The sequence below is a fragment of the Littorina saxatilis genome, linkage group LG13 (genome assembly GCF_037325665.1).
Source record: "Littorina saxatilis isolate snail1 linkage group LG13, US_GU_Lsax_2.0, whole genome shotgun sequence".
Taxonomy (NCBI): domain Eukaryota; kingdom Metazoa; phylum Mollusca; class Gastropoda; order Littorinimorpha; family Littorinidae; genus Littorina; species Littorina saxatilis.
In genome coordinates this window covers 27,858,834-27,930,922 of record NC_090257.1, presented here as the reverse complement: position 1 = coordinate 27,930,922, position 72,089 = coordinate 27,858,834, and the positions used below count along the sequence as shown (strand labels likewise).

At 42.3% G+C, this 72,089-nt stretch overlaps 3 protein-coding genes across 3 annotated transcripts in view; 1 reads left to right on the top strand and 2 right to left on the bottom strand.

Moving 5' to 3' along the window:
• LOC138945438 (tyrosine-protein kinase HTK16-like) overlaps positions 1–7,783 on the bottom strand; it is a 45,965-nt gene extending 38,182 nt beyond the window's left edge. The window contains exons 1-4 of the mRNA XM_070316866.1: positions 7,472–7,783; positions 4,977–5,153; positions 2,266–2,412; positions 1,387–1,458 (exon numbers count right to left, since the gene is read on the bottom strand). Of these exons, the coding sequence (XP_070172967.1) occupies positions 1,387–1,458; positions 2,266–2,412; positions 4,977–5,153; positions 7,472–7,697 (622 nt within the window). The 5' untranslated portion in view covers positions 7,698–7,783. The remainder of the gene's footprint in view (positions 1–1,386; positions 1,459–2,265; positions 2,413–4,976; positions 5,154–7,471) is intronic.
• A 16,746-nt stretch (positions 7,784–24,529) lies between these two features.
• On the top strand, positions 24,530–30,743 carry LOC138945853 (E3 ubiquitin-protein ligase TRIM33-like). Its single transcript, XM_070317370.1, has 3 exons — positions 24,530–25,192; positions 29,915–30,052; positions 30,399–30,743. The coding sequence occupies exons 1-3, from the start codon at positions 24,530–24,532 to the stop codon at positions 30,741–30,743; spliced, it is 1,146 nt and encodes a 381-aa protein (XP_070173471.1).
• Positions 30,744–36,139: 5,396 nt separating this feature from the next.
• Positions 36,140–70,725, bottom strand: LOC138945441 (uncharacterized; the record flags this gene model as incomplete). Its single annotated transcript, XM_070316869.1, is given in 7 exon segments — positions 36,140–40,908; positions 46,966–47,075; positions 47,584–47,721; positions 51,253–51,479; positions 52,020–52,201; positions 59,925–60,093; positions 70,580–70,725. Coding segments are annotated over 7 exon segments (1,173 nt in total), but the record flags the coding sequence as incomplete, so codon positions are not given.
• Between the last annotated feature and the right edge of the window lie 1,364 nt (positions 70,726–72,089).

The window sequence follows — 72,089 nt, the reverse complement described above, 5'->3', positions numbered from 1 at the left end:
AGCCAAACGTGTGCCTACATCAGGGATGTTGCCACAAATTCATACCTATAGGACAAATGTCCTGAGCTCTTCGGCATCAATAGGACATTTGACTGCGTTCAGTACTAAACAGGGTCAGCCATGAATGGTTAACCTTATCAAAAGACCGTTCGTGTGAATTTCGTGCTGTACCGACACCATCTTCAAGTGACGAAACTTTACTTTCCGTGATTGTGGAGGTTTCAGCGGCGACACTGTCATTGGCGCTGTCATTTTCCAGAAGGATACTATTGCTAGCCGTGTTTTCCCATGTTCTTGGCCCTAATGTAGCACACAATGCCGTTGAAACGCCAAACGTGTTCAGCTTTTCCTGTTCTTTGGCAGGCTTTAGTTTTTTCAGTGGCGTAATTCAGTGCAGCACGCTTCATCTCTAACCAAAAGCAAATTAAGGCAGACGCGAGCCTTGGTCAGTTGGAGTTGTCTCCCGTACTCCCAACTTTAGTGTGCTGTAGACGGGTGTACGCAAACGGCTCAAATAACGCAAGATCTGCACTGCACAACTTCAATGCACCTGTACGCGATAGCGCTCGGTCGCTTTTTGAAGATTTCTATCGCGAAAGGAAAATGATCAAATATCGCGCTGTCCGAAGGAATGGAGTTCTTGTCGGACAATGAACGCACTCAGTTGAAAACGATAGGACATCTGACCACCATGCGGCAATGTGAATTGGACATTTGAGCCTTTTAATTGGTCTATGTCCGATGTCCGACGCCTCACGACATCCCTGCTACATTGCAGGTGGCCTGTCATGACAGGTATAGTTTGGTCAAGATAAATTTGTCAAAGCTCCTAAGTATCAGAGGGACGATCATGGTGGCCGCTGTCTTTCAGTCGCAGCTGATCATATCTGGAACAAACTCCCTTTGTCTCTACGTCTCAGTCCATCTCTGCCTTCTTTCAAAGCAAATCTCAAGACTCACCTCTTCAGAGAAGCATTCTATGATGATGTAGTTGTCGCGACCCTGTGAATGTGCACTTTCGGATGAACAATGTTTACTGTGTGTGTGTGTGTGTGTGTGTGTGTGTGTGTGTGGACATGTGTGTGTGTGTGTGTGTGTGTGTGTGTGTGTGTGTGTGTGTGTGTGTGTGTGTGTGTGTGCATTATAATTGTTGTGTATACTGGGAGTTCGTTCCTGTAAGAGCCTCTGGATTTTTGTAACATTTATGTTTTGTTTTTGGTTTTTGTTGTAAAGTGTTTATGATTGTGTTCTATTCCGTCAATGGCGTCATTCTGGTAATGATGTTGTTATTGCTTTTGTAAAGCGCTTTGTGTGTTCGAAAGCGCTATAGAAATCACCATTATTATTAAGATACCAGACAAAGAAACAACAGAAGTCTGCACTTACCAGTTTTGTTTTTGGCGTTGATGTCCGGGCAGTTGGGACTGGCCAAGATCTGACTGACAAGCTTTGCATCTCCTGTTAAGGCACACCCAAAAAGCTCTGCAGTCAATCAACGGATAATTTTTTTGCTTCTTACTGTGTGAATTTGGCATGTAAATTGTCCTTGGAAAGTTTCCTCATAGAAATTTGGGCTGCTATCCCCAGAAATAGTATGCAGCAATGAAGAATGAAGACTGCTACCAAAGTTGTTTCCAATGTTCAACATTTTTTTCCACGCAACTAGACAATTAAGTTTTGCTGAACAACGAAACATTGATAAAACAAGAGGCGAAGCCTTCAAGGCTCACGTAAGAAATCGACAAACAGTAACACAAACTCAATCACTCCGTCACACATACACACACACACACACACAGTAAGCATAGGTGAAACTGTGCAAGAAAGCGAGACACTGGATCTGCCAACTAGTCTCGGCCCGCTCACAATAACAATGACCGAGACTTTCAGTAATTCCTTTGCGTGACGTCTAACCCTCTTACGTCATAATGTGACGTCTTTAAATAGTTTCTATCACACACGTCAAACACTTTTGACCGAGACGTAATCTTCTTATGCGAGCTTTATCCATAGACTCGGAAATGTTAAAGTTTCTATCACACACACACACACACGCACAGACAGACAAAGTTTATCATCGCATAGGCTACACTTACGTGAGCCAAAAATGTATTGCCTAATAGGTGAGAACATTATAAGACACAAGAAAACAAACACAAGCACAAGTCACACTGCACACACACACACACACTGTGACACACACACACACAAACAGAAAACTAGCAAAAGCAATACATAATCAAAGCATCATGACTCGATCCACACCTTCTATAACTGCCCTGTGCAGCAGATTTGACGTGCGTCCTGTTTTGCGTACGTTGTGGGGCGGCGGGCGGCCCTGACAAAAAGATTCCAGGTTGGTGGGCAAGCCGTTGGCCGAGTCTGTGTAGTGCGCAATCAAGCACTCCACGCCTGAAGACAACAACAAACAACATCAACAACTTGCCGATAGCAGAGATGCTGCTTGAATTTTTTTAATTTTTTTTTAAACTATACTGTGCAAAAAAAGTATCGCATAGGTGAATAGTTCTAAGTTCCACTTCCAGACAAACATTCTGATTGGAACGCCTCGAAACTAGCTTTTGCAGTTCAGTTGAACCCGATAGTCGATTGAGTGAGCAAAATTCACTGCGCACGTGCAAGATGTGCATTTTGAACCCAATTGAACACGCATGGGATGAACTGCAGGGCTGAGTTTTGGCGCTCGCCCGCTCGCCAGCGGCGACTTCAAATCGCGTCGGGCGAGTTCGAAATTCCTCTGAAATCGCCCGCCTGGCGAGTTCAAATTTCGATGAACGCAGTCGATCGGAACGGCCGGCGAACAAAGATCTCGCGCGGTTCGTCTGCTATAATATCGGACGCCATGTTTCTCGCGTCTAACGCGACCACCTCCGGAAGTTCCCCACTCGCATTCAAACGTCGTACTGTACACACGCTTGTAAACATGTGGAGATTTATTGACACTGTCACTCCCCCGCCGCAAAAAAAACCCAGAGAACGGACGATGGAAAAAGAGGTAAAAAGAGACAGTATGATAACGAAACACGGCAGAGAAAATGGCAGGAAAGATGGAAGAGGACAGATACCGGCGAAGAAAGAGAATGGCTCGTGTACGACGACACGAAACAGGAGATTGTGCTGTGTGTCGAAAAGGAGGTAAATTTGTGTTTAGAGATTTAGACCTGCTGGTGGTGTAACACCGTGTTATTGACTTTTTAAACTCATTTGTTCAACTTTACTTGTGATCAGAATGTGATACCAGGAGGTAAATTTGTGTTTAGAGATAACTCAGATTTAGATGTGCATTTGTTCAACTTGTGATCAGAATGTGATACTTTATGTATTAAATTAAAATGTTATGTGTCAGTGAGTTTGTGTGGACTTTCAGTAACTGTTATTCTTGCAATAGATTGTGATTTGTTACTTGTAGTTATGTGTAGTGTTAATGTGTGCCTGACTGCCAGGAGGTAAATTTGTGTTTAGAGATTTAGACCTGGTGGTGGTTTAACACCGTGTTATTGACTTTTTAAACTCATTTGTTCAACTTTACTTGTGATCAGAATGTGATACCAGGAGGTAAATTTGTGTTTAGAGATTTAGATGTGCCAAAGATTCTGCAACTTTTTAAGACTGGCAATTACGAGACAGAGTGAAAGTTAATGTGTGATTGTGTGACACTGAGAAAGGGGATGACTTGTGTGTGATTGTTTCCCTTTGCATGTAAATGATTAATGGTATGACTATATAATTATGAGGGTGTGCATTTGACTACTATGAGTGAGGTTAACTGAGTGACAGTGAGTGGGTGAATGTTGATTTGATAAAATGTTTTCTTCATTGAATTGATACTTTACTGTTTGCTTTGTTATTGAACCATAGTGAATAATTAAAGCACCCCAAACATACAAAGTTTGTTTATGTCTTGTGTTTGTTTGTGGCATTTAAAATAAGCATGTGAGCATTGTTTGTATGTAGGTTTTTGTGTGTTTGTCGCGGCCAACGCGCGATCTACGAGCCATTTATATGGTTGGAAATCCCGGCTGGTTGGGGGCCGGTTGGAATTTTGGGGGGCCGGTTCAAATTTTGACTTACCGGCCCCCCTGGCCGGTAGCAAAAAAAGTTAAGGTACACCCCTGGAACTGGGAAGAAGGCTCAATGCGAGAGTTAACGCCCCTCCCAACAGGAGACAACTCTTCCAGGCCTTACAGCAAGAGTGGGACAACATTCCCCAACAGACTTTGCGAAGACTCATTGCTTCCATGCCAAGGAGATGCCAGGCTGTAATTGACTCACGTGGAAGCCATACTCGTTACTGACTTTGACCTTGGTTTGTGTGAAGGTCACGCTCAATGAATAACTGCAAAGTCCAGCAAATAAAGACATGCATCTGTGCTATCGAAAAAGCTCAAAAACTTTTCTGTCCGACTTATGTATTGTTTGTTCGAAAGAATGAAATGTCAATAAAATTATTCATCAAACTAACTATGCGATACTTTTTTGCAGTGTATATTATTATTTTCTTAGACAAATTTGCTGAAATTGACCTTAAAAGTTTGAGCAATATCAGAAGAATACTGACAGCCCTGAAGGTGAAGGTGAAGGTGTGTGAAAAAAGTCTGACTGTACTTTCCAGAGGTTCAATTAAGACTAATATTTAGTTATATAATCAAACTATCAGATTCACTATTCATAATTAATTAGAGAACAGGACAGTTCAGAAAACATACTTGACAATCAATAAATATGCATGCAAACACAGATGCAAACAAGCCCTGACACACACACTCACGTTGACCCAAACATGAGAGTTAGGGGGCTCAATACTTAGTACTTTCAAAAAAGGATCTAAACTATAAACCGAGGTATCATTGAGGGTTTTTATTGGGGTAGTTGTACACTCAGAAGAAATAAATAAATTACACTAAAACATCGATCAAACACAGCCCAAATAAAAAAAAACACGCAAGTATGCTTGCCATGTATCAGAGGACCATCGTCGATGTGAAAGAATCCCTCTTTCTTCTCCTGTATCTGGTAGTGGTAAGTTTTTCCATCGGCTGTCAGGGACAGCGAGAAGTCTGTTGTGGACACTGTGCTGTCTCTCACCAGGAAGAGACCTCCCATGTCACTCTTGTTGCGGTACTTGATCACAGCTGAAATCAGTCATCCCATTCTCATCAATACAGTGGAACCCCCATTTTAAAACCTCTAAACAAACAATGAAAATCAGGTCTTATAAAAGAGGGAGTCTTAAAATGGGGGTAAATTTACAGAGGTTATGAAGAGAAAATCTGATAAAGCAAGGTCTTAACAAGGGGGGTCCACTGTATTGTAATTATATCATGTTTTTGTTGATGATGTTTCGTTTGTTATTATAGATGTGAAATAAGAGCTGCAGATGGGCCTTCGGTCAACAACAAAGTGAATTTCTGTAAGACCTAATTACTAACCATTGCAATTTATTCTTAGACAGCATTTAAACAATTCCTCTAATTCTACCTTTAGGCCAAAAAAAATAATAGGTGTGGTTACGGTAACATAGCCACAAAAAATAGGGTAGGTAGGTAGGCAATCACTTTTTTTTTTTTTTTAACTTTTTTTTCTAATGTGTACAAATTAAACCTACTTGACAGGGAAATACGTGTGCGACTCGGGCGCTTTCGCTTTCATTGCGTTTTTTGCACTCGGGGTTTTTTTTTTTTTGACAAATGTAATAAAAAGTTATAGGATCGGCCCCTAAAAATAGGGTAGGTCGGGTTACCGTAACCACACCTATTTTTTTTTTAGGCCTTAGTATGGACACACACATACATACACTCACACACACACTCACATCCACCCACCCAAACACTCACACATATTCTCTCTCCTCTCACTAATTTTTTTCTCATGTGCCATGAATTCAGCAGTCACAAGGAACTAATTGGAGTGCATGCAGGAAAAAACACAGAATACAGTCAAAAAGCAAAATGTTATCGGTGATCTGTTGGATGAGCAGGTAGACTAGTGTCAGGTTGTGTAGTGCTAGCTTCTTCTTTTGCCACTAGCATACGGACTGGCTATTTCAGCATCGCTCTGTATATCTTCCAGAAATAAATCGACAAACGTTCAGACATCAAGTCAGACCTGATCTATACATACAAAGTTCTGATTTAAAAAAACAGGTAGACAGTCACTAGTGTTCCCAAATCCATATATATTATATATTTTTAAAGGTTAGTTATTGGTAGGTGTACATTTTTGACACATCAAAACATACACTAGCTGTTTGTTTTGTCAAAAATTAAACGTTCCAATAACTATAACCTTTCTTGGTGTTTGTATCCGATTTAAATTTTTCAAACACACCGCACTCATCATTGCCTGGCATAATCTGGGCCCGTTACAAGTACATGAACCACCAACAGCTTTAAAGCCATTGTGTCATTTTGTTTACAGGGCACTTATACACTGTCACGGAGAATTCACTTCCTGATTTCAGCATGGTCCTGTGGGCTAAGGCAAACAATTTTTTTTTTAAATCTACAATGCCAAGGCTAAGATTGTGGGTCAGTTGGTCTCGTCGGTTACATTTTTAACTCCTTTCTTTTTACCCAGGCGCATGTGTCCCCTAGATGTCCGAGATGATCGAAACTTTGCTTTAAAAGTATGCAAACTCGAGTTTTGTAATTTTTAATTTATTTACTTTTTTTCATTTTTTTTTCATTGAAAGGTCACCCCCATAAACATTTTACGGTCAGGAGATATGATATATATCAGGTCGGTCCAGGAACAAGAAACACGGATTTGTTTTGATTTGTTTTGGTCTTACCTCAATTCCAGGCTGTTTGACACTATGCCATAAGCCAAGGTCAGAGGGACCCAAAGAAGATTTACTATCACCAGATATCATTTCTATCCCTGCACATTCACACAATAAAAATCGTGACTAGCCTACTTCCTGTGTTACTAAATATAGTCACTAGTGCAACTTCCTAAAAAGGCATGGTATTGATGATACTGTGTGTGAAGTATGCAAAACTGCAATCTATTCATGAAGTACACTGTTTGCTTCAAGTATTTAACTATGCAACTGTGGTATTTTTTTGCAATTGAACCTCAGCTAATATCTTCCATTTAAACTGCTTTTAACGATGCACTGTTGTTCAGTGCTTTCTGTTTGTTGCAATAAAGGACATTGAATTAGCAAACTAATGAAATCACAAAACAAAATCCTTGCATTAAAGTCTTGATTTAGCGCCCCAGAAACAAAATGACTCCAATTGCAATGGAAAAAATGCATTTGCTAAAATGAAAGAAAAGCAAAGGTGTTAACCGCTGTATATAAAATATCGTGCGTACACACACAGACAGTGACACACACCCTCACCATGGCAAAGACTTACGACCTGAAAAGATACATGCTTACACTACAGCACTGCAAAAGTATGCGCAGTATTCTTTAATATATCCAGAGAGTGTTTTAGAATACCTTCTTTTAAAAGTTTCTCCGCGGCTTCTCTTGATATTTTGCCATGATACCATCGAAGCATTTCATCCGCTTTTTCAGTCTCAGCTTTGTCGTCTGCAAGCAACTGTTCCAATGATGTTTTCCGTAATGCCTGAGAAATACTCGGCATTGAAGAAAACTCGTCGTTCGCATACACCTGGTCATCGTCGTCCGAGGCCATTGCTACATCTCCTTGCGTATTCGACATTTTTCTGGGTTGTTTAGAAGCAGGGACATTAGAGTTCCTCTTGATTTCGCTTTAACTTCCTTGTCTCGAAAGCGGAACCTGCCATTTTGAAAACATAAAAACCATACTCGGAAACCCGAATCCAGACTTTCGTTTTTGTTTTACAAGTTAAATACACACAAAAATTGTCATGAAAATATAACATATACCGATGTTAATCTTTTAAAAGATAATCTGCGATTTTTCTTCAAGAAAATTCTAGTTGAGGAGATGTATGTTGATCAACGAAATTTTTAACAAGGGTTATTTCCCTTCTGTCGTCTGCTTGAACGATATTGGGCTATTCTTGTGATGCCGCGGCATTGAATTAATGACATCGGACACAGATTGACACACACACACAAAAAAAGAAAAATTATTTCGCTAATATTTTGCCTGTGATATTTTCAGAGTGTGTTGAAACAAGTGTAAAAAAAAAAAAAAAAAAAAAAAAAAGCGAGAAATCAAGATTCACTGAGATAAACGTGAAATATTTTCAGAGCCCGATAACTTTTACCTCTTCTGATGCCATTTTTCAACATGGGGGTAATGGTACGTTTTAAGTCTGTGAGAAAAAAAATGTCACGATGCCAGATTTACAATGATTTGGGCCAGTTTAACTAAATGAAATAAATTCCCTTTTCGTGCCTCCAAAAACAGACTTTACCAGATAAAATGTTTTCCTCTTTTGGGCCCCTGAACCACGAAGATTTACAGGATAAAATATGTTCTCTTTTCAGCACGATCATTTTGCAGAAACACGCCCATGATGTTTATGAATAGAAAGTTCAGTTATTCTGCACTTTTGTCATCGAAAGTGTGACTACGCTACAGGTACAGTAATTTGGACATCAGCAAGACGGGCGCAGTGGCCTAGTGGATAAGACACCGGTCTCCCAAGCGGAAGTTCGTGGGTTCGAATCGCGGCTGCGCCTGGTGGGTTAAGGGTGGAGATTTGTCCGATCTCCCAAGTCAATGTTTGTGCAGACCTGCTAGTGCCTTACCCTCGGCCTTCGTGTGTACATACACGCCGCGACAAGACCAAGTGCGCACGGAAAAGATCCTAATCCATGTCAGATTTCGGTGGGTTATGGAAACACGAAAATACCAAGCATGCAACCCCCGACAGCGGCGGCGTATGGCTGCCTAAATGGCGGGCTAAAATCATGGCGATCTCTACTACAGGCCTACCCGTCACGCATCTGGGGGCCAGATGTGGGGGCCCACTGCATCTCTATTGACAATCTGTAGTTTTGGGATAATTTTTACACAGAACTTTCCTAAAATGCTTAGAGAAGGTCTGATGCAGTTTAAACAACTATGATATAAAACAAGCAGGCAGCTGAATTCTGTTAATTTCATTGAATAAATTAATGGTTATGGCGTTATCGTCATAGAAATAAGACTACCTATTACTTCATTAGTAGTACAGTGCAGTGATACTAACTTGTGAAACAACAACTCAAGCCAGCAAAGTTTAAGGAATAATAATTCCTGGAATGATTATACAGTACTATAGTGAACTGACACTGTACAGTGTAATTAAAATAATAATATCAATGAGGATTTATCACCTCGGAGAACTCAGGACACTCGCCGAAAAACAGAAAACATGCATAAAGATTAAGTACGTTTTCCAAACATTCTCTACTAACATCAACACACACACACACACACACACACACACACACACACACACACACACAGACCGGCACAAACACACACACACACACACACACACACACACACACACACACACACACACACACACACATGTACACCCACACATGTATGTAGATGTACAGCCACACAGACACAGACATTACTGCCCTGTGTTGAGCTTCAACTTTGACAAAGAAAGGGGGGTCAGACAGAAGAGAAAATTAAGTGTTAAGTTGACATTATTTGAAGTGTGACAGAATTTTTGACTGAGTGTCATTTTGTTAAACACACACACTAAGGAATATATAGATTATAGAAGACAAGACCTGTATGAAAAAGCTTTTTACTTACCCCAAATGTAGAGTGTGTTATGACAGCTTCAGCACTTTCAAGGCAGGCTCTTTCCCTGACCGAGGTGTGGATGCACAGGCCTAGCTGTGGTTTTTCAGAAGGATATATTTGACAGAATCCTACCATGTCTCTCTTCCATGTCAAATTCATAGGGTGACAGAGAGTTCCATGGTGATCCTACACAGGGATTTCCTGCACACTTTCTTTCTTTCTTTATTTGGTGTTTGACGTCGTTTTCAACCACGAAGGTTATATCGCGACGGGGAAAGGGGGGAGATGGGATAGAGCCACTTGTTAATTGTTTCTTGTTCACAAAAGCACTAATCAAAAATTTGCTCCAGGGGCTTGCAACGTAGTACAATGTATTACCTTACTGGGAGAATGCAAGTTTCCAGTACAAAGGACTTAACATTTCTTACATACTGCTTGACTAAAATCTTTACAAAAATTGACTATATTCTATACAAGAAACACTTAACAAGGGTAAAAAGAGAAACAGAATCCGTTAGTCGCCTCTTACGACATGCTGGGGAGCATCGGGCAAATTCTTCGACCTAACCCGCGGTTTTTTTCCTACACACAGAGTTCTTTAGAACATTGAACAATATGAAGGAAAACATGGTCCACTGGCACGCCCGATCAGAGGGAACGTTGAGGCCGCCTCTGTCTAAAGAGTCCATATATTGTCCATACTTCTGGTGGTAGTATGATGTTTGTTCCAGCAGGGACTCTTCACTTGACTCAGGGTCTTTTCTGGTGATATATCTAGCCAGCTATGTACATTAACACAGAGATTGTCTCAGTTGAAAGTGACTGTTCCAGAGTTTCCAAGTTGTCGGCTGTCTCACACGCTTTTTCATCCGATTCCAGTTGATAGTCACACTGCGGGCAAGAGTGTCCTGCTGCCTCGGCTTGCAGCTGAGCTTGGTCAGTGCGAAGAGTCAGCAGTAGCTTGGCCTTTTTGAATTGATGTTTTCTCCTGAATCTGTTGCACATTGATAAAATAGGTCCCCCCCAGAACCAACTCAACTCGACTCAACTCAATTTTATTAATCCATATGGAAATTAAGAACCCTGACGAAGCTTACTGAACTGTTTCAGCTTGAAGTTCATCCCTCAGACGCGCATCCTTGAAAGCTGACCGGACATTCTGGATTTTCCACCAAGTGATCAACCTTGTTGATGAAGAGAGCGTATGACTAACTCTACAATAATAGTAATTTTGACAGTATAATTAACTCTACAGTTACAGTAATTTTTACATTCGACAGTGTGACTAACTCTACATGCAGTTATATCAATTTTGACATCGACAGTATGATTAACTCTACAGTTATAATACTTTGGACATCAACTGTATGACTAACTCTACAGTTATAATAATTTGGACATCGACAGTATGACTAACTCTACAGTTATAATAATTTGGACATCAACTGTATGACTAACTCTATAGTTATAATAATTTGGACATCGACAGTATGACTAACTCTACAGTTATAATAATTTGGACATCGACAGTGTGACTACTCTACAATAATAGTAATTTTGACATCGACAGTGTGACTAACTCTACAGTAATAGTAATTTAAGACATAGACAGTGTTACTATTCTACAGTTACAGTAATTTAGGACATCGACAGTGTGACTATTCTACAGTTACAGTAATTTAAGACATAGACAGTGTGACTATTCTACAGTTACAGTAATTTAGGACATCGGCAGTGTGACTATTCTACAGTTACAGTAATTTAGGACATCGACAGTGTGACTAACTCTACAGTTACAGTAATTTAGGACATTGAAAGTATGACTAACTCTACAGTTATAATAATTTGGACATCGAAAGTGTGACTAGTCTACAGTCATAGTAATTTGGACATCAACTGTATGACTAACTCTACATTTGTAATAATTTGGACATCGACAGTATGACTAACTCTACAGTTATAATAATTTGGACATCCGCGGCAGTATGACTAATTCTACAGTTACAGTAAATTTGGACATCGACAGAATGACTAACTATAATAATAATAATAATAGGAGAATTGATATCGCGCACATATCTCACCACAAGGCGACTCAAGGCGCACAGTCCGAAATATGAGAGAGCCCTGAACTATGATGCAGCCGCTCGGCGCAGAAGGGACAGCACTCTATAATTCGGGGGAAGTATGCTTGGTATTTTTGTGTTTCTATAACCCACCGAACTCTGACATGGATTACAGAATCTTTTCCGTGCGCACTTGGTCTTGTGCTTGCGTGTACACACGAAGGGGGTTAAGTCACTATAGCAGGTCTGCACATAAATTGACCTGGGAGATCGGGAAAATCTCCACTTTTAACCCGCCACCAGGCGGAAGCGACCGGGATTCGAACACACGACCTTCCGATTAGGAGGTTGACGTCTTACCACCACACCACTGCGCCCAGTTACAGTAAATTTGGACATCGACAGTGTGACTTCTCTACAGTTACAGTAAATTTGGACGTCGACAGTGTGTCTAACTCTACATGCAGTTATTGCAATTTTGACATCGACGGTATGACTAACCTTTACAGTTATAGTAATTTGGATATCGACGGTGTGACTACTTTACAGTTACAGTCATTTGGTCGTCGACAGTATGTAAGTTTTGCACGGAATCAAGAACTGTTAGACATGAGTATTACTATATTAGGTTGGTTGGTTGGTTGGTTGACTGTTGTGTGAGGAGGAGGGAAGGGAGGTGGAAGGGATAAACTCATTTGTTGATTATTTGGACATATTGTGGGTTGGTTGGCTGACAGATTTATTGTTTGCTTGAGAGAGAGGGATGACATCAAATCAAATCAAATTTTATTTTACGAGGGTTGTGGCATATGCATTACACAAGAGCTTTTTTTTGTCGACCAGCGCTACTATGGGTGAGCAGACATAAGTATTTAAAACTACAACAAAACAAACAAAATAATGTGCAATGCAATTGAAATGACTGCATTTACGGTGTAAAATTGTTTCGTCTTCCCCGGTGCACCACATGGCGTCAAGTAATAATAATAATAATACGAATATTTGTGACGTCGCGCAGCGCACATATCTCACCAACAGGCGACTCAAGGCGCACATACACTCATTCACACACACGGAGACTCTGTTAAAGTCACTAACACTCACACACCATCAACCATTAAATATGTACAGTTATTCAGAGTGGGATGGGGGTGGGCAGTGTAGAATTCATGGATTATCAGTTTGGAAAAAAGGAATTTCTTGAGTGCAGATTTGAATGATTCGAAACACACTGTTTCTTAACATTTTGAAACACATCTGAAACCACTGCATTGATTGACTTTGACACCAATTAGTGTGGGTGCACTGTAATCACCGCCACCAGCACGTTCAATAGACTGACGATGTTCGGAAATAACTCTGTCGGTTTTCTATGAGTTGAAATAACTCTGTCGGTTTTCTATGAGTTGAAATAACTCTGTCGGTTTTCTATGAGTTGTGAAAGAGTGAAAGCTCCAAATGAACTTGCACAATTTATTGAATCAAACGTTCCCACGTGACATTAAAGGCGAGGGGTGTGTCTCCACACGTTAAGCACCCCGGCTGCATGTGGTTTTGGGCATGCATCAAAATGCAGCGATGGTTTTATCTTAGGCCTAAAAAAAAATAGGTGTGGTTACGGTAACCCGACCTACCCTATTTTTGGGGGCCGACCCTATAACTTTTTATTACATTTGTCAAAAAAATACCAAAAAAACCCAAGTAAACGAGTGCAGAAAACGCAATGAAAGCGAAAGCGCCCGAGTCGCACACTTATTTCCCTGTCAAGTAGGTTTAATTTGTACACATTAGAAAAAAAAGTTAAAAAAAAAAAAGTGATTGCCTACCTTCCTACCCTATTTTTTGGGGCTATGTTACCGTAACCACACCTATTTTTTGTTTTGTTTTTTGCCTTATGGGAAATACTTGAGATGGTGAACATAATCATTAATTAACCTTTGCCGTGCTTCCTGGGTTCACCTGTACCCAGAGACACACTAAAATCATTGTAACTCTGGAACCATTAAAGGTATCGTTTTGAAATTTTAAGTATCTCTCACACACCTAATTTGCTCTCTGTCTGCACATTTTTAGTGTGTACATGACAAAACATTAAAATTAATTGATTATGATAATTTACATAAACACTACCGATGGCGCGGGTTCACACAAACCCATACTTTTAAAGAGTAGTAGTGATTGTAACTATCCCTCTGCCGACGGCGCGGGTTCTGCTACACCCATAATTACCAAAGCGGCGGAACAGTGTCTGTCTGCCTGTTTGTCTCCAAGAGACTGTCTGTCTCTCTGTCTGTCTGTCCGTATCTCTCTGTCTGTATGTCTGTTGTCAGTTGCTCTGTCTGTCTGTCTGTCTGTCTGTCTATCTGTCTATCCGTCTATCTGTCTATCCGTCTATCTGACTGTCTGTCTATCTGACTGTCTGTCTCTGTCTGTCTCTCTCTCTCTCTGTCTCTCTGTCTCTCTCTCTGTCTCTCTCTCTCTGTCTCTCTCTCTCTGTCTCTCTCTCTTAGTCTCTCTCTCTGTCTCTCTCTCTTAGTCTCTCTCTCTGTCTCTCTTTCTTAGTCTCTCTCTCTCTCTCTTTCTTAGTCTCTCTCTCTCTCTCTCTTTCTTAGTCTCGTTCTCTCTCTCTTAGTCTCTCTCTCTCTCTTTCTTAGTCTCTCTCTCTCTCTCTTTCTTAGTCTCTCTCTCTCTTTCGTAGTCTCTCTCTCTCTTTCTTAGTCTCTGTCTCTCGATCTCTCTCTAGCTCTTTCTTAGTCTCTCTCTCTCTTTCTTAGTCTCTCTCTCTCTCTTTCTTAGTCTCTCTCTCTCTTTCTTAGTCTCTCTCTTTCTTAGTCTCTCTCTCTCTCTCTTTCTTAGTCTCTCTCTCTTTCTTAGTCTCTCTCTCTCTCTTTCTTAGTCTCTCTCTCTCTTTCTTAGTCTCTCTCTCTCTCTTTCTTAGTCTCCCTCTCTCTCTCTCTTTCTTAGTCTCTCTCTCTGTCTCTCTTTCTTAGTCTCTCTCTCTCTTTCTTAGTCTCTCTCTCTCTCTCTCTTTCTTAGTCTCTCTCTCTCTCTTAGTCTCTCTCTCTCTCTTTCTTAGTATCTCTTTCTCACTCTCTTTCTTAGACTCTCTCTCTTTCTTAGTCTCTCTCTCTCTCTCTCTTTCTTAGTCTCTCTCTCTCTTTCTTAGTCTCTCTCTCTCTCTTTCTTAGTCTCTCTCTCTCTCTCTTTCTTAGTCTCTCTCTCTCTTTCTTTGTCTCTCTCTCTCTCTCTTTCCTAGTCTCTCTCTCTCTCTTTCTTAGTCTCTCTCTCTCTCTCTTTCTTAGTCTCTCTCTCTCTCTTTCTTAGTCTCTCTCTCTCTCTTTCTTAGTCTCTCTCTCTCTCTCTTTCTTAGTCTCTCTCTCTCTCTCTTTCTTAGTCTCTCTCTCTCTTTCTTAGTCTCTCTCTCTCTCTTTCTTAGTCTCTCTCTCTTTCTTTATTTGTCTCTCTCTCTCTCTATCTTTCTTAGTCTCTCTCTCTCTTTCTTAGTCTCTCTCTCTCTTTCTTAGTCTCTCTCTCTCTTTCTTAGTCTCTCTCTCTCTTAGTCTCTCTCTCTCTCTCTTTCTTAGTCTCTCTCTCTTTCTTAGTCTCTCTCTCTCTCTTTCTTAGTCTCTCTCTCTCTTTCTTAGTCTCCCTCTCTCTCTTTCTTAGTCTCTCTTTCTTAGTCTTTCTCTCTCTCTTTCTTAGTCTCTCTCTCTTTCTTAGTCTCTCTCTCTCTTTCTTAGTCTCTCTCTCACTTTCTTAGTCTCTCTCTCTCTTTCTTAGTCTCTCTCTCTCTCTTTCTTAGTCTCTCTCTCTCTCTTTCTTAGTCTCTCTCTCTCTTTCTTAGTCTCTCTCTCTCTCTTTCTTAGTCTCTCTCTCCGAGGCTCTTTCTTAGTCTCTTTCTCTCTTTCTTAGTCTCTCTCTTTCTTAGTCTCTCTCTCTCTCTCTTTCTTAGTCTCTCTCTCTCTCTTTCTTAGTCTCTCTCTCTCTCTTTCTTAGTCTCTCTCTCTCTTTCTTAGTCTCTTTCTCTCTTTCTTAGTCTCTCTCTTTCTTAGTCTCTCTCTCTCTCTCTTTCTTAGTCTCTCTCTCTCTTTCTTAGTCTCTTTCTTAGTCTCTCTCTCTATCTTTCTTAGTCTCTCTCTCTCTCTTTCTTAGTCTCTCTCTCTTTATTAGTCTCTCTCTCTCTCTTGTTTAGTCTCTCTCTCTCTCTCTCTTTCTTAGTCTTAGTCTCTCTCTCTCTCTTTCTTAGTCTCTCTCTCTCTTTCTTAGTCTCTCTCTCTCTCTCTCTTTCTTAATCTCTCTCTCTCTTTCTTTGTCTCTCTCTCTCTCTCTTTCTTAGTCTCTCTCTCTCTTTCTTAGTCTCTCTCTCTCTTTCTTAGTCTCTCTCTCTCTCTTTCTTAGTCTCTCTCTCTCTCTTTCTTAGTCTCTCTCTCTCTCTCTCATTCTTAATCTCTCAGTCTCTCTCAGTCTCTCTCAGTCTCCCCCTCCCCCTCCCCCTCCCCCTCCCCCTCTCCCTCTCCCTCCCCTGCAAGAAGTCGGTGAAGGAAGAAACTCGATGCACCCACTGAAGTAGCGCTGTGGGTTTCCCTGAACCCACCCCGTCGTTAGAGAAATAAACGCGGGTAAAAACCCTCTTTCAAATGTATGGGTTCAGACAAACCCGCATCGTCGTTAGAGAAGTAAACGGTAAAAACCCTCTTTCAAATGTATGGGTTCAGACAAACCCGCATCGTCGGGAGTGTGTAGTCAAAAGCGGCATCCGGCAAAGGTTAACACGAGAAGGACTATAGTCTTAATGAAGCAAATGATATTTACAAACTACACTTCTACATATGTGATGTATTGAACATGGTCATATCGTGTTTGTATGTGTCGTTTCTGTGTTAAATTGCTTTCTGCATACAAAGGAAAGAAGCGAGTTCGAACGCCTGTAGTCAGTATCTGTCACGGATAACGCTCGACGCATGCGCGTGTTCAGGTCGCTGGTTACTGTGTTTGCAATAGAAACACCACCCGGCAACCCGGCTTGAATATCGGGATAGAGACGGTAAGTGTATTGTGCAGCAAAATAGTAGAAATTTTGAATCACCCAAAGCTCAACATGCCGAAAACAATCATTTTTCCTGGTTCGACTATAGTAGTTTGTGATCGTAAACTATGCTTTTCTGACTTCCAGGCGGTACGTGTATGTGTGGCAACATATCAGGCACCTTTTTGTCAGTCAGAGCCTAAAACAGAAACATTTGTTGATATTTTTTACCGCTGGTAATTTTTGACTGTTCTAACTCCTGACATTCTGAACCGGCGGAGCCGCGCCGGCAACTCCACTTTTGGATCAACTGCCATCATCACAAATACGTACTATTCTTCACTTGAAGTGGAACGACCGGTGCGACATTCGCAACAACTTTATTGTGACCGTCTAACATGTCAACATGAAGAAGCACGCTTTAAAAGAGACCCTGTTATATCGTTCCTCCACGTTACTGGCCCTACTCAGTCTGTGTCCCCTAAAGCGAATATTGATTGTGAATGAGTAGAATGATATGTCATATAACCTGTATTGCTTATCCCCACTCTGCATTGAAGTGCACATTGTGTTTACTCAATAACCTGTCATACGTCTCTAAGGCGAATGTCGGCTGAACCATGCACCCTTTCCCTGTTTGAGACTTGTATTTTCGTAACAGGTTTTGCTTAGTCTGACTTGAACGGTGTAGCGATGGCAGCTTTCCGCCTCTGTCACTGTGACCTTTCCGACTCGATACTCGAGACTGAAATGTTGTTTCCTTGTCAAATTAAAGAAGTATACTTATTTAAGGACGAAAAGCATGTCAGTTTCTTGCACGTGAAGGAAATTGGGGGTGAAATTTAATAGATTTCACACCAAAATTCGATTTCTTCGAAAACATGTACCTGTCGGGCGCAAAGTAAGAATCCGGGGCAGAGTTGGAATAATCGGGATTTCCCGAAACCTCAATTGATTTCCAACAAAGCGTCGCATTTCCGGAAACAAGCTGCCTCGTTTTAGAAATGGCAACCCTTCGGCTAGCACAAAAAAAGTATACCCTATTCACAGGTCATGAATAAGGTATATGTAAAAGCAAGGTCTTACACAGGGGAAGTCTTGAATTGGGGGCTTGGGGGGGGGGGGGGGTACACTGTGTAACAATTCTCTGACAGTCAGCGCATGCAGCTAGCTAGTTGCTGTTGCACGGTCTCGATCTGTTTTGAACACAATTCTTTTTTTCAGAGTAGAGTGTTAGTTTTTAACGACAGGCTGAAATCATCTTTAATTTGAATCAACATTTTGCAACAATCAATCACATCATGATAGCACACATACTTTCACATTACGTTTCATGAGCCTAGATTACAATGCAGTGACAAGAGCCTAGGCTCAGTCAGTAAAGGGAAGTAATGTTGCATCTGCAGTCCAGAGAGACTGTGTGAGTTTAATATATATAATCAATTACGACTGAATAAAAATCATTACAATTGATAGTTACCAGTGAGAAGTTATATCGGAACACTCTTGTTGTGTTTTTATTGTTGTTGTAAAATGTAAGATGTGAACTGTGACGTTAAATATTACGTCAAATTGGTGCGTTTTGGTCGAGTGGAATGTGACGTTGATCTGTGTTGTTCCAGCCCGCCGAGGTTGTCAAAAGTGTTTTTGTTTTTTGTAATTCGGTTGGTTTGGTGCGTTATACAATGCATCTGCATTTTCGAGACTAAGCATGGATCATTTTAACACACAAGGATCATTATAGGCCAACATGACTTGCATTATTTTACATCGTATTCTAAGAAAGACCAGAATTCTCACTGTGCGCGCGGTACATTTCTAGAATCGCGTATCGCAAAGTTGGAATTCCTACAATGGTGGCCATTGTTGGAATTCCCACAAAGCGCAGGTCATTTCCGGAAAAGCGCAGATGACGAGATGGGTCGCAACATACCGATCGAGTGGTTACGTCCCTTGAATGAGAAGGGAAACATTTTAGGATGAATCGAATTTCTAGGTGTAAATAAAAAAATTGGTTGAACAAATTTGACCCCATATATGTAAAGTACCCAAGGTCGATCGTCAGTACTATCAAAGGGTGTTTTTGTTGTTGTTCAGTGTGGAGTTTATGCAAGATCAACAAGGCCGAATCAGAAAGGTGACATCGTTACACCGGAACACACTCTGCGCTTTTGAGCTGACACTCACACAAAGAACAAGGTCATTCATCTTTGGAATGCACACGCAGCCATTTACATTCATGGGACACGATTTCTAAAAGTATTCAGTATTATATTTCATATTTGGGTCAGGGATGCTTCGCACTGATAATCACCGAATGCAGGGGCGGATCAGTTGCTTTGTAAGGGGAGGTGCACTTTGAATCGAAAGTGAATGTGATGGGCGCGAAGTGCCCGAATTTGCTAGGGGGGTCCGGGGGCATGCCCCCCCTGAAAATTGTTTGGCCCAAAGAAGCAAAATGGTGCCATCTGGTTCCATTTGAACTTAGAAATGGTCATAGAATCAGCTTTCCAATTTTATTTTATTTTTTTCGGGGGGGGGGGGGGGGCACGTGCCCCCTGTGCCCCCCCCCCCCTCGTCCGCCCCTGGAATGGGCAGTAGGCCTACTTACTTACTTAGGCCCTTTGCCCCCAGCGGAGCATAGGCTATTGACGACATTTCTCCGTAAGAACACATAATTATGCACGTTGGGCTTTACTGACACGATTAAAGAAGTATGTCCACAGGCGCCAGTAAGAAGCTTTAAGTCGTATACTCCTACTATGTAAGTGTGCAATAAAGCTACATGACGGAAACGTGGCTTATTTCCACTAGCACGACTTAACTATAGCGCGATACAACTAGCGCGACATTCCACGCCGCGCGGGACTTGCACCAGCGCGACATCCTAGATCATCCTACAAGCCCCACAACCACTAGTGTGTCATTTAATCACATACTATACATCACGGGGGATAACCTGTCAAAGGCCGAACAGAAGCCGAAGGCCGCTCATGACACGTGTAAAGGCAAGTTTTGTCTGTTTTCTAGGTATTGTTTGATTTATGTCGGGATTTAAGGTAAGCTACTGATTCAGCGATGACTAAATTTGTTTCTCGATGCATAAAAAGTCAGGGAGCGATTGATATTTATATTTGCCCGTAAATAGCCTTCAAAGCTGAAAATGTCCGCGATCGAGCACCGGAAATGGCTGTTCGATGGGTATTGCAAGTAGAAATGTGCTTTATTTCACCAAATCAGCTCGTATTTGGTGTGGGTACGGGATTCTAGAGGACGAAGGAGTCATAAGAGGTGCAAAGAAGTGCTATTTGGGAGTAGAATAAATCTTCCGAGACAGTAGACAAGAGAAGGTCATATTTGAGAGATGCGCGTAGGCCGATTGTCTTTCCGACAAGCGAATGATACAGCAGATTAATCATTCGTTTTGACCAGAAACCTAGTCTCTAGTTTTTATGAATGAGTTTTTTAATTAAAACAATCACGAGAACTCTCTCGCTTAGCCTAATGGCTGTTCGATGGGTTTCGCAAGTAGAAATGTGCTTTATTTCACCAAATCAGCTCGTATTTGACATCGGTTTGGTATATATATATATACTAGAATGAATACCCGCTTCGCCGGGTAGCCGGCTTCGCCGGGAAGAAGTACTTAGAGCCGTACGCCGGCTTCGCCGGGTCCGAACAATGAACCCGCCAAGCTTAGGTCCCTCCCAGATTCGTGGAATGCAGCACGAAAATGATTCAGTGGCCATAATGCCATTCCTGACCATATCGAGTCCCATCCTTGTCGACGAATGTAACCGTGTTAATCACCTTTGGAGGCGAACTCCACTCAAACAGGATTGAGCAATTTAGAGCTTATCTCTAAGCCCTTTTGATCTGTTATGGCTTCTCAAAGGAAGGCCAGTACATACAAATACACAAAAGCCGCCAGACCACATCACAAACAGAACTGAACAATCCACAGGTGTTGCCCACATAGAGAGAGAGACACACACACACACACACACACACACACACACACACAAACACAGAGAAGCCGTATATATAGAGAGATAGATGACAGTGTATTTTTCGCGTGGCTATAAATTGATTCGACCTTTGCACTTTTACAGTGAGGATAATTTACGGGTCCAATTTACGTTCTGGACAAGGCGGTGACCTTCTAAAAATAGAAACAGAACGCCGGGAATATCCGAAGATGCCCCACTCATACTATAGTGCACCATACGAAGGAAGGGAGGTAAACGCTGAAAACCTGGAGAAGATAAGGAAGAGTTACTTATAATGGTGAAATGAACACAAAAACCAAAATCGGTTCAGCGCTGAGAGCACGTGTTGAAATATCTCATCGATGATATTGTGTCCGGGGTGTAGCTGAATACGGTGTCCAAATTTGAAAAAGATCCACCGAGAACTTTGGCGTTGTGATGTGGTGTAGCGGCTTTGGTGTGTCGGTATGGGGGCCCGGGTAGCTGAGGTGGAACCAAAATCGGTTCAGCGCTGCGCGCTGAGAGCACGTGTAGAAATATCGACCAGGTTGTGTCCTGTCCCGGGTCTACCTGAATATGCCCACCAAATTTGAAGCAGATCCATCGAGAACTTTGGCCGTGCATCGCGAACTCACACACAGACACACAGACACACAGACAGACACTAGTCGTATATATATATAGATATATATATTCTAATCCTACCGCGAACTGGATAGCAGACGCGGCACGTCTAATGTGTAAACATGAGGGCTGAGGGGGCACTGATACCATAGGGGGAACTGAGGGGGTTGGGGGTGAGATCCCTGGCCTCAGTGGAGGGGACACCATAGTATGACGGCATAATTGCGACACAAGTAAAAATTACATATATCACTTCCACATTGATAATTTACTAATTACCAATGACATGTATAAATATCAATGCGGAATTACCTATATAAACGCACAACTATGACTATTTCTAACGTTTGAGGCTGTTATGCAGTCAGGAAAATTATCCAAAAGGAATATTTACTTCTATAACTGCAGCAGAAAGTATCTAATTCAACCCACACAAGTGTTGTTGTTTTTTCAAACATGTAGGTCTACTTCTTGTGGGCGTCAGGTTTGCCTGACTACAGAGAATGCACCAGGGTGTATTTGCCGGTGGTTTTCTCGGATCTTGCTCCTTGTAAAAACCATTTTTGACTCACATGCGAAGCAAAAGTGAGTCTATGTACTCACCCGAGTCGTCCGTCCGTCCGTCTCGGCGTCCGTCTGTCCGGAAAACTTTAAACGTTGGATATTTCTTGGACACTATTCAGTCTATCAGTACCAAATTTGGCAAGATGGTGTATGATGACAAGGCCCCCAAAAACATACATAGCATCTTGACCTTGCTTCAAGGTCAAGGTCGCAGGGGCCATAAATGTTGTCTAAAAACCAGCTATTTTTCACATTTTCTCTGAAGTTTTTGAGATTTAATACCTCACCTATATATGATATATAGGGCAAAGTAAGCCCCATCTTTTGATACCAGTTTGGTTTACCTTGCTTCAAGGTCAAGGTCACAGGAGCTCTTCAAAGTTGGATTGTATACATATTTTGAAGTGACCTTGACCCTGAACTGTGGAAGATAACTGTTTCAAACTTAAAAATTATGTGGGGCACATGTTATGCTTTCATCATGAGACACATTTGGTCACATATGATCAAGGTCAAGGTCACTTTGACCCTTAAGAAATGTGACCAAAATAAGGTAGTGAACCACTAACAGTGACCATATCTCATGGTAGAAAGAGCCAATAAGCACCATTGTACTTCCTATGTCTTGAATTAACAGCTTTGTGTTGCATGACCTTGGATGACCTTGACCTTGGGTCAAGGTCACATAAATGTGTAAAGCAGTTCTTAGTGTATGTCATTGCTAGGTTTAGCTGAAGGTCAAGGTCATGTAAAGGTCAAGGTCAAGCATGTGAGTCGAATGGGCTTTGCCCTTCTTGTTCTGCATGATCTAAAAAACAAACAGAAACGGCTACAGGAAATGCACATACATTTATATTATCACAGATATTTGTAACTTCTGGAGATTTTAGTAAATGTATAATATGTGTGAAGACATCATGCAATGAAATGAGTAATTTTACTTTTGGTGCTACTATGCTGCCATACATCACTTTGGAGAGTTTCCTCTTTAGTCGGCTGGCCGGCAAAGTTACCAGCGGCAGAGTCCGCGGCTGCCCCCTCACCCTTTCTTTCAAGGCGTACAATTCCTTGCCGTGGCACACCCCTCCCCCTCCCCGGTGAGTAGACATAGAGGGGCAACCGTTAATAGCCACCCCCCCCCCCCCCCAAACCCGGGCAGAGACACAGAGTGCAAAACGACGCTTCCAGGCAACATCTGCTGCCACTCCACCCCCCCCCCCCCCCACTCCACCCGGGTACCATGTGTTATCAACAGTTTTCTATTATTTCAACAAGTGAGAGAAGACTTTCCAACAGGCCAAAAAGAAACTATGAGAGAGAGATAACTTTATTTTACAAGGATAAAGATTTAAGGGTAAGCGAGAGAGTTCTCGTGATTGTTTCAAGTAAAAAACTCATTCATAAAAACTAGAGACTAGGTTTCTGGTCAAAACGAATGATTAATCTGCTGTATCATTCGCTTGTCGGAAAGACAATCGGCCTACGCGCATCTCTCAAATATGACCTTCTCTTGTCTACTGTCTCGGAAGATTTATTCTACTCCCAAATAGCACTTCTTTGCACCTCTTATGACTCCTTCGTCCTCTAGAATCCCGTACCCACACCAAATACGAGCTGATTTGGTGAAATAAAGCACATTTCTACTTGCAAAACCCATCGAACAGCCATTTCCGGTGCTCGATCGCGGACATTTTCAGCTTTGAAGGCTATTTACGGGCAAATATCAATCGCTCCCTGACTTTTTATGCATCGAGAAACAAATTTAGTCATCGCTGAATCAGTAGCTTACCTTAAATCCCGACATAAATCAAACAATACCTAGAAAAAACTTGCCTTCACACGTGTCATGAGCGGCCTTCGGCTTCTGTTCGGCCTTTGACCGGTTATCCCCCGTGTACATGTACTATCAAATTTACAGGCAAGGTGTTAATTTCCTGGTTTTGTGAATGTACTGTAAAATATATATGTGCTCTTAATTCTATATAATACCGTTCTGTTTTGAAACATTCACGCTTTCTTCTATAACCAAATTTATTGACGAAGGTCAGAGTAGTCTCTATAGTCTCTACTAGCTGTCTCTGTACGCACAATACCACACCACTGTCCTCGCCATCTAAAACTTGCCACGTCTGCATTCCCCATGTCTCGCCCCTCCTTTCCTCTAATCAGTCTTCCTACTTCCTATTAGTAAAAACTTTCCCCTTCTGTCGAACTCTCTTCTCACACTCACTTTCATAAACTTCATTACATACAGCGGAGGAATATTTTCTATTTGACAACGATGTCTAATGTCAATGAACTGTGCAGAGCTAAAAGGTTTAACTGATTCCAATAATGACCCCCGAGATCACAGGTTTCCCTTCCCTATCCCCAAACAAGTATACGGTGTATATTAGAATTGCGAAGGGGAGTCTTCCAGGCGTTTGCCTTTGGCAAACAATGTTCATTCCTTTTTTTCCCTTTTGTGTGAATGCATATATTTTCATGAAATGTACAATGAACTTTCTTGTTACCTATCTGACAGATTGAGGCATCAGCATCATGGCAGCAGCCTACCCCGACCCTGACAAGGACGGTCAGCCTGACAGTACAAGCTTGTCCACCACCTGCCTTGTGTGCGAAGACGACTACATCGAACCAAAAATGTTGCCCTGCGCGCATCGGCTGTGCCGGAAGTGCCTGGTCACGTGGTTGACGTCCAGCAAATCTGCGCCGGCCTGTCCGCTGTGCCAACAAGCGATTAAGAAAAAGCCCACGAGGCAATTAGCGGCCTCTGCTTCCGATCAGAAAGCGAACAGCTCACTTGACGCTATTCTTGATGATCTTCCCACCGACATTGTTTTGGCTGCCCTTGTCTCTTGCACGAAGAAGCTTCGCCCGCCGGTGTTCTGCGATGTCTGCAACAGAAGGGAGACAGCCACAGATTTATGTCTGGAGTGCGGAGACCGTCTTTGTTCCGGTTGCCTCAAATACCACAGTGCCATGGGTGCGACCCGGAACCACGACGTGAAAAAGATATCCACACTGACTCCCCGGGACCTGGCTTTTTCAAGACGGGAGATGTGCTCAATCCATCCTGACCAGTATCTGGAGGTATACTGCCCATCGCATGGTCAGCCACTTTGCTTCAAGTGTTCCGCTGCTGACCACAAGAGCTGCAAACCTGCTGAGACTGTAGCAGACGCCGCAAAGCGACAGCGAGGGGTATGTACGATCAATGTCTTATGAATGAGTGTCCTCCTTTCCACGTAAACGATCGTGTACAACACAAATTTGCCAAGACTTTTACAGGGATCAGAATGGACACTTGGCATAATACCTTTTTTGTTACAGCAGAAGTAGCTTGACAACATTACCATGGGTGTTATTTACAATATTAATGAAACAACAAGTTTCAAATCTGCACAGGATACGGCAATGCGGTAGAGGTTTGGTATGTGTCAAAGTTAGAAGGATAATCGTATCCTATGTTTAAACCTTGGACGGATATGTGTTGATGTACATGATTGTTAAAAAACCAGAATGGTAAGCTGTTGGAACGTTTAATTTATGACAAAACAAGCATTACAATCAACATTACAATCACAAGTACAATCGCAATTTAATGGGAGTTACATATTAAATCTGTTATAGCAAAATGCTGTACACTAGTAGCTTGCTTACGATCTTATAAATATATACTAGGCAGATATAAGCTTTAGAAATAATGTACAAATCCTTCATATTGCCACATTTTGATTATGCTTATGTTCTCTGGGATAACTGCCCTAAGGAGTTAGCCACCGAGCTTGAAAGTATCCATTTAGATGAAATTCGAACCATTGTTGGAGCAGTCCGCGGTACAAGCCATCAACAATTGTACGATGAGTCAGGCTTTATTTCATTATTAGAGAGGCGTAAACGTCATAAATTGATATTTCACAAGATCGTTCTTTCTTTTCTTTCTTTATTTGGTGTTTAACGTCGTTTTCAACCACGAAGGTTATATCGCGACAAGGAAAGGGGGAGATGGGATAGGGGAAAGGGGGGGGAGACGGGACAGAGCCACCCGTTAAGCGCTTCTTGTTCACAAAAGCACCAATCAAAAAACTGCTCCAGGGGCCTGCAACGCAGTACAATACATGACCCCACTGGGAGAATGCAAGTTTCCAGCACAAAGGACCAAACACCTCCCACATACTGCCTGACTAAATTCTTTACAAACATTGACCACATTCTATACAAGAACCACCTAACAAGGGTCAAAGGAGAAACAGAATCCGTTAGTCGCCTCATACGACATGCGGGGTGCAGAGAAATAAGGATGTGGAAAAGAAGACTTTTGGTAAGTGAAATAAAGGTGATGGATCCAGTCAGGTAGAAATAAGACAACAAGAAAAGAATTGGAAAACTGCAGGGAATAGTAGGGAGAGTTTTCTTGGAAGGAAATATAGGTGAAAGGACTGGTAAGGCAGAAATAAGACAAAAGAAGAGAAGAAACAGAACCGTTAGTCGCCTCTTACGACATGCTGGGTAGCATCGGGTAAATTCTTTCTAGTCCCAACCAATATGGGACTCCCCCTAACCCGCGGGGGGTCAAGATCGTTCACCACAAGGTGCCAAACTACTTATTTGCGTTATTGCCACCATTAATATAAACTAATAATCCATATCACCGGCGCAGACCTCTAGACAGGAAAGTTCCATCGTTTAAAACTGAATCAAGTTATACAGAAACTCATTTCTCCCATATACAACACAACTCTGGAATTCTTTACCAGACTCTATAAAACTTAGTGACTCCCTAAGTGAATTTAAGCACTTTTTGTCAAAAAACGATTTAAGTCCGCCGTGTTATTTTTATTCTGGAGATCGCATGTCACAAACAATTCACTGTAAGCTCAGGTTATATATAAGTGATCTTAATAACGATCTAATTGGTACAGATTCATCTTGTGACTGCGGATTCCCGTCCGAAACCGTAAAACACTTCATATTCGATTGTCCAAATTATCGCGAAGCACGTCAAGAAATCATACATACCCTCCCTAGTCACATCATTCACCTCCCCCACCTTTTAAACGGAGACAGACAGTATTCTCTAGATTTGAACAGAAACATTGTTTCCACAGTACACTTGTTCATTGAACGTTCAGGCCGCTTTGGGCAAACCAGAATCAATGCTCCACAAGCCGGACAACAACTTTAATTTCTGCACATCTCCTACCCATCCCTCTTCTTTTTATTCCCCTTCTTCCCCTCCTTCCTTCCTTTTACTGTCTTTCTTTATAATCATTATGCAACGTTTATTACGTTATTAATATATTTGGTTTATTGAGACGAATTGTTCAGCGGTTATCGCCTTACGTTGTATTGTCATGCAGGAACACCACTATAAGCTTCTAGCTTGTTGCTGTTACCTGTGTATTTTGTATACATGTCATGATTGTAACCTTTGTTAAAATAAACTTATGTTTAAACCAATTTAATTCAAAATTCTGCTCAAACGTAATATCTGTCCAACTGTATTGGTCCTAAAGCTGGTGACTAACCAAAACCAAAAATATAAACTTTGCCAAAACATTATTGCGACAAAATTCGCACTCAAATTAAAGCATTAATTCCCGTTTTATTTCATTCAAACGTTCTATGTCAGTTAAGGTCGTCCACTTGACTATCTGGATCACCTTTCGGATTAAAGTTTTCTTTTAAAGGTATTACGTTACTGAAGCTCAAATAAAGGTACCCTCAAAATTGACCAGAAAAAAACGGAAGGGACCAATTAAAAATCTACCGGCACGGTTGGCCTAGTGGTAAGGCGTCCGCCCCGTGATCGGGAGGTCGTGGGTTCGAACCCCGTCCGGGTCCTACCTAAGACTTTAAAATTGGCAATCTAGTGGCTGCTCCGCCTGGCGTCTGGTATTATGGGGTTAGTGCTAGGACTGGTTGGTCCGGTGTCAGAATAATGTGACTGGGTGAGACATGAAGCCTGTGCTGCGACTTCTGTCTTGTGTGTGGCGCACGTTAAATGACAAAGCAGCACCGCCCTGACCCTTCGTGGTCGGCTGGGCGTGAAGCAAACAAACCAAAATTAAAAATCTACGAAAAATCACAATAGGCACAACTTTGCGACGTTTACATACGAGAAGAAAGTCAAATCAATTATCTAGATGCAATACGAACAATCATCGGAGCTGTCCGCGGAACCAGTCACTTTAAGCTTTACGGAGAATCTGGACTCCAATCATTATCTGAAAGGCGTAACCGTCATAAACTAACAATGTTCCATAAAATTACTCACGACAAGACCCCCCCCCCCCCCATACCTACAAGCAGCACTCCCACCTCTCGTAGCAGCCAACAACCCCTACCATAGACGCTGCCCCTTAGAACGAAGTATACCCCCACATCGAACAGAAACGTACAAAACATCCTTTTTTCCTTCGACAACAGTACTCTGGAACCAACTACCTGAACAAATACAGTTAACCGACTCCCTCGGGGAATTTAAACATTACTTAACAAAAGACGACACACAAATTCCCGTTTACTTCTACAGTGGCAGTCGACAAACACAAATAATCCACACAAAAATGAGACTTAATATCAGCGATCTAAAGAAAGACTTAGTTGAGCGACACCTTGCGGAAAATAGCGTATGCGACTGTGGTGATGGAACAGAAACTGCAACACACTTCTTACTAGAATGCCGTTTACACTTAGCTGCAAGAAACAACACAATCAACAAACTAACCAACAACTTCATACACACAGATATTCTACTTCATGGAAACCCCTACTTGCAAACAAAAATTAACAACAAAATCTTTTTAACAGTGCAGGAATTTATTGGACAGTCCGGCCGTTTCGAACAGATAAACATGTAAAGTGAAAACAAAATCGATACGTCTACTCGTCTCTCTCTCTTTCTCTCTTTCTCTCTTTCTCTCTCTGTCTCTGTCTCTCTCTCTCTCTTTCTCTCTCTCTCTCCCCCCTCTCTCTCTCTCTCACTCTCCCCCTCTCTCTCACTTTCCCCCCCCCCCTCCCTCCCTCTCTCCCTCCCTATCTCTTACTCGCTAACACCATAAATATTATATATGTATTCTAAAACTGATTTTTGTTTTGATGTACAATTTTCATTCAATTTTCTTTTCATGTTTGCTTGCTTTTCATTTAAAATGTACCCTCCCTAATCACATAATTCACCTCCCCCACCTTTTAAACGGAGACAGACAGTATTCCACAGATTTGAACAGGAAAATATTTTCCACCGTACACTCGTTCCGTTCAGGCCGCTTTGGGTAAATCAGAATAAATGCTCTACAAGCCGGACAACAACTTTAACTTTTGCACATCTCCTACCCATCCCTCTTCTTTTATTCATCTTCTTTCCCTCCTTCCTTCCTTTACTGTCTTTCTTGATCATCATTATGCAACGTTCATTACGTTATTAATAGATTTGGTTTATTGAGACACATTTTTCAGCCGTTACCGCCTTATGTTGTACTGTCATGCAGGAACACCACTATAAGCTTCCAGCTTGTTGCTGTTTCTGTGAACTTTGTATACATGTCATGATTGTAACCTTTGTTAAGATAAACTTATGTTTAAAACAAATCAATTATCTACACAGAACGTGTGGTTTTGTTTAGCTAACTCACGTATTGTGTGTGCTATGCTATTCCTACTGATGTAGGTGTCGATCGCATGAGCGGTCAAAAACGGGAGGACCAGCGTGCCCTTTCTTCAGGCCTGTACCCCACGCTTCTTCTTCTTCTTCTTCTTCTTCTTCTTCTTCTTCTTCTTCTTCTTCTTCTTCTGTCTAATGATTTATAAATTCTGTTTGACCTCGAATAGAGGGAAACGAGTATTGTTCCCGATAATCTATACAGATGCGATATGTACCAGGAAACTCACGAAGCAGCTCATATCCCTTTACATTTTCAGATTGTTGAAGCTCAGGTGGGCAAGTTGAACCAGGCCATAGCAGATGTGAAACGCGGCGAGTATGTATACACAGAAAGTGTGAAGAAATGCACCGCAGACTTGGCAGCACTGATCATCCGTCTCAACGAAGCCTTGAAGGTACAATACAAAATCTATAATTTTAAATATGATTTTACTGTTTCAGAGGAGAAATTATATTGCTATTAATGTACGAAGCTCATCTGAGCCCCCAGGAGAGTCTTAGTAATCCTGGTAAAATTTCAAGGTTACAGTGGCCAGCAAAAAAACCAACCTTCTAGGCAGTTCATAAAGCTAGAGGGGAGGATTATTTTTTTCTTATTTATATATTACACATAACAAAGATGAGTCATTCAAGCGTTTCCTTTCATTGTTTTTTTAATTCATTATGCATATATATATATAGGCACCTTTCTTTGTTTTCTAATTGGGATTGAATTATTTGTTCATGTCCTTCTTGTTGAAGGCTAGGGAGAAGCAGCTTCAAGCACAGATTGCCAGCACACAAATGCCACTCAAGCAGGACCTCCAGCGTAATGGAAAAGAACTGGAAGAATGGAAGACACAAGCAGCTGCCAATAAGGTCCTGGTCACCGAGATGATGCTGTCTGCCAGTGACGTCAGCTTGCTGCGTGTCTCAGGCTCATTGGCCGCGCGGGCTGCGCGTTTGACTGCTGACGTCACGCGAAGTTTGGCCGAGACTAGAAACCAACGACTCGTCCTTGACATTGACCAGTATGACGTACTGAGGGTGGAGGAGCTTCTACGTGACCTTGGGACAGTTGAGCTGACCGAGCAGAAGCAGGTATGAGATATATGAACGGGCATATATATGCCTCAGTCACTCACACATACACATACACACACATACCACAAACACTCACGCAGGCAAGCACGCGCGTACGTACGTTCACACACACACACACACACACAAACACACACACACGCACACACACACACACACACACACACACACACACACACACACACACACACACACACACACACACACACAGAGGATCAGTGGCTGGGTTTAACTTTAGTGATGAAAGTCTTCATGCGTTTTGCATACTGATGCTGCTACTATTAATATACTACTGCTGCGAAACGTTATATCACTGCTAGCATACTTCTTCAGACATTGCTGATCTTGTTGATGCTTCTGCTGTAACCCTCTCAACTTTAACCACTAGCTCCTAGAATCTATTGTAGTGAAACAAATGACTGGTACATTAATTCTTCTTGACGCTTTTCAATGAGAGTGAACCATTCTTACGTCTTTTCCTCAGACCCAAGGACCTGTTTCGTTCTTGCCACCGGAACCAAAAGCATCAAAAGGTATGTCGTTTTCTTGATCACACCCTCGAATTGCAGCTTCCCGGGAGTTCACAAGATTCTTTACTGTCACTCTGCAGGCATATGTTCACTCTTAAAAAGGATGACAAATACCCCTAATTGTAGTCGCTTGTTGAAACTTTAAAAGCACATTCCTAATTCCAGTGTAAACACGACTCATTATCTCAGATCTGGTCAGGCATTTGCATGGGATATAACACCCTCCCTCCATTAGGACACATACCAAAAATCAACAGCTTGGTCGCTCTCTGTAGAGAGCAGACTTTTTGTTTTGCCGAATTGACTTCTTAAAGAGGCACTAATAGTTTTAGGGAAATTAATTCATCCAACAAAAATTGCCACTCTGCACAGAAAGTAGTCAAGATGTTGATTTTCGGTATGTGACCAAGTAAAAGACTGGGCAGATCTGAGATGGTGAGTGGAACTAGTTTCACGGGAAGGAGTCATCCTGAACTCAGGTCAAAATGAGTTCCTTCCCTTCGGGTCTCATTTATCCCTGACAGGATGCCTTGGTTTTCTTTCTGTGGGTAAGACATCGAATTTTTACATATTTAGAGCTTTTCGTAATGTGTTATTGATATAAGCAGATTCGCGATTCGCAATCGTCGATAATGATTTTTCATGGTGTTGTGTAATTTTTTTTAAATCATCACCATTCTTTTTCAACTTTTACAACTCAGAACTTTGTTGTCTAAGGTCAACCTTACAGATTATGGAAAGAGAAGCTGTAATACGGGTAAGAACTGAAGAAACGAAACACCTGGCTTTATGAATTCGAACCGGTGCAACATGCCGTTAATACACAGAATGGGCTTTTACTGAATTTGTCGGCCCACAACACATTTTTGCAAATGTGCACATCCATGATACTGGGTAACAGTTACAAAATCAGTGAGTGACTAACTTTGCTGGTCTATAAACTTGCTCTCACAAAACCCTGGACTCGGTTGATGGTTTCATGTGATGTATGACAACTTTGTCTGATGAAATAAAACGTGTTTGCAAAATAAGTTGTGTTTGTGATTTTTTTTTATAATAATTTTGTTTGTCGAAGCATGTCCTCAAAATGGCGCTCAAAAATGGGACATAATAAAGCTTCTCACTTCTATGCACTGGTGTTTTTGCTAGAAACACGAAAGATCATTTGTTGGGGCACATGGTTTTAGGTTAGGACACATTTTTCCAATAAAAAACACAGAAAATAATATAACACTTAGTTATTTCAGATGGAATTGAAAAAAACAAGTCGCGTAAGGCGAAATGACTACATTTAGTCAAGCTGTCGAACTCACGGGATGAAACTGAACGCACTGTATTTTTTCACCAAGACAGTACAGCTTCGTCAATCCCCGCGAGAAGGATATCGCTCACTTCCCACGTGCAAAACGTAGTGATATTGACACGCCAGATTAGCGCGGTAGCGTATTGTGCTAAGCAGGAAAGCGCGCTTTTCTGTATTCTTGTTAACTTTCTGAGCTTGTTTTGAATACAACCTATCATATCTATATGTTTTTGGAATCAGGAAATGATAAAGAATAAGATGAAATCATTTTTGGATCGATTTCTTAAATTTTAATCGTAAGACTAATTAATCTATTTTCGTTAATTGTGATCACATTTTAAGAGTAAACATGACATATGTATATATTTTTAGATTCAGAATGTGATGAAGAATACGATGCAATCAATTTTAAATCTGTTTGCGAAAAATCGATTTTAATGACAACTTTAATGAGCAAACTCATTAATTAAATTTTAAGCTCCCAAGCTGAAATGCAATACCAAAGTCCGGGCTTCGTCGAAGATTACTTGACCAAAATTTCAACCAATTTAGTTGAAAAATGAGAGCGTGACAGTGCCGCCTCAACTTTCACGAAAAGCCGGATATGACGTCATCAAAGACATTTATCAAAAAAATGAAAAAAACATCTGGAGATACCATACTCAGAATCTCTCATGTCAAGTTTCATGAAGATCGGTCCAGTAGTTTTCTCTGAATCGCTCTACACACACACACACACACACACACACACACACACACACACACACACACACACACACACACACACACACACACACACACACACACACACATACACCACGACCCTCGTCTCGATTCCCCCCTCTACGTTAAAACATTTAGTCAAAACTTGACTAAAATTAATGTAAAAAGCCTTGTCGTAAGTTACTTTCGTTTTCATAAATGCGTTAGGGCGAATGAATTGTCTAAAGTATTAACGCGCACACTTTACAGCAACAACATTATTTTGTATGTTGGATTATAACTTACTTCATTAATCGAGCAATAGATCTTTCAAAAATATCAACGATCGGCGATAAACGCAGACGATTTTCCGATCTCGCTTGGTTTCATTTCCTTCTGTAATGTACGCAAAGCACACGACCCGACCCACTTGTCAATGTGTTGTGATGACGTAGATGCTCGAGAACCTTCCAATTTATGTCTTTGTAATATCTGATTGAAAACAGGTCTTTTGTATGTGGACAAGCCTGTTGAAGTTTGATTATTGACACTTTTTGTCAAAGTGCTCATGTCCCCTAACTGTTACCCAGTATTATGGACGTGCACACATGATCTTGTAAATAAAGAACTGATAAGTTCTTGTTTGCAGGTGCTGTAGGTACATCCACGCCTGCCTTGGATCCATATGATGCTGAATTTCGACAAACTGGCTACATTAATATAAACGGAATGGGATTTGACATATGTGAAACAAACGACAGGATTTGTGTCGCTGACAAGGATACAGTACTACTGGCAGACAACGTCTCAAAATCGTTATTTTTCATGCGCACTTTTCATCCCTACAACAACGGTAAAATCGCCACACTGAAGTGCAACATACGAGATATATCTAATCTTGAACCTGGATTGGTTGCTGTAATGACAGATACCACGTTCCTATACCTCGTCAAAGTGGAAGCGCAAGGATGCTCTGTCAGTGAGGTCCCGATCCCAAAACTGTACAACGCTGCAGCACCTGGTCTGCAAGATTGCATTATTGCCAGCCCAGAGAGAGAGGGAGATACGCTGGATATCATCAGCCGAGCAGGACATCTGCTGAGAACAATACAATTTTGGAGGCCACATGGGGGCCCATTTTTTCCAAGCAAAATGTGCCGCTTTGCTGACCATGTACTGTTGGCTTCATTTAAAACCTCATATATTCTCAAATTCAGTCTGAAGGACAAAAACCGAGTGAGTTTGTTTTACGGATGCCCCTGCAAACCACAGAGCCTGTATGTAGACCACTTGCACAATATATACATCACAAACAATGGCTACGGTGTCAATATTATGAACAGAAATGGAGAGTGGCGATATGCAGGGGTGTTCAATGATGGCTCGATCGTTGTCACAGAAGATCTGAAGGCCTTTTCCCTGCACCCTTCTACAGCAGGCACGGCCGAAGTAATCGTGAGCACCCTCACAAAAATGTGAAGATATGTCAGCCAATGGTTGGACGTTAACAAAGCAGTTAGCTGGAGAGAGAATATCACGACTAGACACTGAAGATAATGATTGTTTGTGGTTCGCGATGACACCAGAATAAGCATTTAGTAACGGATCATATAAAATATTCATCAAGTTCTGTGAAAAGTACCTCATCTTTAACCTTTACCGGATCACGCTTTGGACTACACAGTCCGGTTGACGTGGGTCGTGTACGGCCCAAACTTTCTAAAGAAGTATTCAACGTAAAAAGTGTGGGTCGTACATGACCCACGCCATCCGAATAGGGATAAACTCTTTATCACCTCTTTGTAGAGTATGGGTCGTACACGACCCACGCCATCCGAATAGGGATAAACACCGTATGCACGACCCACAACATCCGGACTGTGTAGTTCAAATGACGTCATTATTTGTTTGTTTACAAAGATATATCCTTTAAAAATTGGTCGGTATGAAGAATCTATGGTGTTTGAGCATTACATGAAATCGAAATCAAAAACTCCCGATAGTTTTGTAGATACCGACACTTTTGTGAGGCCCTGGGTCGTCCACGACCCAGGAAGCACGGTACAGGTTAAATTTGATGTAATTAACTGTTTTGATAAGGATATCCGTTTTTGCTCCTAATATTTTGAGCATGACACTTCTGTTTGTGATAACAGGGATAAACTGGATTAATATCTGCCTATGACTTGAATTGATAGTCAATGTAATTAGAGTGATGCGAATGCCAGGACAAGGTTATTAGAGGAATCAGATGTGAAAACTGAACGTGTTCATGGACCCATGTGCAATGTTCTAAGGTCTTATGGATATTATGTATATGCAATTCCTTTTAGGTTGTCACAAGACTATACACTTAATAACTTTGGATATGACTTGATTAATTTGTTTAACACCTGAGAACTTATCATTGTGTTTGAGAAGACTGGCACTGATGCTGCAGTTAGAAAATTTGAGATGTAAAAATACAAGTTTGTTTATGCATTAATTGATGATATATTCTATTTTAGAATATGATGAGTTGTGTTCAGATGTGTGATATGCAGTTAATAACAGCTTTAGTGTTTTCAGCTTAGCAATACGGTCCGATATTTTAGACGGGACGAGTATATTAATTGCTGACGAATCTAATATTAGACGAGTCGCATTTTATTTGTTCGAGTCAAAATAACGGAGCCTATTGCTGCGCTGAAAGCACAATAGTGTTTTTACTGCTATTCTGACGTGATATTCTGGACCAGACACAGACAAAAAATACACACACACACAGACACACACACACAAACACACACACACACACACACACACACACCCACTTCCTGGGGGATACCTGAACTCTCAACATTTCCCAATGAGATTAAATAAACACATTTGTTAAAGAGGGGAATACTTTATTGACCTTTGACAGGGAAAATTAACATACAACGTTAATGAATGGTTGACACCGGACATGAGTCAACAACAACAAAAATAAAAAATAAATAAAAAGAAACTGGTCGATGATACAATCACAAAAAGTCACGTGATCAACTGATGTGAATATTGGAAACGTGAGTGAGTGGTTCGCTATATCGATCAACTATTCTTCTCGCGAGGCTTTTTGTTTTTTTGCAAACAACTATTTTTTGCAACAGACTTTTGCTATACCGGGTCTTCTAACACGAACAGTTATAACTAAAACATTTGTTTCTGTAAGTCTTTCAAAATGCTGTCTTTCCATGCTGTAAAGGACTGAGAAAGATAATGACTGCAGATAACGAGAGAGACAAAACGTGTTCCAATTACGAAATTCAAAACATTTAGAGTGCCTTCGTTCAAAAAAAACCCAAACAAACAAACAAAAAAACAAGACAGTTAAGTTAATTGAACGTTGCATTATAGACAAAACAAAACATTCTTAAGAATCTTGGTCAATTGATCTTTTAAGTGGAAGAACATGACACATACAATTAAGACAAATAAGGTAATCACTTAGCTGTGGCAGTTGCTTTATTTGTTTGCTGTGTCGCTAAAATGTCCACGTTAATCATCAACAGAACAAGGTTCTAATACATGGTTCATTTTGTCTATAACTTAACGTTCCATAAACTAACATTTCTTGTTTTGTTGTGGTTAATAATTTTGTCCAATCAGGGCTTTTTTTAATTTTTTTTAATTTTTCGCCATCGTTTTTGTGAAGAGTACTTTCCTTTTCTTCTGGCGTCTAAGTCTACCGTAACAAATAAACCCTCCCACAGTATTTGAATGTACATATTTAAACAAAATGAATAATTATACAAAATCATAAAAGGATTGGACATTTGCTACAGCAGCAGATTTGAAAAAATAGTGTCCTCAATACACAGACATTGTTGTAATATTATAGCAAGGTAGGTTGCTTTTGTCTATCATAGCTACATTAAAAAAATGTCCAAGATCATGGTTACAACCAGAACATTTACACATGAACTTTGCAAGAAAAAAAAAGGATGAAATCTCTTTATTCCACTACAGGAACCAAGGTATAATCTTAATCGTACTTCCGTTGTGGTAACAACATTCAATATTGTGTCATGAAACGCCGACAATAGAATACGCCAGTGTTCTTTTTGCTGTTCAGACAAAACATTCTCCTTATTTTGTTCTTTTCCAACAATGAGTCATTTGTTTTAAATGTAACAGTTGTTAAAACAAGCTCTGATTCACAACCATTTTTACCAAGAAATTCAGAATGTATTTATTTCACAACTTGTAATGTGATCTTCTATTTATTTGAACATTCGCCACAACTACGGAAATAACTGGGTAAGAAAATGCAATACAACAAAACGTTGATGATCACACAAGCTTAAAAAGATGATGAACAACATGCAAATCACAGAATAAGACTGAACAATCATAAACACGCTACTTTAAAATCCATAACAAGTGCAACTTTATTGCGTTTCCGAAACTACGGCTGATACGAATCATACCACTCCGTCTATACAGGAAAAGTAACAACGCTGAAAAGTATGGCTGGCCAAAACAGACAAAGCTCGAGGAATAAGACATCATGATGTTAAGTGTAACAAACGTGAAAAAGAGCGAGAAAGGAATGTTCCAGGTTTACAAAGGCGTGGTTAACAAAAATAATATAGTCACCGATTTTTCAGGCATCACACAGTCAGTCAGACAAACATCTGGCTTCTGATCATTGTTTGGTGTTAGGTGTCATCACGTGAGACTATGCTGTTTCTAATTGTCAAACGCGTGTGTCCCGTTAAAGAAGTCTAAGACATTCACAGTGAAGTATTGTTTTCAGAAACAACAGTCTTTCATAATCGTGAAAATGGTTTTAGTTTAGGATTTAAACATGCTCCAAACAGTTTAAGAAAATAAGCAATATAAACATACAGCTTCGATATCATAGCAGAGAAAATGACAAAATCTTTCTTACATGCCTCTAATAAGCTTTTGGCATACATCAAAGCCTTACTTTTTTAATATCTGTCCGATGGTCTCTCAGAGAAAAAGCAAAACGAATGTCACGTTCATCAGTGAACATCTTTAGCTGATCATGTTGCATTGCGCGCTGTAAGGACTAAAGGGAGACCATTCAGGGGGTGGGGGGGGGGAGAGAAAAGGTTGCCTCCCTTACTTTTGTATTTTACCAATGTCTACTACATGTATATGCTAAGGAAAGTGACCACTGGGTAGTCCACTGAATTTTCTCAGCAGCTATTATTCTACCACAGAAATTGCAGAATGTAACCAACATTACATCGCGTTTTGCCACCAAAAAACTCAGTTGAGTTGTTTTAAAAATCAACTTTTATCACACATTTTCTCCTAAACAATGGAGACGGAAAGTTGTGTTCTCTTGTCGGAGCTGACAATTGACTATTCAGGTACCACTAACCATATGAAACTTGACAGAAGAATGTCTCTCTTAATTGAAAAACAAAATTTCCTTTGCAATTTGGGTTCGCTACATGTTACAACTAAACCCTACACTCGTACTCACATACTGCAAACATATCGCAGTTTCACACGAATGTGTTTTACAAACAGAGACATTGGGACAGAGACTGACATGAAGCATATATTCCCATTAAATGTCGCTCCAGTTATCAAAACAATAAACAATCACAACATAGAATCGTCGATCTATAGAAGTTTCTGTTTTTTAGTTGTGGCATTTGTAGTCGCGGTGTAAATGCAATTTGTGAGTATAAGATACGCTCATGTTTAACACATGCAGTCTGTCTTCATCTTTATATACGTAATACTTTTGTGAGTTTTTGTAGTAATCAGTTTGACGAGTGTCACACAGTTCTTATTTAACTGTTTTGTGTCCAGAGGTACGGCTCTCACTTTTTATCAACCACACACAGTACACAAATTAACACTCGCCGTTCCCAGACCCTTCTCTTACAAATTAACTCTCTCCGTTCCCAGACCCTTCTCTTACAAATGAACACTCTCCGTTCCCAGACCCTTCTCTTACAAATTAACACTCTCCGTTCCCAGACCTTTCTCTTACAAATTAACACTCTCCGTTCCCAGACCTTTCTCTTACAAATTAACACTCTCCGTTCCCAGACCCTTCTCGAGTCTTACAAATTAACACTCTCCGTTCCCAGACCTTTCTCTTACAAATTAACACTCTCCGTTCCCAGACCCTTCTCTTACAAATTAACACTCTCCGTTCCCAGACCTTTCTCTTACAAATTAACACTCTCCGTTCCCAGACCCTTCTCTTACAAGTTAACACTCTCCGTTCCCAGACCTTTCTCTTACAAATTAACACTCTCCGTTCCCAGACCCTTCTCTTACAAATTAACACTCTCCGTTCCCAGACCCTTCTCTTACAAATTAACACTCGCCGTTCCCAGACCCTTCTCTTACAAATTAACTCCTTTACTAACAATCGTGTCTTTCCCTTTACAAAACACCGTGAAATATCCCTAGTGTATAACGGATTTGGTTGAAATAAAGTTTTATGTTTATATCTCACGTCCAAATTATCTCCTTAACAGACAAACATGAAACATTCTTAGTGTACTACACATGGTTGTTATACAGTTTTATGTCCATATCTTACCACTACTTTATATCTCCTTTATGGAATATTCTTGGTTGACTGTTCATGGCCATAATAAGTCTTATGCCTTATGTTCACATCTTCAAAATTAACCCGATCATAGACACGCGTGTCCATTTATTCCAATACTACTAGTGCGCCATACATAGATGTAATAAAGTGTTATATCTAATGTCTATATATTTCACATTAACCCTTTTATGTCAGTTCCCGTACCACATACGGGCCCGCGGGTTCACTCGTTCTGTGAACATTAAATTAAACCCTTCCCAGACAACGTGATTGTAACAAAGTCTTACACAAAGGTCAATGTTTTCCACATTAACTCTTTCAAGTCAGTATTCCACCCCCTCCCCTCCAATTCTGCCCGAGCAATAACTCTTTTTTTTTTATTAACACTAAATCTTGACAGAACACATGGTTGTAAAAAAGTCTTACGCATCAAGTCCATTTCTTCCACATCAACTCTTTCAAGTCAATCCTCGACCCCCCTGCAACTCTGCCACGCACGTTAACTCTTTCTAAATGCGGGTTTAATTATAATCTGTCTGTGCACATTAAACCCTTCACAGACAAAATGGTTGTAATACAGTCGTACGCCTCAAGTCCATTTCTTCCACATAAACTTTCAAGTCAATCCTCGACCCCCTCCCCCCCCCCCCCCCCCCCCCCAACATGAACTCTATCAAGTCAACGTTAACTCTTTTTAAATACGGGTTTAATCTTTCTGTGCACATTAAACCCTTCACAGACAACATAGTTTGTTTTTAATGAATTCTTACACCTCGAGTCCATTTCTTCAACATGAACTCTTTCAAGTCAATCTTCGACCTCCAACCTCTCCTGCAACTCTGCCCCGTGCGTGAACACTTTCTATATGAGGCTGAGGAACTGTGCTGCGCAGCGGGTCTTGCAGATGGGCTGGGAGTAGGGCACGAAGCGATGTTTGAGTTTCATGGTGTTGAGGAAAATCTCGGCCTCCATTACACACTCCTCGTCCTCCTCGCAAAGCATGGTGGCCGCCGCTCGGTAGATGAAGTCACACTGGCCCTGTTCTACTTGCAGAGTGTGGCCCTACAGACACAGAGAAGAAAACAGAATGACCACAAAAGCAAGCAAGAACATACAAGGAGACTGCAGCAGTCAGACCCTATCACAAACAGAACTCTACAATTCACAGGTGTCGGCTATCATGCAATAGCTCGCGCTCTTCAAAGCCGACAACCGCAGAGCCTGCTGTGAAGGTTGACGCAGTAGTCTCCCTGTCACACATTACATTCGCATAGCATTCAAATCGTGTACTGCAAGGACTGTACCTTTAAAGCTGCAATACTGGTGTGACAGGGGAGGCTACCGCTCCTTTCACAGCAGACTCTGCACCCGAGTTGTTGGCCTTTAAGTCAACACCGGTTGATTGTGGAATTCTGTTTGTGATGGGGTGGTTTCCGATTGTCTGTATGTTCATGGAAACCTTCGGGTTTGCATAACAGTTTTTATAGGGCTAAGAAATTAGCCCTAACATTTTCAATCCTGTTTGATTGCACTTCGCCTCCCGAGGTGATCGTAGTGTTTCGGCACTCGGTTACACTGGGATTGATATATAGTATCATTGCAACGTTAATAGATTCACCGGCCCGCAGTGGTTAGCATATCGGGCTTCGGGCTGGGAGGTCTTGGGTTCGAATCTAATCAAGAGTCACTATGTGGGTTTTTTGGGCTTCGGCCGGCTCCTCAGTGTCCAAAGTAGAAATCATATGGTTCCGATGGGAAGGCTGGGGGCACACAGCCGAGTGTCATTCACTTCACGAATGTGACTTAGAGGGTGCCCAGGTCGTGCTATCCTGGTCAACACCGCACGTGCAGCAGTTCACGCGCTGGTTAACGCCAAGAAGCGGAGAGTGCTGCTCTGTCACGTAGTCTCAAACCATATTGCAAATCATTCTTAGCATATCCAAAAACAAAGAGACTGCCAACGTTCCCAAATTCAGAATCAAAAAACAAGAAAGGTAGGTTGTTGGAACGTTTGTTTTTGACAAAACAATACATTCACAGATATTTCGACCCAACGGTCTTGTAAGTGAACAGACAAACAAATATTCACAAATTAAAAAAAAAATACAAACATTTTGAATATTTGTTTGTCTGTTCACTTAAACGACCGTTGGGTCGAAATATCTATGAATGTATTATTGTTTTATCAATAACAAACGTTCCAACAATCTACCTTTCTTGTTTTTTGATTCATTCTTAGCATACTCTTTGTATTATAATCATTAAAAAAAACAATCACCCACAGCAATGCAGCACTATCTCTGTATTCCTTGATTTTCTCATCAGGAGTCACAGGTCGCTGGGGACGGCATCATGGTTGTCACTATGGCCTACTTGTTTTATAACTACTTGTTTGAGAGATGCCTAATCTTTCAATTCCAACTTCAGCAAAGATAGTAAGACAAGCAGACAGGAGGAAATTACAATGTTACCGCTGAAACAAAATGGAAGTAAGCTTAACACAAGAAACTCAGATCAGGAATACGAAAAACGAATAGCACATCCGCCTAATTATTCTATGTGTGTGTGTGTGTGTGTGTGTGTGTGTGTGTGTGTGTGTGTGCGTGTGAGTGTGTGTGTGTGTGTGTGTGTGTGTGTGTGTGTGTGTGTGTGCCGTGTGAGTGTGTGTGTGCCGTGTGAGTGTGTGTGTGTGTGTAGCTCTCTCTTTTTCTCTGTTTCTCGCTCTCTTTCTATGCCTCTACCCTCTGTCTTTCTCCTTCCCTTTCCTTCTCTCTCTTTTTGACTCACCACTCTCCCCCCACCCCCCTCTCTGGGTGCGTGCATTCATGTGAGCGTTCGCGCGCACGTGTGTGTGTGTGTGTATATGTGTGTGTGCCTGCGTGCGTGAATGTCTGTCCACAGGTCAATGCGTGCGCGCAGGTGTTCGAGATGGTAAGAGGTGGAGACTGTGAAGGTATCGTCTTTCATCAAAAGACAACGAATCCTGTGTCCAGGGTTGCTTCAAAATGAAACGCTCTTTCCTGAAATCTCAAATTACCCAAGGTGAAATCTGACGTCAATGTAGATCAAGGCAGAATAAGACCTCACTCTGTTGTCCACGAAGTGACGGCATAAGGGCACTAAAAATGTAAGCCTATTTTCCAGTCAAAAACTAAGAAAGGAAGATGAAAGTTGCTTGTTCATTTCAATGCTTGTTATTCTCTCAGGTGCCAGGAGATAAGGTTCCGTACAACTCTCGCTTACTCTATTACACATGTCGTATGCATAAAGAGCGATTACTTCCCTTTGGTTATTTGAGATTCTAAGAAAGGTTCGTTATTGGAACGTTAGATTGCAGACGAAACAAAACAATCAATGGTACGCAGACCTCATGCTCTTTGTAGTGGACGGTCATACAAATAATAATGAGATATAAAAACAACAACAACAACAACAACAACAACAACAACAACAATTCAAAAACAAATAGACTGCCAACGTTCCAAAATTCAGAATAGTAAACAACAATCGTATTGTTTTCTCACAATTAAACGTTCCTATAACATAAATACATTGCTTGTTTTTTGATTCTGCAAAGCTAGATTCTCGCCAAGAAAAAAATTGAAAGCAGCCTACCGGTTTCGGAGTTTGACTCTTGCCATCTGTATATCTGCAAGCCAACTCTTTACTGAGCTTACTTCTTGTTTTCTGATTATTCTTAGATTTGTTAGCGTTAGCTGCAGTCTAACTGTTTTGGATTTCATTTTTTTCATCATTTGGTAAAGCCATAGACCTATATCTAATATAGGTCCCTGGTAAAGCCATAGACCTATATCTAATAATTATAGGTCCCTGGTAAAGCCATAGACCTATATCTAATATAGGTCCCTGGTAAAGCCATAGACCTATATCTAATATAGGTCCCTGGTAAAGCCATAGACCTATATCTAATATAGGTCCCTGGTAAAGCCATAGACCTATATCTAATATAGGTCCCTGGTAAAGCCATAGACCTATATCTAATATAGGTCCCTGGTAAAGCCATAGACCTATATCTAATATAGGTCCCTGGTAAAGCCATAGACCTATATCTAATAATTATAGGTCCCTGGTAAAGCTAATGCAAAGAGCCTGTAGGTCAAATGACTCTCTCTCAAAATAAAGACAGAAAAAGGCCCATCTAGGTTCTCTTTTCGGCTTTTTTCCTCCTTTTTCACGACTCAACACAATTTGTCGCGACGTACAATCACGTGTCTGTATCAGTATGCGCAGTTCGTTCTTCTTCTTCTTCTGCGTTCGTGGGCTGAAACTCCCACGTACACTCGTGTTTTGCACGAGTGGAATTTTACGTGTATGACCGTTTTTACCCCGCCATTTAGGCAGCCATACGCCGCTTTCGGAGGAAGTATGCTGGGTATTTTCGTGTTTCTATAACCCACCGAACTCTGACATGGATTACAGGATCTTTTTCGTGCGCACTTGGTCTTGTGCTTGCGTGTACACACGGGGGTGTTCGGACACCGAGGAGAGTCTGCACACAAAGTTGACTCTGAGAAATAAATCTCTCGCCGAACGTGGGGACAAACTCACGCTGACAGCGGCCAACTGGATACAAATCCAGCGCGCTACCGACTGAGCTACATCCCCGCCCCCCGTTCTTAACTCCTCTATTTTATAATATTGCTATTCTAAAAGACACGTGGTGGAATTCAGGTGCTGTGATTGGATAGTCTCACACAGCCCTATTTCGATCTTCTGTCCATATTTCCACGGAAGTTGCTCACTATCCCTTATATAAATTTACAACAACAAACGAAACATGTAAGTCCGGTTCACTCGGAGCAGACGGCCTTTTCCTTCGCCGTTATGAAACAATCAAAGACATGCAATTCTACTTACCAAACCTCGCTAACTCTAAAGATGATTATGAATAAGATATCTTACTGCTTTTTTTCTTGCTCTTTTTGTGTGTCCATGCCATCAGCAGTCGTGCACCGGCACGGTTGGCCAAGTGGTAAGGCGTCCGCCCCGTGATCGGGAGGTCGTGGGTTCGAACCCCGGCCGGGTCATACCTAAGACTTTAAATTTGGCAATCTAGTGGCTGCTCCGCCTGGCGTCTGGCATTATGGGGTTAGTGCTAGGACTGGTTGGTCCGGTGTCAGAATAATGTGACTGGGTGAGACATGAAGCCTGTGCTGCGCGACTTCTGTCTTGTGTGTGGCGCACGTTATATGTCAAAGCAGCACCGCCCTGATATGGCCCTTCGTGGTCGGCTGGGTGTTAAGCAAACAAACAAACAAACAAACAAACAAGCAGTCATGCGGTAATAAGATAGAGCGCACATTTTAAATTCCTTTTTGTCAAGAGTCGCGAGTTACTTCCCATACCATCATCAAAGGCAAGACGTTTTTGGATTGGCCTCAGCTTTTTCGTGACATCAATCACTGGATTTGTTTCTGCTGACCAAGGTTTCCGTTCACAAAGAAAATGTCTCCTTTTTCTGACATGTTGATTTACGGATTTTCAACACATTCTTTGGCTGCGCCGGTCACAAGAGGTAAACGGCATGTAAATTGTTTTTTTTCTTCTTCTCATTCTTTCGTTTTCCGTTGCAACCTTTAGCATTATTTGCTTCGTTGGCGACCGGATCTTTCGTGGAATTGAACTTCCGTCTGCTATCTCCTCTGCCGCTAGGGAATAAAAGCGCTGCTTTTCACAATGACTCGTGGTCTCAAGAAATTGCATCCCTCTGCTGGAATTTGAGTTTGCTCTCTCTCTCTCTTTCTCTCTCTCTCTCTCTCTCTCTCTCTCTCTCTCTCTCTCTCTCTCTCTCTCTCTCTCTCTCTCTCTCTCTCTCTCAAACATTTGTGCTCTGTTGTCTGTGTGTCTCTTTCGAATGTTTTAGCGCGCGGTCTCTCTCTGGTTTTCTCTCACTCGCCCTCTCTCGCTCTCTCTCTGTCTTTGTGTCTGTCAGTGTATCTGCCTGTCTGTCTGTATGTCCCTCCCTCTGTCTCTGTCTGTCTCTCTCTCTATCTCTCTCGCTCTCTCTCTCGCTCTCTCTCTCTCTCTCTCTCTCTCTCTCTCTCTCTCTCTCTCTCTCTCTCTCAAACATTTGTGCTCTGTTGTCTGTGTGTCTCTTTCGAATGTTTTAGCGCGCGGTCTCTCTCTGGTTTTCTCTCACTCGCCCTCTCTCGCTCTCTCTCTGTCTTTGTGTCTGTCAGTCTGTCTGTCTGTGTATCTGCCTGTCTGTCTGTATGTCCCTCCCTCTGTCTCTGTCTCTCACTCTGTCTCTGTCTCTCTCTCTCTATCTCTCTCTCTCGCTCTATCTCTCTCTCTCGCTCTCTCTCTCTCTCTCGCTCTTTTTTTCTCTCCATCCCTCGGAGAGAATCTTTGAAGTGTTTGAATTTTATAAAAGTTCAATTTAAATTGCCGTTCACCAACGGCCACGGCGCAATCAATAACTGCTACTGCAAAGATCAAGAGGAATACAGCACGAGGCCCAACAAAAGAACAGAGAATACAAGAACAAATGCACAAACAAAAAGCAAACAAATAGAAAAGCAAACAAGATATGGGACAACCTTGAAACGAGAACAAACTGATTCAAAGAAACAGAGAAAGAGAGAGAAAGAGTGAGCGAGAGAGAATGAGAGAGAGATGGTTAGAGAGAGAGATGGTTAGAGAGAGAGAGATGGTTAGAGAGAGAGAGAGAGAGAGAGAGAGAGAGAGAGAGAGAGAGAGAGAGAGAGAATGAGAGAGATGTTTAAAGAGAGAGAGATGGTTAGAGAGAGCGAGATGGTTAGAGAGAGATGGTTAGAGAGAGAGAGAGATGGTTAGAGAGAGAGATGGTTAGAGAGAGAGATGGTTAGAGAGAGAGAGAGATGGTTAGAGAGAGAGAGAGATGGTTAGAGAGAGAGAGAGACAGAGAGAGAGAGAGAGAGAGAGAGAGAAAGAGAGAGAGTGAGAAAGAGAGAGAGAGAGAGAGAGAGAGAGAGAGACAGACAGACAGACAGAGACAGAGAGAGAACGAGAGACACAGAGACAGAGAAGCAGAGCAAAGGAGATAGACAAAGAGGGGGACGGAGACAGAAGACAGAGAGATAAGCAGAGAACAAGAGAAGAGAGGAGGGGAGAACTTACACAAACGTAGCACATCTCATGGACGTTGCAGAGAGCTCTGGCCTCATAGTCCACAGTACTGCCGGCAAAGCCACAGTTTGTGCTGAACTCTCGTACTGCCGGGCACTCTTCTGTAACGACAAAACATAGATATATAGATAGATAGATAGATAGATAGATAGATAGATAGATAAATAGATGGATAGATAGATAGATGATAAATAGAATAGATCGATAGATAGATAGATAGATATATCAATAGATAGATAGATAGATAAGATAGAGAGATATCGAGATGGATAGAGGGAGAGACAGACAGACAGACAGACGTACAACAGATAGATAGATAGATAGATAGATAGATAGATAGATAGACGGATGGACAGAAAGACAAACAGACAGACAGACAGACACTGGGATAGATAGATAGATAGATATACGACAGACAGACGGACAGACAGATAGATATATAGTCATTGTACATCTGCCGGCAAGGCCACATCGTTTGCAGAACTTACGTACAAACAGGCACTCGTCTACAATGAAAACACGTGACCATTAATGTCCTCCAAGCTTAAGAATGTCACGATCCCTCCGCCATTTTGAAATAGCATATATACGAGTCACGTGATCACTTACCGGCATCGCGAGAGAAGAGACTGGCAAGAGCGGAAGTGTCAGACCCTCGTATCAAATCATCGTCTGATCTGTCCACCAGGAGTCCCGAATCCTTCTGGGACGTGTCAAAAATATCGTCCAGGTTGATCCTCTGTTGGCCTGTCCGAGAGAAAACAGACACGAGGGGGCATAAACACTTTGACTATTTGAGTGAAAAATGTGGTTGGCTTATTTTGGTGATTAATGGCATTGTGGTGAACAGTCTGGAGGAGAATCAAAAAACAAGAAAGGTAGGTTGTTGGAACGTTTGTTATTGACAAAACAATACATTCACAGATATTTCGACCTAACGGTCTTTTAAGTGAACAGACAAACAAATATTCACGCAAAACTTATCTTGATAGAATCAGTTTACGTCCACTCGTCAGGAAGCCGAGCGAATGAAGTCTGGAGGAGAGTCTGGGGTGAGATTGTTCATAGGCCACATGCGCATAATTGTACGAAAAAACCCAATCAGACAAAATAGCAAATAATATTGCGCACCAAGTCCTTATATCCTTGGTGGTGTCTGTGTGTGTTTTGTCAGCTTTAGTCGACTTGCTAACTTATTCTTGCATCTCGCGTAAGAAACCTACTTATTTGTGACTCCAGTATGCAGGGTAGACATTTTGGGGGGTAATTTGATTGTATGTTGTTGTTTGGAGAAAAACAAAAACCCGTCGACAAGCAATTTGCAAGGACACTTATTTTTTTCTTGAATGTGTGCCCTTTACAGGAGAAGGACCTTTTTTTTTTTTAATAATCTTTACTGATGTTCTGTTACCGTCACCGTTATTACACCCCCGGTATAGGGGTGTGTATAGGTTTCACTGACTCGATGTGTTTGTGATCGCAAGTAGATCTCAAGAATGAACGGACCGATCGTCACCAAACTTGGTGAACAGGTTTTATACATTCCTGAGACGGTCCTTACAAAAATTGGGACCAGTCAAACACACGGTTAGGGAGTTATTGGTGGATTAAAATTATACAAGGCCTGGTATAGACGGACACCCCCGTTGGTCAAAGGGAAATAACCATTCTCACTGCCACCAACTGAGAAGGTTATTTCCCTTTGACGGGGGTGTAGTTCCTATCGGAGGAATTTCTTGTTGTCTTCGTTTTCGTTGTGCAACATTGTAAATGTTATGAAACCACTTTTCGGGGCTAGAGATTTGTACAAGAAACAAACACAGGCGCAGTCACAGACAGACGGACAGTCACGTACCAAGACAGAGAGAGAAATATTAACAGCTATTGTGTTTTCAGCGCAGCAATAGGGCCCGATATTTAGACGAGACAAGTACAAGGTTGTCGTCAGCAAGACTGAGACTGGTCTTTTTTGCACAGAATCAAATGACGACATTTATAACAAATGACGTCATTATCAAGATTGGTACATGACGTATTAGTGTGCATAATTTCTTTGTGATCCGTTGTGTTTTCGTAAAGATACAGTGTATTTAGTCATGTAAGCGAGAGACACTGGCCTAAAAAATGGCGGCAAAAAGCACATTTTCAGAGAAGGATTTTCGATCCTACATCAAAATAAGAACGGCACTAGGTAAAACGGCCGGTGACATACTTGAAGAGCTGAGAACTGTAAGCCCAGGCACAGCACCATCTCGCGCGACAGTTTTTCGGTGGGCAAAGCATTTCTCAACAGGGAAAACGTCTGTGGAAGATGCAAGGGGAAAAGTGAAGAAACCACCTGTAACCGACAATAAAATGGTGTCCCATGTGCAACGGTTAGTTGATGAAGATCCCCGAGTGAGCAGTCATTTTATCGCCGAAACACTGGACATTTCGTCGTCGTCTGTCTTGAGAGTTTTAAAACACAAACTTGGATACACAAAGGTGTGCGCGCGATGGGTACCACATTTCCTCACTGAAGAGAACAAGAGGTGTAGGGTTACGTTTGCCCAACGGCTACTCAAGATATACGACGGATGTGATCAAAAACGCTTGGATGAGATCGTGACTGGAGACGAAACTTGGGTGTACTTCTTTGAGCCAAAAAGAAAAGCTCAAAACAAAGCATGGATAAAAAAAGGTGCCAATGCCCCTCGGATCGTGCGAAAAAGTCGCTCCGGCAAGAAGGTTTTATACACAATATTTTATAACACAAAGGGCGTCATTTTTCAAAAACCACGCGAAAAAGGCAGAAGCATCACTGGGGTGTACTACAAGGAAAAAGTTCTTGCTGGCATCGTTCGTTACTACAAGAGAGCCAGACCAACTACAGGATTGAAAGGGATCAAATTACTTCATGATAACGCACCTGCTCACAAATCCAAGGTGGTGAAAGAGTACCTGGAGGAAGAAAACTTTGAAACTTTGCCACATCCTCCCTACTCTCCTGATCTTGCACCCTGTGACTTTTTTTTTGTTTCCTCATCTGAAAAGACAATTGGCTGGGCGTCGATTTGACAGTCGATCAGCCCTCGGATCGGCTGTTTTCCAGTGTCTGAACCAGGTGCCAAAAAACGACTTCAAACGGTCATTTCTTGACTGGGTCCAACGACTTAAACTGTGTGTAGCCGCTAAGGGAGAATACTTCGAGGGTTTGAAATAAAAAACAACTGCATCATCTAAAGATTTCCCGGTTTTTGAGACCAGTCTCAGTCTTGGTGACGACAACCTTGTATAATGCCGACGAGTATAATATCTTTAACTCTTATAATGCTGTCTGGCTGGCTGTCTGTCTCTATATTTATCTCTCTCTCTCTCTCTCTCTCTCTCTCTCTCTCTCTCTGTCTCTCTCTCTGTCTCTCCCTCTCTCCCTCCCTCTCTCTCTCTCTCTGTCTGCCTCTCTCTCTCTCTCTCTCTCTCTCTCTCTCTCTCTCTCTCTCTCTCTCTCTCTCTCTCTCTCTCTCGTATTATATCATGTTCTGCGTGGTGCAGAGAGCGGTAAGTGACACAAACATATATGATCTGTCACGAGTCAATATCCGCAGAGCGTGATCCAGAAAACATTTCTTTTATTGATTTTCTCCGTGGGCAGTGGGGGCTTCAGGTTACTCGCACGTTCCTGGCTGGGGATTGAGAGAGAGAGAGAGAGAGAGAGAGAGAGAGAGAGAGAGAGAGAGAGAGAGAGAGAGAGAGAGAGAGAGAGAGAGAGAGAGAGAGAGAGAGAGCGAGAGAGAGCGAGAGGGGAGAGCGAGAGACAGGCAGACAGAGAGAGAGAGAGAGAGAGAGAGAGAGAGAGAGAGAGAAAGGGGAGAGACAGACAGACAGGCAGACAAAGAACGAGAGAGAGAGAGAGAGAGAGAGAGAGAGAGAGAGAGACAGACAGACAGACAGACAGACAGACAGACAACTTGCAGACAACGTACGTTTTGAAATACGTATGGTCGGTTTCGAACACCCTGTACGATATTCCGAGTACGAATTCAGCATGGGTACACATGAACAAATTCAATCATTCTCAGTCATTCTCTATCAAACAGTTCACACAAAATAGAGGCATCGACACAACCTCATCAATCGACATAACAAAACAAAAAGTGAACTTTGTGAAGGACACATTGGGAAAAGTGCGCGCCTGCTGACCTAGCGATCAGTAGCTCTTGGGGCGATCCCGAAACTTTAAAGCTTGGAAGCTGTGAGAGTTGCAGCGTTAAAGATATGCAGCAATATTCCACAACTTACTTTTTTCAAACAACTGTCCAAGAGCCAGAGCAGTTGCTGCTTCTTCAGAATCATCGTCGTCGTCTTCAATGACGTCATCGTTGTCCCCAGTGACGAAGACAGGGACCTCGGACTGCATGACGTCATCTCGCTTTCTCCAGGGCTCGGCCCGTTTTTCCGCCATGGGTGTTCCCATCTCAGCGGCGATCTCGTCAGCAAACTCGTCGGCCAATTCCGCTGCCTGTGCCCTGCAAGTATACACCCATTGGTTTCCGTGATTACCTGGGCTTCGTGTTCCTGTAAGGAGCAAATGAACATGGCCTTCCGGTCGGCAAAAACGTAAGATCTGTTATTTGCAAACGCAGAGAACAAACAGAGCTTCATATATGCACATGGTACACCGTTAAAATAATAAAAAGGCAGACAGACAGACTGACTGACTGACTGACTGACTGACTGACAGACAGACAGACAGATAGACAGACAGACACAGACAGACAGACAGACAGACAGACAGACAGACAGACCTGTCGGTCGTGACCTGTTGCAGAACGAGTGACAAAAAGACAGGCATATATACAATAAACAAACAAAGAAACAATTCGACTGAGAAGCAGACAGACCGACCAACAGACAGAGAGACAGACAGAGAGACAGACAGAGAGAGAGACAGACAGACAGACAGACAGACAGACAGACAGACAGACAGACAGACATACGGACACACAGACAGACTAGACAGACAGACAAACATACGCACACACAGACAGATCGACAGACAGACTTGCCTGTTCGTCTTGACCTGTTGAAGCGCCTCCTCCACCCGAATAGCGTCTTGAAGAGAGCTGAGCTCTTCGGGGTTGATGCGACCTTTGACCTGTGCCACAGTGGCCTGGTTCAGGGCGTCGGTCAGGATGTCATTCTCCACGTCCTCGAGGTAAGACACCAGCTTGGCTTGGTCCAGCTCGCTCTGTGGACAAAGAGTCTTTCTTTCTTTATTTGGTGTTTAACGTCGTTTTCAACCATTCAAGGTTATATCGCGACGGTGGACAAAGAGTAAACGTTTCAATTTACACATATTCGATATTGAACAAGAGCATCAACTCTACTTGTGTGTATGTGTTTGCGTGTGTGTGCGCGCGCGCGTGTGTGTGTGTGTGTGTGTGTGTGTGTGTGTGTGTTTGTTTGTGTGTGTGTGTGTGTGTGTGTGTGTGTGTGTGTGTGTGTGTGTGTGTGTGTGTGTGCGTGCGTACTTCCATATGCGTGCGTGCCGTTCTCCTCGCCTGTGTAAATTGGTTCTCACGGCTGTGTTTGTTCATAATACATACTTGTTTACGGACATTTTACGTGTGCGCACATAGTGGACCTAGATGGAGAGTTTTTGCTTTCTAAACATTGACACACATCTCAGCTAACTACGATAGGATCATCACGCCTCGCTCAGAAAACAACAACACTTTGACGGTTTGGTTCAGCCTGCCTACTCCTTTCCTGTGTGGACATTGTTGTTAATCATCACAGAATCGTCCAGGCTTTGCACTGGTAAGTGCATCCTTCCTGTGTAGACATTGTTGTTAATCATCACAGAATCGTCCAGGCTTTGCACTGGTAAGTGCATCCTTCCTGTGTAGACATTGTTGTTAATCATCACAGAATCGGTCCAGGCTTTGCACTGGTAAGTGCATCCTTCCTGTGTAGACATTGTTGTTAATCATCACAGAATCGTCCAGGCTTTGCACTGGTAAGTGCATCCTTCCTGTGTAGACATTGTTGTTAATCATCACAGAATCGTCCAGGCTTTGCACTGGTAAGTGCATCCTTCCTGTGTAGACATTGTTGTTAATCATCACAGAATCGTCCAGGCTTTGCACTGGTAAGTGCATCCTTCCTGTGTAGACATTGTTGTTAATCATCACAGAATCGGTCCAGGCTTTGCACTGGGATAAGAGCATGTTTCCTGTGTGGACATTGTTGTTAATCGTCACAGAATCGTCCAGGCTTTTCACTGGGATAAGAGCATGCATCCTTCCTGTGTAGACATTGTTGTTAATCATCACAGAATCGTCCAGGCTTTTCACTGGGATAAGAGCATGCATCCTTCCTGTGTAGACATTGTTGTTAATCATCACAGAATCGGTCCAGGCTTTGCACTGGTAAGTGCATCCTTCCTGAGTAGACATTGTTGTTAATCATCACAGAATCTGTTCAGGCTTTCCACTGGTAAGTGCATCCTTCCTAAGTAGACATTGTTGTTAATCATCACAGAATCTGTTCAGGCTTTCCACTGGTAAGAGCATGCATCCTTCCTGAGTAGACATTGTTGTTAATCATCACAGAATCTGTTCAGGCTTTCCACTGGTAAGTGCATCCTTCCTAAGTAGACATTGTTGTTAATCATCACAGAACCGGTCCAGGCTTTCCACTGGGATAAGAGCATGTTTCCTGTGTGGACATTGTTGTTAATCATCACAGAACCGGTCCAGGCTTTCCACTGGGATAAGAGCATGTTTCCTGTGTGGACATTGTTGTTAATCGTCACAGAACCGTTCAGGCTTTCAACTGGGATTGTGTGTGTTTGTTTGTTTCGTTCATGGGCTGAAACTCCCACGGCTTTTAGGTGTATGACCGTTTTTACCCCGCCATTTAGGCAGCCATACGCCGCTTTCGGAGGAAGACATCAACTGGGATGAGAGCATTCTTCCACTTGGACACATACCAACATTGTACAGCCTGGCTTTTGTTTGTTTGTTTGTTTGTTTGCTTAACGCCCAGCCGACCACGAAGGGCCATATCAGGGCGGTGCTGCTTTGACATATAACGTGCGCCACACACAAGACAGAAGTCGCAGCACAGGCTTCATGTCTCACCCAGTCACATTATTCTGACACCAGACCAACCAGTCCTAGCACTAACCCCATAATGCCAGACGCCAGGCGGAGCAGCCACTAGATTGCCAATTTTAAAGTCTTAGGTATGACCCGGCCGGGGTTCGAACCCACGACTTCCCGATCACAGGGCGGACGCCTTACCACTAGGCCGTCGTTGTTGTTGTTGTTGTTGTTGTTGTTGCTTGTTTCTGTGCAAAGTGTGCCAGCGTCTTGCAAGATTTTGATATAAGTTCATCATCTGCAGGGGCGGATCTGGGTTTTGAAAGGGGGGGGGTGCAAAGTTCTTTTTTTTTGTTTTTGTATCTTATCAGCGAAGGCGCGAAGCGCCGAACCGATGGCGCGAAGCGCCGAACCGATGGCGCGAAGCGCCGAGCATGCTAGGGGGGTCCGGGGGCATGCCCCCCCGGAATTTTTTTTTAAAAAGGAAGCAAAATTGTGCAATCTGGTGCAATCTGAGCGTGTAAAGTGCTATTTTCAGGTGATACATTTTTCTTCTTTTTTTTTTTTTTTTTTTTTTTTGTCCCGCTGGGGGGGGGGGGGGGTGCAATTGCACCCATTGCAACCCCCCCAGATCCGCCCCTGATCTGTATCCCTGTCTGTCAACTTAAAAGGCCACTGGGTCGAAGCAACGGTTTATTTTTGTCATAAAATCAAAGTTCCAATAACCTATCATTTCTGTATTTTTGATTCTTTGCAAAATTGCCATTTTGTCTGTGACGGACACCTTTGTCATTCTGCGAAATCATTTAAGTGAAAATTCCAACTCTGAACAGGAAACAGCTGTGTTTGTTGGTGTTTTGGTTGAATCTTTTCCTGTCCTTTTAATTTTTTGGTTCACTGCTGTTTTGCTTTTGCTTTTCATGAAGGAGTGAAATTTGACATTTTTATTACGCCGTCATTGTATTTTGGTATGTGTCCACGTTGAGGTAAGGATTTATCCCATGTAAAATCATAAACAGATCTTTTATGTTAACCTTTCTTGTGGTTTGTTTGTTGGTGTTCATAAATGTTTACAAAGAAGGCATTTTTCACAAAAGGGATTGGTCCAGGCTGTCTGGTTATTATATCGTGTTGCTGTGTTATGAGCGTGACTTTTCCGTGGGCCGCTCTTCCGGCTATAGCTATATACGCGGCTAATTACGCGTGTGGGTGGGTGGTGGTTGATATAAGTCAACATACTGCAGCTAAGTGATCACCAACACGGCTGTTTTAGCCTGTCCTTAGCCTGTTCTGTTAGCCTGGCCTATTAGTTGGAACAGCAAATCTTCTTGAAAGCCAGTGTGGGAGGGATTTTGTTCCAGACAGGAAAGTGGTGCTGCAGCTGACTGTGTAGTAACAATACACCAAATAAATATAGCGTGGTCAAAAGCGGCGGACACAGACACAGAGGCACAGGCATGCAGACAGATAGACAGACAGACAGACAGACACACACACACACACACACACACACACATCATCATCATCATCATCATCATCAACAACATCATCATCTCCAATACCATCATAACACCACACACACACACATACACACACACGCACCTAAAGTGTGGATGGTTACCTAAGAGGCGGCACTGGGTGTAGTGCCTTTCTAGTGCACTTGCACTACAACAGCACTGGGTGCAGTACTCGCTCCGGCATCGAAGAATTTTGCACTAAAAAATGCACAAAATTTGACCTATTTCGTCGCCTATAGAGGACGGAAAGAATGTCATTTTGAACATTGTTATGACATTCTTTCCGTCAAAAAAGTCAATTTAACGGTGTCAATTTAACCATAAGGCAACCATCCACACGTGTGGACGGAAAGAATGTCATTTTGAACATTGTTATGACATTCTTTCCGTCAAAAAAGTCAATTTAACGGTGTTAAATGAAGCGACCATCCACACAATTAGGTTGCCATCCAGAGTTTAGGTTGCCATCCACGTGTGGATGGTTGCCTTATGGTGATTTAGGCAACCAAACCTGTGGAAACATGGGTACACACACACACACACACACACACACACACACACACACACACAATCATACAAACAAACAAACATACACACAAAAACACGCGAAGGCAGTCAGACTGACATGCAGATAGGCAGACAAAGTCTCAGCGACTCCAATGTAATCAATCCATCCGTGCGACGGTGTAAGTATATAGCAACCCTTACACTCAAATAAAGCTATGGGCTTTTAACAGCCTATCCCAGTCTCAAACTCGTCGAAGTTCCAAGCAGTCAAAAAGACTCGCTCTGCTTAAAGGCACAGTAAGCCTCCCGTAAACCATCACAGATACGGTCAGGCTTTTACACACAGTACAAACACCCTTTCATTTAAACACTCACCGCTTGAGAACATCCTAGGTGCCCTACGTAAACTAAAGAGCGAACAATTTTCAAAGAATTTATTTTCGTGGACCGTCTGATCGGCAAATCAGGCGCCTCGTTTTGGCGCTAGAACTAACTTTAAAATCGAGATAATAAATTGACAGCTTGTTACACAAACATTCTTAAATCATAAAAGAATTATTTTTTCATCAAGACAAGATCAGTACATTTCGAAGTTTTGAAAGTTTGAAAAAAAAGCCCGGAAACGTGTCACGCAAACCGTCTTTCTCGTAGCAGACGACGGTTGTGCCCAGCGTAAAGACGGTTGTGCCCAGCGCCTGTTCCTATGAACAGTCACCTGCCACCGGTCTAGTTCGTGTGAATCGCAGCCGTTTGTTGCGTTTAGATTCAGAGATACACAATAACGTGCTATTGCAGATAAGCTTACAGTACAGCGAGTCGCATTGAAATCACAAACTGACGACTACATTGTGAAAAAAGGAAACTGGATCACACGGGTTCGCGATGGCTCAGGGGTAAGATAAACCACGCAAAATAAATTCTTTGAAAATTGCTCGCTCTTTACGGAGGGCACCTAGGATGTTCTCAAGCAGTGAGTGTGTAAATGAAAGGGTGTTTGTACTGTGTGTAAAAGCCTGACAGTATCTGTGATGGTTTAGGGGAGGCTTACTGTGCCTTTAAACGAACCTTAAAACTGTACCTAAACTCGTTTAACGCTCGTACAGAGACATGGAGAACACTTTCTGCCTCAAAGTTAAAGAGGCGGTCGCCTCCAAAAGCATTTTGTCTATCCGGAAGCCGACTTGGTTAACTCTGCTCCGATTTACTACCTTTTGGAGAAGTTGTCCCTATTTAAGTGTATTTTTGTTCATCTTCTATAATAAGGACTACATTTGTGTCATTTTATCGACACAAAGTCTGCGTTGAAGAGTACTTCACACAACGCTTTCTTAGTGTATAGCACCATTTACTTCCATTATTGACGTCCCCCAAGGAGGCTCCATATGAAACAACACCCCAATCGCTCGAATGTTCTCCAAGGAGGAACGGATAGAGACTTGTTCAAGATCAACATCTTCTTTGCAATGTAAACTTGTAAGCCATCGTACACTTATCTAGTCCTTGCAATGTAAACTTGTAAACCATCGTACACTTATGCAGTCCTTGCAATCAATGTAAACTTGTAAACCATCGCACACTTATTCAGTCATTGCAGTTAGTGTAAACTTGTAAGCCATATCGTACACTTATTCAGTCCTTGCAATGTAAACTTGTAAACCATCGTACACTTATCCAGTTCTTGCAGTTTAAACTTGTAATCCATCGTACACTTATCCAGTCCTTGCAATGTAAACTTGTATGTATGTTTGCACATTTTGTTTGTTTCTCGTTTGTTTTGGTTTAAAAAGTACTTGTCGAAGTCTCGTCGCAAGTTATCGTAACCCATATGTTAAATTCTCCTGTTAGGGTCACCACCATAAGCTTTAGCTTGTTGATCCTTAACATGTATCATGTTCAAATACCTATGAATTGTTGAATAAACACTGTTTAAACCAAACTTGTAAGCCATCGTACACGTATCCAGTCCATGCAGTGCAAACTTGTAAGCCATCGTACACTTATCCAGTCCTTGCAATGTAAACTTGTAAGCCATCGTACATTTATCCAGTCCTTGCAATGTAAACTTGTAAGCCATCGTACACTTATCCAGGCCTTGCAATGTAAACTTGTACGCCATCGTACACTTATCCAGTCCTGGCAATGTAAACTTGTAAGCCATCGTACATTTATCCTGTCTTTGTAATGTAAACTTGTAAGCCATCGTACACGTATCCAGTCCTTGCAGTGTAAACTTGTAAGCCATCGTACATTTAACCAGTCCTTGCAGTGTAAACTTGTATGCCATCGTACACTTATCCAGGCCTTGCAATGTAAACGTGTAAGCCATCGTACCCTTATCCAGGTCTCGCAATGTAAACTTGTAAGCCATCGTACACTTATCCAGTCCTGGCAATGTAAACTTGTAAGCCATCGTACACTTATCCAGGCCTTGCAATGTAAACTTGTAAGCCATCGTACCCTTATCCAGTCCTTGCAATATAAACTTGAAAGCCATCGTACACTTATCCAGTCCTTGCAATGTAAACTTGTAAGCCATCGTACCCTTATCCAGTTCTGGCAATTTAAACTTGTAAGCCATCGTACACTTATCCAGTCCTGGCAATGTCAACTTGTAAACCATCGTACACTTATCCTGGCCTTGCAATGTAAACTTGTAAGCCATCGTACACTTATCCAGTCCTTGCAGTATAAACTTGTAAGCCGTCGTACCCTTATCCAGGCCTTGCAATGTAAACTTGTAAGCCATCGTACACTTATTTAGTCATTGCAGTTAATGTAAACTTGTAAGCCATCGTACATTTATCCAGTCCAGTCAGTGGTGTTTTACGCGGGAAAGAAGAAAGGCACCTTTAAGCTGAGACTTTCGACCCGAAGGAAATCGAATTTGTCGTTAGTTAACTATTCTTCCGCTTGGCTGGGTTTTCCGAACACCGTGAGATGAAGTGTACTACGGTAGACTATAGCGGACAGCTTCGTTACAGAACCATAGCGGACAACTGTCTCTGCGAAGGGGGATGTATTGATGATAACCTTGTCAAACAGTTGCTACTTGAGTGTGTGTGTGTGTGTGTGTGTGTGATTGTGGGGGGAGGGGGGGGGGTCGATGCTAGTCCACAAATTAGTTCAGAATATATACTGTACTACCATTAAAGGGCTTCTGTCTGTAAGAAATCAAAAAAAGGCAGAAGGAATTTTAAGGTTTAAGAACTTTTAGTTTTGAGGAGTGGTGTCGGGGGGGGGGGGGGGGGGGGGGGGGCGGAGATAAAGCACGCGCGCGCGCGCGCGGGTGTGTGTGTGTGTGTGTGTGTGTGTGTGTGTGTGTGTGTGTGTGTGTGTGTGTGTGTGTGTGTGCATACCCGTGTGTCCGTTTGAGCCACTATGTGCGCTCGTCTGAAAGTGGTGTGAGTGTGTGAGCTCGGAAGAGAATGGATGCATGCATGTGTGTTTCGGGATTTATTTATCAGTCTCTTTGTCATTTAATGTCTGGAAGCAAAAATGTAACGCTTCGATTGGCCATATTTATGATTTCGGGAAAGTTGTATAATTATTATTTGCGATTTGAAAAGTTGTTGTTAAATTTACTAATTGTAATTTGTAGCTGCGACCACACTTATTTCTTTTTGTTTGTTTTTATAACAGATGTTATCCTCCGTGCCTCAAAGGGGGTTACAGGATTATTAACACTTGAAACTTGAAACTTGAAAACGGCAAAGAAGAAAAAGTAATAAGACGAGACAAAGAAACACCTGCGAGAAAGCCAACAGAAAGTAGCTGCAGAACTAGCCCGAGGCCTCAGGGAAGGGACACAACTCCACAAGCGACACACATTTGTCTCCCCTACCTGAAGTTGATTGATCTTGCTGATGTAAGCCCCGATCAATTCCGCCGAGTCAGGGGGAGTAATCAGGCTTTGGGGAGATAACTCTGCACTCAAGCCAGGGGCGAAGGAGTGACGTTTGGAGTTCCTCTTCTTTCGGTCGCCATCTTGCTCCAAATAGTTCTTTAGATACCTGCACAATAGATTATGAGACTCAGGGCCGGACTAGGCCAAGAGGAGGGGGGGGTTGCCAGTGGTGGCCCAGGGGGATGTCCCCCCTGGCGGCAGGGGCGGATCAGTTCATTTTATGACTGGTTTTTTTCAAAAGTATATTGTGAAGATATGGGTGTGAAGGCGCGAAGCGCCGAGCCGACGGCGCGAAGCGCCTAGCTTGCTAGGGGGGTCCGGGGGCATGCCCCCCCGGAAAATTTTGAAAAAAAGGATGCAAAATGGTGCAATCTGGTGCATTCTGAGGATGATCATTACCAGTTTTAGGCAGCAGATTTTGTCACTGATTAATACCCCAAAAATTGAAACTCAATGTAAAATAAAGAAATGCATACCTCATTCAATATTTTTATTTTTTGGCTGGGGGGGGGGGGGGGTCCGGAAACCCTAGAACCCACCCACCCTCCACCCCCCCCTCGTTGTGGGGGTCAGGGGGCGAAGCCCCCTGAAGCTGACGGGTAGGTCATATTCTGAGATAGGAAAATGGTCGCTCCTTGCATGAAACGGCATAAAATAAGCAATAATAAAAAAAAAATTAAATAAGTAAGGTACATGTTTAGGCTAGGGGGGGGGGGGTTGCGCAACCCCCATAACCCCCCCGGTAGTCCGGCCCTGAGACTAATGTGTAAGGTGAAGCGTCAAGTGAAATAAAAAGGATGGTTATAATCATGGTGTGAATGCATTACCAAAATATACAGCTGCACAGTTACATTGACAAATAAAAGACTTTTAAACTTACCACTTTACAAATTAAAATGGTAGTCGTAAAATCACCACAAACACATGTACACACACACACACACACACACACACACACACTCACAGACACACAGACACACACACACACACACACACACACACACACTCACACACACACAAACACATGTACACACACACACACACACACACTCACACCCACACACACACACACCACACACACATACACACACACATACACACACACACACACACAGAGATTGTATGCAAGTGGCACGATTAATCACCACACAAGATATCGTCAAAGCAATTCCAATCACATTAAATCAGACAAAACACACAGACCGGGCAGACACAATGTAAAGTCATTCTAAATATCTGTGTCTTTTCCACTTTGATATTTCATCCATGAAGGTGACCCCATAGCCGTTTATTTCACCAAGCAGCCGTCTCAATACATTCCGCAAAACCCGGTTCAACAAATGTGAATTTTATATTAAACGCCATTTGTTATTTTGGCTGAAATAGGGCACTTGACAATGAACAATGACTGTCGAGATCTATGTTAAAGGTTATCTCTTGGTGAAATTGCAAATAACATTTACGTATCGATCTAATTTCGTTAGAATTCCGTTTCTTTCTTTCTTTCTTTCTTTCTTTTATGTCTTTATATTTTATGATCTGTATAACGCATACAAATTTGCACTCTTTCGTAGGCTCTGTACGCAACCGAAATATATGAGTTTTAGTCGGCCTCTGACGTCAAATTGCTCAAAGAAAGAGAAACTCTAAAGACTGATCGATACGTTATCCCGTAACAGGTCCACCTGAGGTCACGTGACGGCCATTCTTCGATTCGTCGATTGTCAGAATAGACGTAAACCGAAAATAATTCTGTCGGGTTTGTTGGGCTTGTGAAAGAGTGAATGCCATTGCTTTTACTTGGGCAAACTGACATTGGTAAGGCGAACAACTAACGACGGTTGTGTCTGAAACGAGTAGACAAGTGCACGAGTGAATGTATAAATTTATCCGTGGAAAAGCAAGGGTGTTCACTCTTTCACCACCCATACAAATCCGACAGAGTTATTTCCGAACATCGTCTGTTATGAACTAAACAGTTCTTGACACCGTTTTGTTTTCCCTCCAAAAAAAAAGATTAGCCTTAACCTGAAACTGTTCCCGCTTTGATTGTATTTCGTAGGTTGACCACCCCCCCCCCCCCCCCCTCCATCACCTCCACCCCCTCCCCTTGTCCCATAACTGTTGCATCCACCCATCGTTCGCGAACATTATCCTGTCCTCTTGTTTTTGTCGATCGCCTTTCACAATCGGATGTCTGCTCTGGAGATGAAGCTGGTGGTCTTCTGTAGAGTCTGCAAGGGTCCAACATGACACATTGTCCTGTGATCCAACATTTTGGAAAATTGTCTGTACTATGTGTTCATGAAAAGTACCTAAACCCGCTTCGTTTTTCTTCCAAATAGATGAATGCCTATCACCCCCCTCCTCCCTCGCCCCGCTTCTGCACCCCTTTGACAGCCCCCCCCCCTCCCGTCGCACCCATATCAACATACATCCGCATGGGGGACATTATCTAAATTATGAATGAAAAACGTGAAGCTTTTCCTCGAAATGATTGAATGCCTTTTGTCTTAAATCTGTTTAATCCCCCCCCCTCATCCTCCCCTCCCCCATCCCCTCCCCGTTACCGCGGCCCCCACCTTTCCCCATTCTCACAAAAGAAGTTACATTAATGATGAATCAGTCTGATACGCGTAGCTGGAGAGAGAGAGAGAGAGGGTTATGCGCATGTCCGAATTAGATACCTGATGTATCCGGTTCTGTCATATTCATCGGCTCTGATGGAAATATTGGTGGTGGTTTGTGGGAAATGTGTGTGTGTGTGTGTGTGTTTGTGTTTGTGTGTGTGTGTGTGTGTGTGTGTGTGTGTGTGTGTGTATGTATGTGTGTGTATATATATATATATATATATATATATATATGTGTGTGTGTGTGGGGGGGGGGTGTACGCGTGTGTGTGTGTGCATGTGCACGAGTGTGTGCACGTGTGTGTGTGCGTGTGTGTTTGTGTGTGTGTGTGTTTAGGTGTGTGCGTGCATGCGAGCGTGCGTGTGTGTGTGTGTGTGTGTGCGTGTGTGTGTGTGTGTGCGTGTGTGTGTTTGCGCGCGTGTGTGTGTAAAGGGGAAATGATGGCGGAGGTGGGGGGCGGTGAATCGAATTCAGAGAAGAAGTCGTGGCGTAGGATAGAGTAGTTAATAATGATGAGATATGCACGTCTGCCCAATGCTAGTGTCAAGTTGAGAGACTGCTCAGAAGGACGATCATCAGTTCTCTGTAAAATAGTTGCACAGTAGTGAGGAAGCCACTTTCGTGTTCAGTGCAAGTTTACAGCATGCTTCAAAGCATTGCACCGGATATTCAAACTCGGTGTGGGGCAAAAACCCATAACATTTTTGCTACATCTAGCAGACACTCTAAATTACGAGTAACGGTTGAAACACGCACGCACGTCCGCCATAATTATACAAACGCACTTACCAACACACACACACACACACACACACACACACACACACACACACACACCTCCCCCCTACCCACTCCCCCTACACGCTCCGTACTCCCCCCCCCCACCCACCCCTTCAACTCTTCCACGTCCGTGAAACTAAGCCCGCCCGGAGTAATGAATTGAACGTACTCCGTTGTTAACCCCTCCTTGCACTCTAAACTTAGGACTCTCTGAGGACCTCCTGTCGTGAGATGACAGAGTCCTTCGGCCTCGAAACGCCATTATGTGCAGCGAGAAACGGTGTAGCCTGCTGCTAATGTTTGTGAATTTTTGTTAAAATTAAAAAAAAAAATTTTTTTTTTATTTTTATTCAATTTGTCATGCAATGCATAGTCAGATGATAATAGTGTGTTTGTGAATTTTGGTTCGCTATTTTTTGTTGTTGAAAAATAACCTTGGATTACAACTTCCATAAATAAACTTTGCCTTTTTGTTTTTCTTATTGTTTTTGAAACGAGAGCGTCTTATCTATTTCGGACATTTACTTTCTTTGAGTTTATGCGTTTGTGTCTGAGTCCTTTGTCATTAGTAAAAAGTAAACGCGCAAAAAACATGGACAAAACTATGATCAGAACGAGAGAACATGGTACGCTTGAAACTTTTACTACTGCACTGATAATGATAATCTAATATATATATATATTTTAATTCATAACTACAAATGACTGTGTGCTATATTCCACTGGAATTGTATCAAACTATTTATTTCCTGTTTGTTTACTGGAAGGCGATCAGACAATACGATCAGCCCAATTACTGCAGACTCAGGCCTTTATTGTCGGCCATCATTACCTCGAGTTCCTTTTTTCAGGTTCTTTTTGGCACGCAAACAAGGACAATTAAATGTGATACTATTTATTTGCATGTATGATACAGGTACAAATGTGATAATTGTAGGCTTATACTAGTGATTACTGTGTGTGATACATGAAATGTGATATGAATGCTGTTTTTATATGTTATACTCTTACTTTCTCCCAAGCGCAAGACAAATTCTTCTGTGAAAATTGAAGCCAATAAAATTTGAGTTTGAGTTTGAGTTTGAAATTAAGGGAAGAGTGTGACCTGAATTCATCGGCTGGTTTCCAGAGTGTTCATTGATTTGGACTCTACAACCACCCAGACCTCAGCTGCGACATTGTAGGCGTTTGTCCCTTTTCCCCTTTGTTTTTCTTTTCTTTTCTTTTTGTTTGTTTGTTTGTTTCTTTCTTTTTTTCTTTCTTTCTTTCTTTAAATCAATCAGTCAATGAATGAAATAATGTATAAATGAATCAATTAATCACTCAATCAATCAATCGATCCATCCATCAATCAATCCATCAATCAATCATTAAAGCAATCAATTTATGATAATAAGACATAAGACATAAGACATAAGACATAAGACTTTATTTCAACCATGTGCAGAATACAAGGGACATGTTTTGGCCATGAGTACAAGCAATCAATCCATACACACCCTTCCAAACATCGCTTGCAATCTCAGTCACACACACGCTCACGCACGCCCGCATACATTCCCCACACAGAACCCACAACAGCACAACCATCAGTACCACTACCAATTCTACTTATACTGCTTCTAATAATGAAAACGATATGCTATAATTATGATCTCAACTTCATTACTATATTTAAAACACATTTGTTGCCATCTTCTGTTTTAGTCTGCTGTACAGTACGATGGTTTTGCCAGCACGTGTTCAATCTTGTGCCAAATGTTGTTCCTACTATAAACCAGACATCACAAATGTGTTTCTTAAAACGATAATATCTTAGGAAAAACGCTCTCATATCGCTTTGAAAGTTTTGCGATGAAGTTCACGGTTTAAAATAATGGCACAATGAAGCAAGACTACATTCACTTTGCAAAAACAAGTACATTGAAAGAACAAATGTTGTCGTAAAGTTCAATGGAAAGTGCACTCTTGTGTGAGAATGTAATTATTTCCCTTGAACAATTAAGGTTCCTGATGGCGCCACTGACATAAACTGATTCAGCACTATTATTAACACTTCTGAATAGGAGAGGTGTAGCGCCTGGATGCTCATTCACTCACTTTGATTTGATTAATTAGCAAACTGGTAGTCCTTTTTTTTGCGCAAATCGTGGTATGCGCGTCTAATCTACGGTACAATGGATTCCCAAAATTCGTCAAATTAGTCAAGTTCGCCAAAAACTCCCCCAAAACGGTCAGATCTTCTTCTTCTTCTTCAGCGTTCCAGAATTGTCTTTGTTACGTGTGAGCTCGTTGTTCCCATTTGGGTTCCCCACACTATTCTCTGAGAGCATAGTCAGCTTCACTCCGCTTTCGTTGAGTAGGCATGCTGGGTATTTTCGTGTTTCCATAACCCACCGAACTCTGACATGGATTACAAGATCTTTTCCGTGCGCACTTGGTCTTGTGCTTGCGTGTACACACGAAGGGGGTTAAGTCACTAGCAGGTCTGCACATAAGTTGACCTGGGAGATAAAAACAATCTCCACTCTTAACCCACCAGAGACCGGGATTCGAACTCACGACCTCCCGATTAGTAGGCCGAGGTCTTACCACCACACCACTGCGCCCATCGGCCAAATCAATGATGCAACTAAGAATGTTAAATCTGAATTTCATCCTCTGGTAGTTCCATAACGCTACTTAACCAAAATGATTTAGCGGTTCGTCAATAAAGGTCGCAGAAAGGTCATTGGCCTATGAAACAGAACGTCAGCTAACCAGTTTAGGGCGCTCTATACGGGAGCAAAGTCTGCGAAAATGGCTTCAGTTTTGATTGAGCCTTCACCCCAGACTGAACACTTTCCTTAATTGAGGACGACGGGGGCAGAGACATTTATATAGATTATTTATTGCCGCTGAAAGAAAAAAAGTCGGAACCTTTTAAATTACACTCCGTCTCGTGAAAACAGTTAAAGTTGTTAAAAGCATAATAGTTAATATATACTTAGTATATACATAGTACTTAGTTAATAGAATTAGGAAACGATACCAGCAGTAAAATGATATACTGTTGAATGTTATTTTACATGTGTGTTAAGTTTCATAGAATTAAGCAAACAACTGAGCAATGGAATGAAATAGAATACAGTTTTGAGTGATTGGGCACATGGGCTAAGCTTAATAAAATTAAGAAACAATGCAAATAAGCAGTGGAATGAAATTCAGTTTACGATTATTAGGCGCTATTGGTAGGTTCCCAAGGAGACAGAAAAAAGATCAATCAAAGTAAATGCAATTAAGTGTGCGTACACCACCGTGATAGGCGCTATACGGAGGTAGGGGAGAAAATATCAATTTAAAAGACAAGGAGGACTACTTATACGCATTATGTTGCCTAATTAAATATAATTTCCACACAAATGATCAATTAAACAAAATACAAGTATGAATATTTACGGTTGAGTGCTTAATTTCATAGAATTACGAAACAAATGATCAATGAAATGATTTCCCACGACGAAGGCGTTGATCCAAAAACGAAAACAAGAATAAAACAAGTCGCGTAAGGCGAAATTACTACATTCAGTCAAGCTGTGGAACTCACAGAATGAAACTGAACGTAGTCCGCCGCTAGTGCAAAAGGCAGTGAAAGTGACGAGCCTGTTTGGCGCGGTAGCGGTTGCGCTGTGCTTCATAGCACGCTTTACTGTACCTCTCTTCGTTTTAACTTTCTGAGCGTGTTTGTAATCCAAACATATCATATCTATATGTTTTTGGAATCAGGAACCGACAAGAAATAAGATGAAAGTGTTTTTAAATTGATTTCGAAAAATTTAATTTTGATCATAATTTGTATATTTTTAATTTTCAGAGCTTGTTTTTAATCCGAATATAACATATTTATATGTTTTTGGAATCAGGAGATGATGAAGAATAAGATGAACGTAAATTTGGATCGTTTTATAATTAATTGTTTTCTTTTTACAATTTTCAGATTTTTAATGACCAAAGTCATCAATTAATTTTTAAGCCACCAAGCTGAAATGCAATACCGAAGTCCGGCCTTTGTCGAAGATTGCTTGGCCAAAATTTCAATCAATTTGATTGAAAAATGAGGGTGTGACAGTGCCGCCTCAACTTTTACAAAAAGCCGGATATGACGTCATCAAACACATTTATCGCAACAAAGAAAAAAACGTCCGGGGATATCATTCCCAGGAACTCTGATGTCAAATTTCATAAAGATCGGTCCAGTAGTTTAGTCTGAATCGCTATACACACACACACGCACAGACAGACAGACAGACACACACACACACACACATACACCACGACCCTCGTCTCGATACCCCCCCTCTATGTTAAAACATTTAGTCAAAACTTGACTAAATGTAAAAAACAAGAATGGTGGGTAATTGGAACGTTGATTTGTGTCAATATAACGTTCCAGTTACCTACCATTCTTGTTTTTTTTAAAATTCTGAATTCTGGAACGTTGGCAGTCTATTTGGTTTAGGATTTTTGCTCCAAAAACGTTATCAGAGAGACACGTACCCTTGCCATCCCCTCCCTCACCTAATCCCAGGCTCTGCCCATCACGTTTTCGTCCACTGCGCTCATGAAATAGAATAGCTGAAAAATGGCTATCTGATAAAAGAATAAGGCTCGCTATCTGACAGCCTGTCTCGTAAGCCAGTGGGTTTTGGATGACCCATATTGATCGAGAGCCCAATTCACTTACGATGCCAGACGCAAGGTTTTTGGCAGGGACCCGCACAGAAAACACAGAGCCGCGGCCGTGATCAATCCAATATTGTATGTGCAGGGAGCGTCACATTCATTCGCCGGTTTGGCTAGCGCAGAAGCAACTTATCCCACACTTACACCCCCCCCCCCGCCCCCCTCCACCACTCTGCCGAACATGTTTCTAGAGAAAAAAAACTCGCACCCCTTTTGCAAATTCTAAACTTCTTCTTCTTCTTCTTCTGCGTTCGTGGGCTGAAACTCCCACGTACACTCGTGTTTTTTGCACGAGTGGAATTTTACGTGTATGACCGTTTTTTACCCCGCCATTTAGGCAGCCATACGCCGTTTTGTGAGGAAGCATGCTGGGTATTTTCGTGTTTCTATAACCCACCGAACTCTGACATGGATTACAGGATCTTTTTCGTGCGCACTTGGTCTTGTGCTTGCGTGTACACACGGGGGTGTTCGAACACCGAGGAGAGTCTGCACACAAAAATGACTCTGAGAAATAAATCTCTCGCCGAACGTATGGACGAACTAACGCTGACAGCGGCCAACTGGATACAAATCCAGTGCGCTACCGACTGAGCTACATCCCCGCCCACAAATTCTAAACAAGGCAATAATGGGACCTTGGATTTTCAAAGATTGTATAATTGTTTTGGACCGAAACCATCGGTTTTTTTTAAAGAGTATACTCTATGTGTGTTACAAAACGTTTGCACTTTCTTCGGGTAATAATGTGCGTGCGGTGGTCCTCGAGCTAATATACTTTAATACGTTTGCACAAGTTTGCTACGGGTAATAATGTGGGTACAGGTTGCCCTCACGTTCATATAATTTAACACGTGATATTACCTTTCTCTCAGTCACGATTTTTCTACTCACACAATGTGTCTTGTCATGTCGACAGATTACTCCGTCTCGAGCGTGTAGAGTGTAAACCACGTGACTAATCTCCCTGGGGGGTGGACAGGTGTGAGTGCTTGAAATCCGATATCGATGCTTCCTGGTTTTATGTGTGCGCATGCATGTGACTTGTTATTTTCCTTTGTTTATCCTATCTTTAATTAGCGCCTTGTCTAACTTTTTCAGATTATCACAGAAACTTTCCAGGCAACCCTGTCACAATGTGTGAGTGTGTGTGTTTGTTCTGTAAAACCAAAAGTCTTGATGTAAAGACTTTGTCTGGTTATTGTGTTTGACTGTACACGTAAGTGTTAGTTAGGGTGCCTCGGAGAATGAGGAACATATGAGCTTTCGGCGATACATTGTTTTTAGGATGTAAGTCGCTAGTTCATTTCTCTGCTTGTTATTCTCTCAGGAGCCAGGAGGCTGCTTCCGCATAGCTCTCACTTATACGCACTTACACATACACACACTCACAATCACACACACAAACACACCCTTTCCCCTCCTACACCTCACACTCTCTCCCCACCCCACCCCAACACCTCACACTCTCTCCCCACCCCACCCTAACACCTCACACTCTCTCCTCACCCCACCCCAACACCTCACACTCTCTCCCCACCGCACCCCAACATCTCACCCTCTCTCCCCGCCCCACCCCAACACCTCACACTCTCTCCCCACCCCAACACCTCACACTCTCTCCCCACCCCACCCCAACACCTCACACTCTCTCTCCACCCCACCCCACCCTAACACCTCACACTCTCTCCTCACCCCACCCCAACACCTCACACTCTCTCCCCACCCAACACCTCACACTCTCTCCCCACCCCAACACCTCACACTCTCTCCCCACCCCAACACCTCACACTCTCTCCCCACCCCAACACCTCACACTCTCTCCCCACCCCAACACCTCACACTCTCTCCCCACCCCAACACCTCACACTCTCTCCCCACCCCAACACCTCACACTCTCTCTCCACCCCACCCCATCCCAACACCTCACACTCTCTCCCCACCCCAACACCTCACACTCTCTCCCCACCCCACCCCATCCCAACACCTCACACTCTCTCCCCACCCCACCCCATCCCAACACCTCACACTCTCTCCCCACCCCACCCCAACACCTCACACTCTCAGTCTCCCCACCCCAACACCTCACACTCTCAGTCTCCCCACCCCACCCCAACACCTCACACTCTCTCCCCACCCCACCCCAACACCTCACACTCTCTCCCCACCCCAACACCTCACACTCTCTCCCCACCCCAACACCTCACACTCTCTCCCCACCCCAACACCTCACACTCTCTCCCCACCCCAACACCTCACACTCTCTCCCCACCCCAACACCTCACACTCTCACCCCACCCCACCCCATCCCAACACCTCACACTCTCTCCCCACCCCACCCCAACACCTCACACTCTCTCCCCACCCCACCCCAACACCTCACACTCTCTCCCCACCCCAACACCTCACACTCTCTCCCCACCCCAACACCCCGCACCCCTACAGAATGTTGTACTGACCAGAAGTCCTCTGCGGAGGATAGCCTCCCCTTGCTGGGCACGTGCTCCACTTCTTCAACTGACTCCTCCCTGCCCACAGGCACCCCCTGCTCGTCCCGTACTGTGTTCTCCTTCCTGATGATCTCCCCGTTCGATGTCGGGATCACCTGGAACCATAACACATGTAACGATCATTGTTTTGTTACCACAACACATGTAACAATTATTGTCCTGTAGCCACAACACATGTAACACTTATTGTCCTGTAGCCACAACACATGTAACACTTATTGTCCTGTAGCCACAACGTCACACATGTTACAGCATTGTGTCCTCCTTCCTAATGATCTCTCCGTTCGCTGTGGGGATCAACTGTAACCACAACACATGGAACAACCATTGTCCTGTAACTAGAGAACATGTTACAATCATTACCCTGTAACCACAACACAGGTAACGGCCGTTGTCCTGTAACTATGAAACCAAGTATACGAAAGAATCAAATGATTGTTTCAAGTAAAACCAGTCAAAAAGGAGTACGTTTGGGCTACATGAATAGCCCTATAAACATGCCATGTGAACAGAAAGGTTTCCATGGCATTTTTATAGGGCTATTCATGTTTGCATCCTTAGCGTATCACCAATTCTTGTCCCAATAGAAACATTTTCTGAGAGGACGTTAACTCCCCCCTTTAGTTTTTAAAGGTTTGCATTAAGCAGCATCGTAAGACAACAGCCCTCCGTATTTGACGGGTGTGCTGTCTACCGACGTATAGGAATTGTAGAGCTACAATAAATTACTCGGTCAGTCAGCTCCGTCAGTGTAGAACAGCTGTTGTGAAAGGGGTCCTACTTCGTCACCCGGTCACAACCATCTCATGTCGGGACAGGACAGAACAGTTTGGATTGTTGTTTTGTAACCACACCACATATAACAAGAAATTTCTCCGAGGTAGAAAAAACACCCCCGTCAAAGGGAAATAACCTTCTCAGTTGGTGGCAGTGACTGAGTGAGAATGGTTATTTCCCTTTGACCATTATAATGTTTCTCTATAAGTCCTTGTAGAATCTGAATCCACCAATAACTCCCTAACCGTGTGTTTGACTGGTCCCAATTTTTGTAAGGACCGTCTCAGGAATGTATAGAACCTGTTCACCAAGTTTGGTGACGATCGGTCCGTTCATTCTTGAGATCTATATGCGAACACAAACACACACACAAACAAACAAACAAACAAACACATCGACCGAATCCTATACACACCCCTATACCGGGGGTGTAATAACAATAACTGTCCTGTAACTACAACACCCTTTAAAACCCATAATTGTCCCGTACCCATAACACAACAAACGAAAGACAAGAGGCGAAGCCTTCAAGGCTCACGTAAGAAATAGACAAACAGTAACACAAACTCAATCACTCCGTCACACATACACACCCACACACACAGTAAGCTTAGGTGACACTGTGCAAGAAAGAGAGACACTAGATCTAGTAATCTGTCTGTGTCTGCATGTAGCCTACTTA

Coding starts and splice junctions, on each gene's coding strand:
- LOC138945853 (XM_070317370.1), top strand. CDS start 24,530: ATGGCAGCAGCCTACCCCGACCCTGACAAGGACGGTCAGCCTGACAGT. Junction 25,193..29,914: donor CCGCAAAGCGACAGCGAGGG/GTATGTACGATC, acceptor TTACATTTTCAG/ATTGTTGAAGCTCAGGTGGG. Junction 30,053..30,398: donor GTCTCAACGAAGCCTTGAAG/GTACAATACAAA, acceptor TTCTTGTTGAAG/GCTAGGGAGAAGCAGCTTCA.